Below are 69,013 nucleotides of genomic sequence, written 5' to 3' on the forward strand. Positions count from 1 at the left end.
GGAAAGACATCTGGAGAACACTTAGAGAACTAAAAATAGACCTGCCATTTGACCCTGCAATTCCTTTGTTGGGTATATTCCCAGATGACCAGAAATCGCATTACAACAAAGACATTTGTATCAGAATGTTTATTGCAGCCCAATTCATAATTGCCAGGTCATGGAAGAAGCCCAAGTTTTCTTGCTTGTTTTTGGCCAGTCTCGGATTTTCCCCAACTGTTATTGCTGATACAAGCCATATAGATAAGTAGTTTGCCACTGAGCAATCTCAGAGTCGGGTCAACTAAATGCAAGTTATGAGGTTACTGTTTTCCCGAGGAGCTACCAGGCAAGTCAAATAGTCAAAACATTCTGGGGAAGGTTCTTTTTGAGATGCTCCAAATTTGTCTGCCACACACTCCCACCACCCTGTGAGAGGCATGTATAGGGGATGCCAAGAGCCAGATGACCTCTGAGCAAGATGATTTGCAGCTGGGGGGTGGACCCTCCAGCAATTCATCTGCAAGTGCTCCTTGCGGAGAAAGAGCCCAAGCCCAAGGCGATCCTTAGGCACGTAGTCATTGTCTAATACTCCCCTCACCTGTCTTGGGGCTTGCTTGGGGCTACCTGCAATCAAAGTTAGCCCTCCTCCTGCAAGCTTGTACTTCTAATGCCTGGTTCCTTCCTGCGGTGATCAAGACCAGGGCCATAGGGGCCCTAGGGTCTGACAGGTAGGGTCCTATCTTTCATAGGTGTCAGGTTGCAAAGATGCAGTTTTTAAGACTACTTATTGATTGTAGAGAAAAAAATGAGAATGAAACAATTTAAATGCCATGACCCTCTCTGTTCTGAACAAGAGTCAGGCATTTTTTGTTATAAACACTCCTCAGATAATTCATATCCTTTATTTTCTAGCATGTTGAAAATGTTGATTTTTTTTTTTATAACTTTTACATGTGTTTTACTTGCATTTAGGAGGAGTGAATTTTTTAAAGTTTGTTGCAATTCAGGAAATTTCACTACTTATAAATGTACTTTAATGTTAAATTTCTGAAAAAGAAATGTAATTTCTTTTTTTCTAATTTTTACATCTTATTTTTTTGCAGATTTTTTTGGCCAGGGCTGGGTTTGAAACCACCACCTCTGGCATATGGGGCTAGCACTGTACTCCTTTGAACCACAGGCACCGCCCTTTACATCTTCTTATTGTTTAAAAAAATGACCTTAGAATATAGCACTGATGTAACTTGACATTTCTATTTTGTGTTATTTTCTTTGACACAAGTTCTATTATTAGAGGGCTTACTCCTTTGAAAATCCAGTCCCACTCTATATAATTACAAACATTAACTTTTTTTTTTTTTTTTGGTAGAGACAAAGTCTTACTTTATTGCCCTCCGTAGAGTTTCGTGGCGTCACACAGCTCGCAGCAATCTCCAACTCCTGAGGTTAGGCTATTCTCTTACCTCACCCTCCCAAGTAGCGGGGACTACAAGCACCTGCCACAGTGCCTGGCTATTTTTTTGTTGCAGTTTGGCTGGGGCTGGGTTTGAACCTGCCACCCTCAGTATATGGGGCCAGTGCCCTACTCACTGAACCACGGGTGCCACTCAAACATTAATATATTTTGAAGGAATATTTCACAGAAATACCTTATTTCAATGAAAGGTTTCTGGAAGTCTTCACAACTACTTACATGAAACCAGATATTTTAGCATCAATAATTCAAACATGATTTTCAAAAACTCTGTTTTAAGACATTATATTGCTGTTTCCAAGGACAAACACTAACATTTCTAATTCTAAATTGTATTTCACTCTCTCGTTGATGTTTTATTTTGTACTTCTCCATTTCATTTTTAGTAAAAAATTAAAGAGGAGAGAGAGAGAGACTGTAAAAATTTTGAAAAAATATGATTCTCTTTCTTGAAAGGGGAAAAAAAGTTAAAGATAAAAAATTGTATAATATTGTGCTGTGAATGATTTAGTAGCATAAATGGCGTGGCAGTTGATCAATTATGTATTATTTCCACTAATATTTGTGAAAACCCATTCTTAACATTCCAAATAAAATTATACTTTTTCACTTCCTGTATTATCTACCCATCCCAAGACAGAGCTTTCCTGATAGAGACTGGTTGGAATGCTTTTCTAATTTCCTAATGATCCTCAAGGTGCCAAATATTAAAGAAAAATGATTGGTTGATTGGCCATATTGCAAGAAGGGAAAAAGAAAAGGGGCATTATTCTTGTGAATTGCTTTCTAAAGAGGTCCATCAAGCTTATTGAAGGAAATGCCAAGCTTGATTGTTTGGAAATCTACACTGTACATATTTCCATTAAAACCCATCCAAGTCTATTTAATTTATTCACAGATAAATGAAATGCCCTTTATTGTATTGCATGCAGTTTTGACAGATGGCTCTTAGCATTCTGTCCAGGTGTAAAAAGACAAAGATAAATGAATCTGTTCTTTTTAATTCACACACTGTGTGACTTTCATCTCCACCTGAAAGCATCCTTTGGTGCTTTATCTACTTCATGTTCCCAGTAAGTGACAGTCCCTTTCTAGCTGGGACTTGCTTCGTTATACTTCTAAAGGGGAAGGGACACCTGTTTAAAATCATCAGTTTATGAGCTCAACAATCAAGCGATTACTCATACCAAAATTTCAAGTTTTTGTTTATTAGAATTGTCTTAAATTAACATAAAGCCATGAGATGTATCTATGCATGGATAATCCATTACCAGATAGCAGGATGACTAAGGCTTTAAAACATTCATTATTTTGTAAGTGCTTAATAAATGTCCATCACCCATATGAAGTAAAGTTAGACTAAATAATTGAAATTACTTTTAATTTTATTTCTTGCTTATTGCACGGAATTCTGAAAAGCTGAAACATCACTATTAAACTCAAATTATATCACGTTGTCATTGCTAAAAATATCCATGCAATTTTATAATACCATTGCAAGGAATTTAGTAAGTAAATACCAGGTTTTCAATTATTGACATTCATTACCTTATTTAGAATAGAACAAGTCTCAATTAATTTTCAATCAAATGGAAAAAATAATGTCCAAATATTTCATTTCAGTGCAGTAAAAGCACATAAACCATTAAATCTTAAGATGCTATTTCTCACATTCATATAACCTCCTGAAAAATATTTGTTCACTTTATAGTGAAAAAGAAATAAACTAATCTTTATAATTTAGTTGAGGGACAGAAATTTATTATGCAGTTACGTATCACTTAACAGTGAGGATATTTTGTGAGAAATGCATCATTAGACAATTTTGATCTTACGAGAGTATCATAAGATCTTATAGTCTATTACAGATAGACTACAATGATATAAGCATAGATAGATAGTAGTTTTTGTTACTATATTTCTGTTATGGAAAACCAAATGCCCCAGTGCCATTATTTGTATCTATCAACTCCCCTACTTGATCTGCAATCAAGTACTACACATCAGATTTCTATATACGCTCCACTGAAATCTCACAGGACCCCCCCATAAATGGGAGGTGGCTGACTGGAGCATCATTATGCAGCACACGACTGCAGTGGTATAAAAAGAAAACTCACATTATAAAATTCAACTGCCATTTGCTTTTTATAAAATATTTATACTTATCCAATTATTTAAATTAAAGTCTATATTACTACTGAAGTGGTTTCTCAAAAGTGATCCATAGACCCACTGGAATTGTCTAGACCCTTACCGTGTGGTTGTGAGGTAAATTCTTTTTAAAATATGGCTAGACATTTCATATTTGTCTTTGCACTGTGTTAACATTCTCACTGGTTACAAAAACAAACAAACAAAACTGATGGTGAGGGAAACTGCAAGTGCCTTAGCAGGAAGTCCAGCAGTTCATTAAACTATCCTGGAATTGATCAGTTTATCATCTGTGACTCCCACATGAAGATTATGTATTTGCTAGTCCTGTTTTTACCCTATCATCAGCATTTGGCACAATTATCTCTTCTCCTAGTGAACAGAAACCACTTTCTACAATTTTATTCAAATACAACGAATACGCTTTTTTTTTCTTTTAACTCACCAGTGACTCCTTCTCTACTTAGAAAAACGTTCCTGGTGTTTTTTATACCTTGCACAGGTAGTGTGATGGTTAATTTTAGGAATGCCTCAATGGCTGGTGAAGTGAAGCATTACTTCTGGGTGTGTTGTGAGAGTCTTTGCGGCGGAGATTGATGTTGGAGTCAGTGGTCTGAAAGAGGAGGCTCCACCCTCAAACAGGAAGTAAGGAGGAAATTCATTCTCTCTATTCGGTCTCCCCTCCAGAGCAATGCACTTCAGTCCTCCAACCTTTGGACATGGGACTCCATGTTCTTTGGCTTTTGGAGCCTGAGACTTGAACCTGAATCCTCCCAGTGGCTCTCAGGCCTTCCTCCTCAGGCTTGGGCTGGACTGTCAAATTCCCTAGATCTAAGCTTGGCTACCAGCTATGAGCCACACTGATTTTCTAGTTCTCTAGCTTGCAGATGACCCACTGTAGGATACATCTGCCTTTGTGGGCCTGTCAGCCAATTCCCCCTTTCCGATAGCCTACAGTTTCTATCTCTAGAGAACCCTAGCTAATACATATTTAGTACACCAGCGAAAGTCCTTGAATATTTACATACCACAGATATAATGAAGACTAAGTATCAAGGTTAGACCTTATGCATCAACTAGCCTCCTCAATATTCCTGCTTGAGGATTTTAATAGATTAAAAAACAATGTTTTATTTTGGAAAATAGAATGTTTGCAAATTCTTGGAGCTATAAAACCAGTAAGGTCAGGTGGATAAAAGAATCTATAAAGAAAGATCTACTAGAGGAGAAAGATGGCAGGAATAAACATTACAGCTTCATAAGTCCATCAGCCAAAGGCTGATGAAATCCTGGATCCACTGGCTAACTGTGAATGAAAATGTGTTAATATACAAGCCCTTTCAGCTTCCCACTCATTGAGCAGCTGGCTTCACAATTCGCTCCAAGAAGCTTATTCAGGTCTGTCTGTTCACTCCGTAAAGTGAGAAGTTGCTAAGGCACATGCTTAAATGTGAAAAGCTGGTTAGAATGGGGGCAAAAATCTCTCCTATATCTGGAGGAACTCTACAAGTTTGAGAAAAGAAAAAAAAATTGACACAGAAGTTAAAAATTTTGATTTTTCTTTTCTTTAAAAAATACCCAGCTTTACTGAAATATGATTAGTACACCATAATTCACTTGTTTAAAGCATACAATTCAGTGGTTTTTAGTCTAGTCGCGGTAATCTAATTTTAGAACATTTTCACAACCTGAGCAGAAACCACCAACATTAGCAATCATTTTCCCTCCTTCCCCACCCCCAGCCCTACGCAGTTCTCTGATCTCTTTTCTTGTAAGTGACTTCTACTTAGTATCCACTTCTTAAGGTTCCTCCATATTGCAGTATTTTATTCCTTTAAAAAAATGAAACATTACTTAAATACTTACAGATCAATACATAGTTATAAGGAATAAGACAGAGAAATCCCAAGTACAGTATGAAATTTTCCCTAATGGAAACATTTTTTTCAAAATTACTGGGTAATATCAAAACTGTGATATTAACTTAGATCCAATCCAACTATCTTACTCTGATTTCTCCAATTAAACTTGTTTCCATATGTGTGTGTTAGTTTATACAATTGTATGACACGTGTACGTTTTTATATCCACTAACACAGCCGAGACTCTGAACAGCTCCATCCGCACGAGATCCCCCTGTTGCCTTTGACAACCAGAGCAATGTCTCCCCTTTCCCTCTCTCCTGTAACTCTAACCCTGTAAGCCATTAGTCTGAGCTTCAATCCAAAATGTTATATGAGGAGAAGTACGAACTATGTAATCTTTTGGATAGTCTTTCTTTTCTGAGTGTAACATAATTTGCTAGAAATTCAATGAAATTGTTGCATGCATCAATAGTACATTATCTTGAGAGAGAAGGAGAGAGAGTTGTTTTAAGAAATTGGTTCACATGATAGTGGGGGCTGGGTAGGTCTGAAACCCCTGAGACAGGCCAGCAGACTGGAAACTCAGTCGGGATTTCTAAGTTGTATCTTGAGACAGAATTCCTTCTTATCTGGGATTCTATTTCCATTTTCCCAATTACGATCTTCAACTGATTGGATGGGGACCACCCAAATTACGAATGCCAATCTGCTTTAAAGTCAGGCAGTGATAATCACATCTACAAAATGTCTTTCACAGCCATGTATAGACCAATGTCTCAAAAAACAATTGAGCACAGAGCCTACCCAAGGGGCCATGTAAATTAACCATCACAGCACATACACTTATGCCACTTTTTGCTTACTCGTTTATCAGTTAATCTAGACTTGTATTGTTTTAATTTTTGATTACTATGAACACTACGACTACTATAAACACTTGTAGACATTTTTTAATGTCAATCCTTTTTTTTTTCCTCCATTTTTCTTGAAATTAACTCTTAGGAGAGGAAGCACTGGGTCATGTGGCTGTCTGTTTAACATTTTGTGGAACTGGCAAACTGTTTTCTAAAGTGGTTGTATTAATACTATTTTACATTCCCACCTGCAGTGTGCGAGGGTTTCAATCTCTCCACGTCCTCCTCAACATTCTCATGATGTGCCTTTTTTATTATAGCCATCCTGCTGGTTGTCATGTGCTCTTTTTCTGTGGTGCTGACTTGCGGTGCCCTAGTGACCAATGATACTGAGCATCCTTGCACACCGTTGCTTTGCTATTCGTGTACCTTTGAAGAAATGTCATTTAGAGTTTTGCTCCTTTTTATATGGTTATTTTTCTCATTGTTGAGTTGTAAGATTTCTTTATATACTCTGGAAGCAGTTCCTTTTCAGATATATGATTTAAAATTCTTTTCTTACGGTGTATGGGTTTTAAAAAAATATTCTTGATGGTGTCCTTTGACACAAAAAGCTTAGTTTGATGAATTCGAATTTATCAATCCTCTTTTATTTAATTTTTGCTTTATGAAAATATCTAAGAAATCATTATCTAACCCAAAGCCACTAAGATTTATTCCTAGATTTCTATATTTTCTTCTAAGGTAATAGTAATTCTTCTTATGAGGCATTGCCACATCCTATGAGACCACCACCCATTCAAACACACATCATATTCAGCAAAGCAGAGAGCCAAGGAGTATTATATTCAAACACATGAGGTGGGAAAGTCAGGAATTGAAACAAAATACCCTGGTTCCATCTACTTTTCTGTTCTTTTAAGTAGAAATACAGAGAAGAAATAGACCTGAAAACTTTTTCTGTGTTCTTTGATTTCCTAAGTCTTTAAAGGTCTAGATTTGGGAGTCACCCTGTCAATAATACAGTCTGGGACCAAGAGGTTCTGGAGAAAAGGAGGAAATAGGGTGGACTTGGGCAGCCATTCCCAGTTCACAGAGAGGTCTGTGTTGTACAGCGTATGAGAGCTTTTTCACAGACTTGATTTCCAAAGAACAGGGACTAGGAACATTACATTGGTCCTAATTCTGGGTCTACAATTTCCAATTAACATAATGTTGCTTGAGTAAATTACTTAACCTGTCTGCCTTGCTTTTCTATTTAAAAATAGACATAAAATAATATACATAAATAAAAAGAGAAATAAAATAAGTAATCATCAGTCTGACTGAGACAAGTACTATGTAAAAATCTATACTAGAGTAAACCTAAGAATTTTTTGTTAATGTAAAGCACAATTACCTTCCGTCTCATGCAAAGGCAGTGATGAATGATGGACAAAAATTTGTTGATCCTTATTAAGTGATTTAATGTCAGAAGCTTGAAGAACACTGTCAGTACTTCTCGGTGCTACATTGTATTTCACATTAGCATGCGTAGTTTTTTCTGTTACTATTATAAATTATAGAAGATATTTTATAACCAAATGTGGAAGCAGATTGATGCAATTGAAGCAGTGTCCAGCGCAAGTTCAGGGTGATTTACCCAGTTAAAATCACTTACAGCCTTGAACTTTACTTTTTTCATCTGTAAAACAAGGAGATTCATTCATAGATCCCCTCTGGGGTTCTTTAAATCTCCTTGCTCTCACTTGTGGCTGTGAACAGTTTCCATATTTAAAGTGTCCTATGTAAATTTCTTCTTTCCGGTCTCTTAAAACATATCTGTCAAGAGTCAAGGAGAGAGACAAGAACTGTATTGACTAATTAATTGTTTTATTGATGAAGAGTTCCTCATTCAAATGATACCTGAACTCACATTACTTCATTGGTATGTTTAGACCCGAAATTACTTTTCATTCTTGATCAGGCAAATATACCCTCAGGATAGACAGTCTCAGCAATGTTGCCAACAATGTTCTGTATCTCAAATCCATACATGCACATAGAATGTTAATGAAAAACTCTGCTATACTTCCATACTCTATTCCTTACAATAAGTAAACAAATAAACAAAGCTTAATGATCATATGATCATTTAGAAAAATAAGTAGAAACCTCAAAAAGGAAAACCAAGTTAAATTATTAGTCTTTTAATTGAGTTTATTTATCACGTCATTTGCCCAGGAAATCAAAATGATACCTGGAAATCAGGAATAAGTCAAAGAGCAAAACTACACATATACTTGAATTTAAGTTTAATTTCTTCCATCTGCACAGCTCCAAATGGCCCTGCAGATTAAAAATTTAGAGAATTAGGCATTTTTATGTATTGACTCCAATTATCATTGGGGATTAAAGTTGTGAAGATAAACTAGAACAAATTGCTTAAAGAATCATTATTTATGTAAATATGTAACAAAAAGATATCTTAGCAAGGAACCTACTACTGAATATGCCTTACGCAACCTCAAAATTATTTACACATTTAATACTTTACAAGTCCTGAAAATATCATCCTTCTTGGATCTATGTTTTGTGTTGGTTCTTTCTTCCCCTGATAGGAAATTTCTTATATGCCCTTATTATTTTTTAAGAGCCAGCTCAAACCCTATCTCTTTGTAAGACTTTTGAAATCCCTTCCTTTTACCATTACCGGCATAGGTCTATTTTTTTGCACCCAGTTTTCTGGTGGTGTATATGTATATATGTTTATTTTCTTTTTCTGGTGATGTGTATGTATATTTTTTCTGGTGTTTTATGTATCTATTTTATTCTTGTATTATTTTAGCTTTATTCTAAGTTAAATGCTCTGAATACATGAAAAACTCTTTCAGGGCAGAAATTGAGTCTCCTGCTTTCTAATTATTCCACTGATGCCTGACACACAAAGTGGTAGCAAGTCAGTAAAGATTACAGTCTGAATTGATGCGACCTTCTTAAAATTGGATAATTCTGATAATAATAGCCGGGATTTACGAGATTGACATTTTTCTAGAGATTTACTTTCATATTGGGGAAGGTTTTTTGTGAAATTCTAGGTTAAATCAATGGAGCAGCCTGTATTATTAATTTTTTTAAGTCTGGCTTGATTTCTGAGGTTTTGGCTCTAGTTTTTTTCTTTCTTTCTTTCTTTTTTTTCCATTCTTTTAGGTAATCTGCTTTTTATTCTGAGTGTTCATCACTCGTTTTAAGCAGTGTGCAGATACAGATCAGCCAAACTGGGGAAACATCAAATTACTGCCAATGAAAGCCATTGCCTTGGAGCTAAGATTGCTTTGGAATGTACGAAAATATTGTTTACATGTTACGGAGGAGGAAACAGTTTGCATAATTAGCCAATGCTACACACCTTCTAATGGAAGAGAAAATTCAAGCAATGTGAACTTCATGCCCATTGTTTCACTGTGCCACTTTAAAAAACTGAACTGTATTTAAGCAATACATTGTTGTTCTATTTTATTTTTGCTGTAACAGAGAATGGGGGAATAAGTTTGCATATATCTTTGCATATATTTTTACTTCAGGGATGAAGAAGAATATTGTGCAAATCCATAATGTAAATAGGACTATATTACAGTGCATATTTATCAAACTATTAGCATCAAATATTATTTAAAAAATTGTGACATAAAAAATATATGAGTATTTCATACCATACAATTTATTTGTGATTTGTGAAGTTGGAAATTTTACTGATTTTTATTTGCTTGTTTAATGTGGACAAATCATTTTTGCTCTTGCAAAAGTATAATTTATAGGAAATAAGCTTTGCATATTTAAAATATACAACTTAATGTGTTTTCACAGAAATATATACCTATGAAACTATGATTAGAATTTTAAAAATTTCTATCACTCCTTCAAAGAATCTTTCAGGCCTCTTGGCAATACATCCTGCCCTGAGGTAGATACTTGTACTTACTTATCTATTCATTCACCTATGTTTTTTATTGTATATACATGGTATACATGTTTTAACATACATATATGTAATGAAATGATTCCTACAGTCAAGCAAATGAACATATCAGCACCATAATTATGCCTTGTCACATTATTGGTTTGTTACCACTTTTTAGAATATTGAGTAAAGTGGATCCTATTGAATATATACATTTTAGATCTTAAAACTAATGTTTTCTACCAAATGCAGGAAGCTGATGGCCATTATTTTATTAAGTATGTATTTTACCCATATCTCATTTTCACCCTCTGCGTTCCCATTTATGTACATATTGTACTTCTTAGTATTGTCTAACAAAACATCTGAGGTTCTGATCACTTCTCTTTTAATTTTTCTCTTCTTTCAGAGGGATGGGAAATTTTGTGATCTATTTTTAAGTGTGTTGATTCATTACTTTTCCATCTCCAGTATGTGGAAGAAGATAAGAAAAGTTGTAAATTAATTAGCGCTGTGCAGCACTGCTTTTCAAGAGTAGATTTCCCTCATACCTGCCTCCTTTTTTTTGCCAGGCTCCTTGGAAATCTCATCTCATACATTTGTATGTGAGCTGTCAGCCAGGGTTTGGTCAGAGTTTATCCTTAGAATTTGGATCTCACTCCCTTGGCAATTGTCTAACTGACATTTCCCCATTAAATTTCTAGCAGATTTTTGAGTCCTGAATGCTGATCTATGTCACCTTTAAAGCAGCATTTTTTTTCTGCCACTGTTTTTTTTTTTAGCTATAGCCACAGTACCAAACACCACAAATTTGAAGTTTGTACTCAGTTTATAATATGCAGTTTCAGTAAAACTAATTTTACAAAAAATTCAATAATTACTAAATCTAAAAATCTCTGGCCTCCCATTCCAATTATAAATTTATAATATTTAAAATTAAAAGTTACATATAAAGAGAAGTATATATTATGATTTAAGTTATTCATTCTCTGTTTTCACTTGTTTATATATATTTTGATGTATTTCATCCGAATTGTTTTTCTTTAATTAAATAAATTTTGCCTGGTCAATTTTTATGTTTATTTCTTTGTTTGAAAGGGGAACTTGCTGTTTTGCTTGCTGGCCTTGAACTCCTGAGCTCAAGGAATGCTCTCACCTAAACCTCTCCAGTAGCTGAAATTATATCCCTCCCATCTGGGGTCATCTACATAATTTTAAACATGCATTTGAAGCTCATAGGTCATGAAAATCTGCTGTCTTGCTTTCAGAGCAACAACTATGCTTTAATCTCAGTACTATTCCCTCTAATATTTATACTTTTATTACAAAGTATGCCTGAATGAAATCTCGCTTTTATCACTCAATACTATCCTTTTGGTACTATTCATCTTGATTTATGGAATCTACTTTATTCGCCTAAACACTACACAGTGTTCTAAGATACAAGTAGAATATAACTTACATTTCTCAATCCTGTTCTTAAACATTTGGTTTGGTTTGAATTTTTTTTCAAATGTATGAGATATAGCATTGAACCATCTTATACAGGTCTCCTGGGATATGATCTAGAAATAGTCTGTAGTCTAGTGTTTATGTAGTCTAGTGTTTAAGTGTCTGAAAGCAGAGGAGAAGATTTTAAGTATATTGGCTACTTATGCTTTATGAATGGTAGAAATGTCAGATATCCTCCTTAAAGTTAATAATTTTAGCCTCTTAATTTGTTGACCCATATGTCCTACTACATGTTTTTTTATTGTTGTTGCTATCATATATTTATTGTAGATGTAATTCAAAAGAATGGAGAAGCAAGAATCCTATGTACTCAGTTCTCAAATGAGGACAGTTGATGACCTAGTACACGGTGGGGGGGGGAAGGGAAAAGCAGAGAGAGGGAGGGAGGAAGGGGGTGGGGGAAGGGAAGAACAGAGAGAGGAAAGGAGGTGGGTGGGGGGGTTATGGTGTGTGATGCACCTTTCCAGGATGGGACACAATTATAAGAGGGACTTTACCTAACAAATGCAATCAATGTAACCTGGTTCTTTGTACCTTTGAAATGAATCCTCAACAATTAAAATTTAAAAAGAATGTGTATTTCATAATGGGCTTCATGCAAGGAGATCAGCAGATGCTGGCCAGGTGAGAGGAGAGTAATGTCAGGGGATTCATTTGTCACCACCTGTCTCGCTAGCATTTTCCTTTCCTTCTGGAATGAGGTTGTCTTGGTGGTCACAAAGCTCTCCCTGCAGTCACAGCTCCTGTAAGGCACACCCTCAGTCACAGCTTTAGCTCTTGCCAGGCATTTTAAACTTGGAGGTTGGATTGGCTTCTCACATTTGCCGATTTTTAGACACTGAGATATCCTTTTAGTACCACAGGGATAGCAGTTATCACAAGTATGCAAATGAATCTCTTTTTAATTAAATTATTGAACATAATCTTTTTTTCTCCTGGGACTCTGACAGATACAATTTTCTTAGGATATTATATTTACATTTTTGCCCATGAGAGAAAATGCCTTATAATTTTCTCTTTTTTTGCTGTGCTTTTATTCTCTTACCAAGTAAATATGAAAGCATTCTCACTTTTTCTACTTCTTAGAGTAAATATGTAAGATGGTAATTACTTCTCTGATATAATTTTCTAATAAAGTTATATAATTTTTTAATAAAGGACTGAATAATAGGACTATGAACTAACAAGCCAGATGGATATTTTTTTCTTTTTCTTTTTTCCTAGGGCTGGGTTTGAACCCACCACCTCCAACATATAGGGCCAGCACCCTACCCTTTTGAGCCACAGGCGCTGCCCAAATGGATATTTATTTATAAAATTTTCAAGTTTTCTATTTCTGCATGAGTCAGTTTTGGTAAGCTGTAATTCTGAAGAAATTATTCTCTTGAAATGTTTAAATATATTAGCATATAGTTGATCATAGTACACTCTTATTTGAAACACAATATTTTAGCATATTTAATGTTTATTATTTTTTATCATCTTTTTATTCCTGATATTTTCCAGTTTCTCCTTTCTCATTTCTTTATTTTTCTCTCTGTCTTCAAAATCCTACATTATTTGTATTTATTTTGTTGTCTTTTTTTTAACATTGAGGCAGAAGTTAAGCTTATTATGTGCAGCCACTCATATTTTCTAATATATACAAATAAAATTCTGAATGTCTTATGAAATAGAATTTTATAGATTATACGTGTATTACTAGATGGCATTTTTTACCAGTTAGTCCAAATCGTTTTATATTTATAAATTATTTGACTTTATTTATTATTGAGGAATGTACTTTCTAGTTTCCTTTTTTACTGTGGTTAATTACTGTGGTTAAAAATCTTACTATGAAACCAATTTATAGGTTTCTTATGAAAGCTATAACCCCATTATAGCCCAAGAAGAAGGGGAAAGAGGAGAGGGAGGGAAGGGGACCTGGAAGGATGGGTGGAGGGAGAGTAATTGGTGGGACCACACTTAAGGTGCATTTTACAGGGCACATGTGAAATTTACTAGGTGTAGAATATAAATGTCTTAACACAATAACTAAGAAAATGCTGTGAAGGCTATGTTGACTAGTTTGATGAAAGCATTTCAAATTTTATGTAAAATCAGTACATTGTACCCCATGAGTACATTAATGTACACAGCTATGTATAATTTTAAAAAAAATTTACCCTTTTGACAATTTTTTTTTTTTTTTTTTTTTTTTTGGCCAGGGCTGGGTTTGAATCCACTACCTCCAGCATATGGGGCTGGTGCCCTACTCCTTTGAGCCATAGGTGCTACCCACTTCTTGATAAATGTTTAAGGGTATAGTGTCATCTATAGACACAATAGATCTCTAGACCTTTTTCACTTTGCATATCTAAAACTTTTTCCCTATTAATAGCAGCTCTTCTACCCTCCGTGCTCCCTGCAGCAACCACCATTCTGCTTCTTGCTTCTGCAAGTTTGACTACTTTCCACCCGTCCATAAGTGGGATGGTGCTGTATTTACTCTTCTGCGACTGGCTTATTGCACCTCGCGTAATGCATCAAAAGTTCATCCATCTATCACAAATAGCAAGATCTCCTTATTTTTAAGCCTGAATAATAACTGTATTTGATATACATACCACAACTTCTTTATCCATTCATCCATAGACAGATTTAGGTTGTCTTGAGTATTGTGAATAATCCTGCAATGAGCAGGAGCGCAGATCATTTCTTTGAGAAATTCGGATTTCTCTTATTTTGTCAGTCATATTTTGCTGGGCATCCTGTGCACTTTCCCCCCAAAATGTTTGAGGAAAAAATAAGGATGCATATTATACATGGGAAGTACAGCTTGGGAGCAGTGGAGGCCAGCTGGCCTGCTAGGGACCCACACCCCTTGGGCTCACGGGGTTATGCACAGTCGGACAGGTTCAGAACCCATGGGAGCCAGCCAGGAGCCGCCTGTGCTGAGTTCTGCAATCAGAGAAGGGTAGTGTCAATGCTGCTAGGTGCACTACAGGCCTGGGGCACAAAGGCTGAGGCCCTAAGGCTCAGCAGCGCCAAGGGGACAGGGAACTCTAGGCAGGCTCCAGGGACCCTCCTGGCTGTCCCCAGGCCTAGCAGCCTCAGAAGCTCTGGGCCTACTGGCCACGTGCCTGGCGGACTCAGCCACAGGCCCTGACTACAAGGAGAGGGAAGGTCTCCTGGAGGGAGGGATGGTAAGCTGTGGAGGGTAAGGGGGGCAGCTGGAGGGAGTTGCAATCTGCACATGTACCAGGGGAGACTCAGCCTTCCCCAGATATGTCTCTCCGGCTGAGAACTCGCTAAGTTCTCTGGGGGCGTTTTCCTGAAACTTTGGGCAAAAATTGTGAGTTTGTGTTCTACACAGGACTGCCTTTCACGTGACAAAGTAACAGTGTGTACACAGAAGCAGTATGGCTGGTGGTTTTTTAAAATGTTTTTAAATACCTCCCTCCGTACTGTTTTCTACAGTGGCTGAACCATTTTATACTCCTACCAACACTGTAGGGAGGTTACACCTTCCCCGCATTCTTACTCATTCTGTTTATCCTTTGCTTTTTTATCGTAGGCATCCTACCAGATGTGAGATGATGCTGCTGGGGTCTTGATTTGCATCTCCCTGGTAATTGGTGATGTTTAGCATTTTCACAAACCTGTTAGCCCTTTGAAGAAGGGAATTTCTTTGAAGAAATGTCCATTCAAGTCCTTCATCCAGTTTTTAATTAGTTTGTTGTTTTTACTATTGAGTTATAGGATGTTCACCTCTAATCAGAAATATGGCTGGCAAATGTTTTATCTCATTCCATAGATTTCTTCCCTCCCTATAGAATAGTATAAACATTTTAATAGATACATGCACACAGCATGTCTTCTTGTTTATTTGTAAATTATTTAATTTCTTTCATCGATGTAAGAAAGTTTCTACCTTACTTAGCCTTATTCCTAAGTAGTTTATTATGTTTTATGTTATTTGAAATGGATTATTTTATTAATTATAATTATACAAATATTATTAATTCCTTTTTGAGTGTTCAATGTTAGAGTATAGAAACGCAAATGATTAGTATATTGATGTTGCATCTGCAAATTTACTGACTTTGTTTATTAATACTAATATTCTCTTATGGATTCCTTAGAGTTTTCTAATACAAAGTTATGGCATCTGTAAATAGAAAATTTTGCTTCTTGTCCCACCCTGGACACCTTTTATATCTCCTTCGTGCTTTATTGCTGTGGCTAGAGCTTCCACCAAGAGGCTGAAAAGAAGTAGTAAGAAGGGCCAGTCTTGCTTTGATCTGGACCTTGGAGAAAAAGCTTTCAGTTTTCCACCGTTGAGTGAAATGACAGCTGTGGGCTTCCATCTACGGCCTTTATTGTGTTAAAGTAACGTTCCTTCTTTTCCTAGTTTGTTGTGAATTTTTATCTCAAAAAAATATTGAATTTCGTCAATTGGCTTTTCTGTATCTAACGCAATAAAGAAGTGATTTTTATTCTTTTTTCTGTGAATACAGTGTGTCTAATGGAATGATCTTTGCATATTGAACCATTCGTGCATCTCACAGATGAATTCCACTTCATCGTGGTCTTACGATTTTTTTTAACAATGCTGTTGAATACAGATTGCATATATTTTGTTCAGTATTTTTAAATTTATATTTGTCAGGGAGGTTTTTATTTTTTTTAATAGTATTTAATAGAATTCACTAGAGAAACCATCTAGACTTGAACTTTTCTTTGTGGAAAGTTTCTGACTTCTTTTTTTTGAGACAGAGCCTCAAGCTATCCCCCTGGGCAAAGTGCCATGGCACCACAGCTCACAGCAACCTCCAACTCCTGGGCTCAAGCAAGTCTCCTGCCTCAGCCTCCCAAGTAGCTGGGACCACAGGTGCCCACCACAACGCCTGGCTATTTTTTTTTGGTTGCAGCCATCATTGTTATTTGGTGGCCCGGGCTGGATTCAAACCTGCCACCTTAGGTATGTGGCTGGCGCCTTAGCCACTTGAGCCACAGGTGCCGAGCCAAGTTTCTGACTTCTGATTAAAACTGCTCACTATCATACTTACCTGGCAGGGGAGATACCATGATCATGAAGGTGGCTTTCCCAGGAGGAGGCTTATCCGTTGCACTCAGGATGTGCTGACCCCAGCAATTTCCCCAAATGTGGGAAACTCGACTGCATAATTGGTGGTAGTGGAGGACTGGGTTCCCGCTAACCCCTGTTTTTCCACTCTTGATAAGAAGAGGTTTAGAAAAAAAAAAAAACCTGCTCATTATCATAGTTCTATTCCTATTTCTAAATGATTCAGCCCATGTAAGTATTATAGGAATTTATCCACTTTTCTATGTTAATGAACACATTGACATATAACTATCCATAACTGTGACATCAGTTGTAATGTCTACTGCTTTTTTCTGATTTAATTTGATTTTCTCCCATTTTTAGTCTAGATAAAGGTTCTAGAATGATATTGATCTTTTCAAAAAATCAACTGTTAGTTTCATGGACTGTTTTTCTATTTTTCTGTCCTCTATTTTGTTTATTTCTTATTTAATCTGTGTTAGTCCCTTCCACCAACTCTGTGTGTGGCATGTTCTTTTTTTTTTTTTTTCCTACCTCTTGAATTTAGCTGTTTATTTGAGATTCTTCTTCTATTTTTAGTATAGGTGTTGATTATTATGGACTTTCTTACTACTGATTTTCTGTATCCCACAATTTGTGCTATGTGTATTTTCATTTTTTTTTTCTCAAGCTACTTTCTAATTCATCCATTGGTTGTTTGAAAGTAAGTTGTTTAATTTCCACATATTTTTAAATTTTCCAGTTTTTCTTATGCTGTTAATTTCTACATTCTGGTATAAATTTCTAGTTTTAAATCTCTTACAATTATTGTCTGGCTCTACATTTCTTCTTTCAGTTTGTCAGAGTTTGCTTCATGTATGTAGATATTCTAATATTAGTCACATATGTATTTATAATTATCATATCTTCCTGACAAATTTATGCTTTTAACATTAGGTGATGTTCTTCTATTCTCTTGTAGTAGATTTTGATTTGTTATCTATTTTATCCAATCTAAGGATGGTCACCCATGCCTTCTTTTGATTATTTGCATAGAATGTCTTTTCCATCCATTCACTCTCAGCCTATGTGTGTCTTTAAATCTAAATTACCCTCTTGTAGACAGCATATAGTTGGATCTTGTTTTTAAATTCATTCTATGTCTTTGGAATGGGCATTTTAGATATTTATATTTGAAGCCATTATGGATAATAAAAGATTTGCCATTTTCATTTGTTAATTGATTTCTAACTATCTTGTACAAGTTTTGTCTTTCCCTTGTATTTTATTTTATTTTATTTTATTTTTGGTAGTTACAAGGTTTAATTTCTTTCTTTTTTCTTTTATATATTTTCTATAGATATTCTCTTTGTAGTTAATGTGAGGTTGACATAAATTATGTTATGGTTATAACATTCTATTTTAAGCTGATAACAAATTTAATCTCATAAAAATCTCTATATTTTTACTCTCCTCTTCCACACTATACTATATATCTTACAAATTATGTCTTTTACAAAGTAGAGATGTAAACCTTACCGTGTTGTTTGTACGGTGTTGCCGATGTAAACACACAGTGGCGAGTTTGAAAACCTAATTGTTAAATCCTTATACTACAGCTCTGAGGGCCTCTCCAGAATTATAGTTCCAAAACTGCTCTGAAGGGTGGACTAGGCATTGGTGTAGTACCTACCTTTCCAAAGGAAGAACTTCCAAGGGATGTTCATCAATGAGATATGTAGTAGTTTCTTTAGGATGAACTTACCTACTTAATTGTCCAATCTTGTGTATGTAGATGTGCTTATGTATTTATGTGTGTGCATGTTAGTTAATTCTGATAATCATGTTGTTCAGTTATTTGCAGTCTATTAATTTGCTTCATATTTGTATTTTTATTAATAACTAGGGGTGTATTAAAACTCTGACTGTGTTTTAAATTGCCTATCCATTTGTAAAACTGCAATGTTCTTATGTTGAATAAATAGATACTATGTTTAGGGGGCACACAGAAATTTAAAATTGTAGTATCTCTAGAAATATCTTTTGTTTAATCCTCGCTATTCTATTCAGTGAAAATGCGATCTCTTCTTCGTTCCTCAGATAAAGTGAGAGTGCTGGTGGCTTACATTTGATTTATTCTTATCTTGACATTGAAACCAATTATGGAAAAATATTAATATAATATTGAATCTATTATCCTTTTTTAAGTTTATCACAATCTAACTAAAATTGCACAACTTGATTTAATAAAAAACCTTTTCTTAGGAGTATGGTTTACATTTCAGTATTTTTACTTCTTCTATTTTGTAATGCTAATTTGTCTTTCAGACCTTTTATTAATTTTTGAGATTTTTTTTCATATTTGATCCAAAATTTTAAGTGTGTTTTGTTTTCTAATAGGAAGATGCTTCTATGTCATCTAGCCCACATTTACTGAAAATCAGAGCTTATGTTTTCCTACTTTCATAAAACATTTGAAGCTGTTCTTTAAATGTTTTTATTATAAACTGTCTTTTGTCAATTAGCTTCAATTATACTGTTTACTAGTTTTCCATGTCTCCCACCATATGTCTGGAACTTTTTTCTCCTCTAGGTACTTATCTGAGTCCTAACATCCTGTAGTGTAAAATTTTACCTCCCGGAAGCTTTCTGTTATCCTACGGAAGGCTGAGATTTGCCACAGTTAGCTTGTCTCTTATAATCGTATTTTTTTCTGGTGTCAAGGGTTTAAATGATAATTTCTTAGAGGGATAAGATATATTATTGTCCATAGGCAATTGTATACAATACATTTTGTTTCTATTTGTTTTCTATATACTGAAATTTCTTTCCTTAGGGTTTTCTCTCTACTGCTGCTGTCCCCAACTCCCAAGGCCTCTGACCAGTCCTAGTCCTTGGCTTATCAAGAACCAGGCTGCACAGCAGGAGGTGAGAGGTGCATCCAAGGGAACCTTCGTCTGTGTTTACAGCTAGCTGCTCCCCATCCCTCTCACCACCACATGACTCTGCCTCCCATCAGATCAGCAGTGGTATTAGGTTCTCGTAAGAAAACAAACAAACCCTAATGTGAACTGCACCTGTGAGGGATCTGGGCTGCACGCCCTTTATGAGAATCTAACACCTAATAATCTGAGACGGAGCTGTGGTGGTGATGGTGGATACAAATATGGATTATCATTAGCAGAGAGGATTGACTGCACAGAGACCATAATAAATCAATTGCTTGAATCATATTAAAACCATCCGTCTCACCCCCAATACATAGAAAACTTGTCTTCAATGAAACTGGTTCATTGTGCCAAAAAGGTTGAGAACCGCTGTCCTACTGTGTCTGATCCTATCCCACTAATTCACTACTGATTTGAGTTTTTTTTGTTTTTTTTTTTGTTTGTTTGTTTGTTTTGTCCCTTGTTTAAAGTTAGCTAACTGCTTAACTGAGAATTGAATTAAGGTGAAGTACTTACCTTGTGTTCCTATTTTGTGGAATAGAATATAGATTTTTGGATTTATATATTTATGCTCAATAGTTGCCCTGCAACTATAAAGTTGGGTCATAGTTCAGTTTTTTACTCTCTTCTCATTTTCTCTAATATTCACTCTTCAGTTAAGATAGAGGCAGACAAATGTGACTAGGCACAATTGTACAATCTCTTTTTTATCCTTGATGCCAATGCCTGATTGATTTGCAGTTTGGAGATGGCTTACATATGAAGCGATTTCCATATCCTCTTGTTCTGACAGGATCCTAACATTTGTTGCTCATGAAATAAGGGTATGAACAGGCACATTAGATATGCATGCACTTACTTCATATTGTAGAGCACCCTGCCTTGAGGAGGAAAGTTGTTTGTTAGCTCAATCATAATAAAAACAATTTTCAGGGTGGCACCTGTGGTTCAAAGGAGTAGGGCATAGGCCCCATATGCCGGAGGTGGTGGGTTCAAACCCAGTCCCAGCCAAAAACTGCAAAATAATAATAATAATTTACTTATTAGAGTTTAATTTATCTATAAATGAAGGTAATTCCCCAGAGTTTACAAGATGATGCTCTACATGTTGTCTACTTTTAATATGGGTGAAGTTTTTGTATCTTCATTTTTTGTTCTTTTCATTATTTTCACTATCTTAGAAAGAATTTATAAACCTGCGTCTATGCTAGAATCTACTTTCAAAATACCCATAAAAATAGTATCAGTTTAAATACTGGACTAGGTATGTAAGTCAAATATTAAACTAAGCAATTTGGAAATTAACATATTAAAACTAATACATAAAAGAGAAGCTTTATGAAGACATTACTCTAACATACTGTGTTACATTTTGACAATCGACTAAGTTCCTGTGGAAAGCACATAGATACTCATGACTATGTAGCTTTTTGCAAGTAAATCATCTAAGTTAAGATGCATGGAAAGACTATAACTTTTAAAAACTGAGGAACATAGATTGCAAATGGAGTAGACTTTGAATAATGATGAAAGTTAAATAGTTACAAGAATGAACACCATTTCCCATCTGTTTCTCATATATTACATTTTCCTCTGTAAAACTAAGAAAATTTATTCACCCCAGAAGAGAAATACTTAATGACTATAGAGAGCTTAGTTTATATAGCATGCCTTTGAAAAATATTTTTTAAAACCTTTACTATTAGGTACAATCAGCACTTGGCTGTAATTATTCTAAACCCATTGTTGGCTAATCCAAATTTTCTCCAAATAAATTCTGACAGTTTTGAAGTCCCATAAAGTCTATGTGAACTGCATGATTTTTACGTGATAGGCATATTGAATAAATTCTATTAGGACACTCAGATCTGGTTGGATCTGTATTCTTTCCCCATAGCACCAAAGTAGTTGTGTCAGCTTATTGTCTTGCTGCGTGCAGCATCAAACTCTCCTGTGTGTGTTTGCCTACTCTGGGTAAAAACCAGTGCCTCCAAGTTGAGCTTTATACATATTACAATCTTCAGAACAATTCTGTCTTCGAAAGGGTTCTCTGCCCACCAGCACCATGTCTCCCTTTTCTGTACTAACATCTATTTCATTGGAGAAGATGTCTAGTGACAGAATCCTACATTGTTCATAAACAAAATAAGGAAATTTAAAAATAAAGAATGACGAAAGAGAGTAAAAGATATTCTACCTGAGTATTCTTCATAAGTGATTACATAAAAAAATAGTCACAGTAATATTCAGGACCCTTTATTTGATTTTCCCTGAAAAAAAAAAAATAATAATAGGGCTGTCTCACATCTGAACTTTCCCAAGAGTGATAAGAAAGACATTAGAATATTTTCACTCTCTTTCTGACATCCTGCTAATCTTATTCGTGAAAGATCCAATTAAATTAAAAAATGGTAGTTAATCCCAAGAGGAAAATGATTTGGAATCTATATAAAGCATCTAGAAAAATTATTAATACACAGTAGACAAATAACTAAGATAATTATAAGAAATATTGAGTTCTTAGAAATTAGCAGAGTTTAGTTTAGAGAAATAATGCCCTTCTGCATCATTTATAGATATTGAATTAGTTAATTATTATTTTAAATCCCTTTTTCTCCCATATGAGTAAGACACAATTGCCAAAATTCATTTCCTCAGTAAAATATATTTTATGGTTTAGCATGTAACATGTAGCACAGCCAAAAACATAACCACTTGTTCTCCTCTTAGACAAGTTTAGAATAGTCATCATAAAACACTGTCCACCATCATCAGAATTTGGCGCTCACTGACTTCTTCAGGTTATTCCTACACTGTAATATTTTCTAAGGTGTGTGTGGAAAGCATTAATTACATACCATAGGTTGTTTAATATTTGTAGAGTTTTTTTTTTTGTTAAAACAATATAATTCAAGTTTCTTTGTCAGCCCCTCTGTTTTAGCTAGAAGTAAAGTATCAAATTTATGTAGCCCTTGCTACCAGTAAGGGGATATTCTTGGTTACTCTATATTAAAAATTGCTGGCAGATATTATGCAGCATCATATATGTTTACCTCCCAGGAGTGCCCCAGGAAGCTAAATAATGGTGTTTATAGATTCATCATTAGGGGAAATACCTATCCATTGCCAAGCCTGTTCATTTTTAATCCAGGTAACACATGCTTGTTAAAATGGTGAAGGCCAGCTAAGCAGTTTACCAAGTTTTTCATTTTATCTACAAATTAAAAATGAGGCCTTCTATAGCAAAACAATGAATCTGGAAAGATTTTCTAGTTCAAATTACCTTAAAATCTTTCCCAAATTTTTCTTAGGCACATATTTTAAACTATTGTAATGTCCACTTTTACTTTTGGCATGCTTATTTTTATCTTACTGGTAAATTTTCTTTGATTAAGAAAATATCCAAATGCTTCTCAGCTTTTTGGCTAAGATCAAGTGAAGAAAATAGCCATCAGAAAACTTGCTGTTGAATTTGCTTAAAGACCTTTTGAAATCACAAGTAGTTTTCAGCATGTGACCCAGTAATCTCCTCCTTAGGTTAGAAATCACTAAAAATTCCAGTGAGCTATGGAAATAGGATAGCTCCCTGTTCCCTGGGAACCCCAGAATGTTAATGTAAATGTTTGAAAATTGCAATGGATAGAGAATAAGAGAAGAATTAGAAGAGATGTTTAAGAAAAATGTGAGTCAAAACATTTACAATTGAACATATTTGAAGACTTTGGGAAAAATAAATAAATTACTGAGAAAGACAATTAAATTAAATGCAGTTGCCTTGAATTACCGAGGGTGAGGGTAGGAGAAAGAGGAGGAGTACAATAGTGGGCAGAAAAATATTAATACAAAGACACTCTACTCATTCTAAACCGAAATTGAAAACATATCACATATTGAAGTCCAGTTTAGCATACCGTAGTATGCCCTTTAACATGAAAACACTTTTTGCCATTTGTATCCATTTACTCATTCATTTGTTCTTCAAATGTTTATTGAGTGAGTAGGATGTAACAGACATTATTTTAGGACTGAAGCTGAAAAAAATAATAAAATATAATCCTGCATCCACAAATATCGCTTTCTAGTCGGGAAGACAGACAATAAACAACATACCAATGGATAAATAAAGAACATGGAAAAGTAGTAATAAGTAGTGAATGTGGATACCAAGTGGTAAGAGTCATCGCAAATTGAAATGGGTTGTCTAGGGAGGGCTCTACCTTGAGTTACTTAAAAAAAAAAATAAGTCATGCAGATATCTAGAGAAAGTGCTCCAACCAGAGATAAAAGTCAGTGCCAATACCCTGACTCAGAGGATTGCATGGTGTGTTCAAGGAGCAAACAGCAAGGTAGTAAGGGTGGTAGAGAGAAGTGGGTGGAGATGGAGTCAGAGATGTCATCGGCAGGAGAGCACATTAGGAGTTGGGGGTTATTAGAAAGCCTCTAAATTGCAAAGAATATGGTGTGTATTAGTCAGAGTTCTCCAGAGAAACCAGACCAACAGAATGTTCATAGAGGCTAAACTCAGAGATATTGCAGGTTGGGTTCCAATAAAGCAAATATGGCACTAAAGCAAGTCAGGGAAATTTCTTGCTTTCTCTGTGCATATAAAATTTATGTTACACTGTACTGGAGCCGTGTATGTGTGCAGTAGCATTATGTCTAAGAAATGTGCATACCTTAATTAAATAAAAAATACTTTATAGCTAAAAAATGCTGCCAACAGAGACAGGAAGTGAGCACATGCTGTTGATAAAGGGCACCGATGGACATGCTCAATATAGGGCTGCCACAAACCTCCCCTCAATTTGTAAAAAGCACAATATCTGCAAAGTACAATGAAGTGAAGCGCAATAAAACAAGGTATACCTGTACAGAGAAAGGATTTATTTTTAGAAATTGGCTCACTGAATTCTAGAGGTTTGGCAAGTCCCAAATCTGCTGGAATACACAGGCAGGCTGGAGATTCAGGGAGCTGCAGCAGTCCAGAGGCAACCCTGGCAGAATTCCTTCTTGCTTGGGGGGTGTCAGTCTTTATTCTATTAAGGCCTTCAACAGATTGGATGAGGTCCACCCACATTATGAAGAACAATCTGCTTTACTCAAAGTCTACCAATTTAAATGCTAATCTTATCCAAAAAACACCCTCGCAGAAACGTCCAGATTCAAGTTTGACCAAATATCTATAGGCACCACGGCCCAACCACATTGACACATAAAATTAACTATCACAGATGGTTTTAAGCAATAGTAACAAGATCCGACTTGGTTATCAGCATGGTTATTTAGATAGCTGTGCTGAAAGAGCTGAAAGGAGCCCAGTAGAGAAGTACATCTGCAGTTAGAAAGTCATTATAATAATCCACGTAAGAAATGGCAAATGATGGTAACTTGGATTAAGGCAGTAGCTGTGGAGATGGTGGGAATTGGTCAGATTCTAAACATAATTTGAAGGTAGAGTCAACAAGATTTGCTGACATTTTAGGTGTGGAGTTGAAGAGAAAGAGATGAACAATGGGTAAATCCAACAGAGTATTTTTTAAGTAAACTTTGTGTTGAAATGTAGCATTTGTGGGAAAGCAAGTGAAATGCACCGATCATGAAAGTACCACCAGATAAATTTCACAAAGAGAACACACTCCTGTGATTCTAATATAAGGTGACCAGATTTTAACATTGGTAAAGCTGGACACCATTGATGGGGTGGGGGTGGGGTGGGGTTCTTAATTAAAAATTAAAAAATTTGGTCTATATGGAGCAAAAAAATTTTCATAAAACACAAAAATAGTATTGTGATATATATATTTTTTAATTTAAACATAAGTACAATTTACAAATATAATACAAAAAAAAAAGTTATGTATAGGGCTGCGCCTGTGGCTCAAAAGAGTAGCCAGGGGTCCACCTGGGTGACTTTGCCCAGGAGGGGAGTAGGGAGTTTACATTAGCCTTTTCATTTCCAAATGAAGTTACATTAACCTCTTCATTCCCAAATGGAGTTACATTAACCTTTTCAGCAGCCCAAAACCGTATATTCCCTTCCTGTTGTCCCACCATTCCTTAACTTGTCCTGCATTCTTTCCAAATTTGAGACTTTTTTAAAACACCGCGGGACAGGACAAATTGTTAGAAATTAGGACTGTCCCACCAAAAGCAGGATGTCTGATCACCTTATTGTAATACAGTATGTGAAACAGACGTGGTTATGCTGAGATCCCCTAAGTCTCCGTGCCCCCGTGCTAGCCGCTAACTTTCCAGTGCAGCCAGTATCTGACTCTCAGTGGTAGAGGTAGCTCACTTGTTCTTTTTACTATATAATATCCTGTTATACTGATTCACATTTGAATTGTTTTCAATCCAGGGTAATTATGAAGAATGCTGTTATGAATATTTCTGAGCATATCTTCAGATGAACATGTATATGTATTTCCATTAGGTAGTTAACTGGGGCTAGAAATGCTGAATTAAAGAGTGTGCACATGGGCAGCCTTAGTAAGTACAATGGTTGATATTTTCATATATGTAAATCTACTTTTCTTACAAAATTTGTCAAACATAACAAAGTTGAAATAGTTTTACAGGTTTAATTGGTTTTTAGTATTTAAATAGTCAAATCACCCTATCTGCAAAATATATATACATATATATGTATGTTTTGACCCTTAAATCCTGTATTTCCAAACCTCCATAGAGGCTAATTGTTTTCTTTTCCCCCATAAGTTTGTGAGGATCTCCATAAAGCAGAGCAGCAGTGGTAACAACAGGCAAGTCTGTTTTTTTCCCTAAGTTTCATAGAAATGTTGCTGATTTTCCATCACGAAATTTAATTTTTTCTATAACCTTCAAATGATAATTCTTAAGTTAAAATTTTTTCTTATCTGCTCAGAAGATTTTTAATTCGTATTGAGTCTTATTATTTTTATATGTTAACAGAAGCATGTTTTGTTGCTACCTGAATATATTGCTTTCATGAATTACACATTTATCAATTGATTTTCTCAGGTTGACTTCTGACAGTGTACAGTAAACTGTGCTTGTTTACTGTAGTAGTAAACTGTGTAGTTTACTTTTTGGACATTGATATACTTAATTTGCTATAATTTTATTAAGGTTTTTTTACATCTAGGTTCAGAAAATGAGAATAGCGAATGCTTTCCTTGGGCCTCTGCTCCGTTTTGTTTTCATTATCAGGATTATGCTAACACACAAAATGAGTAACTTCCCAGGTTTTTCTATTTCCTGGAAAAAAGTCTTTTTCTCTGGGAAAGGTGAGATTTTCTGTTCCTCAGAGATGTAATAGAAATTGCTTTTAAAACATTTAGCCTGTTGCATTTTGAGAAGTAGATATTTAAATATCATCTTGTTCTTTTATTTTGTGGTTATACAGGTTTCTTTACAATTATGAGTCAATTTATAAGAGTACTTTATATTTCTTTAAAATAAGATCTCTTGTCATTTCATATTTAAAAATCTTCTTTGGATTTGTAATTTTGGCCAAGTATTTAATTTTGAAGTTGCTTACATATTAATTATCTAATAGTTCATAATTATATAAGAAGAACTTTTTAAAAGTTTGCTTGTATTTTATGTTGCAAAGAAATAGTTTTCTATTTGGTCATCTCTCTTTTCTCTATTTGACTATTCTCTTATCTTTTTAATACATTCTTTCCTTGTATTTATCATTTGCTCTGCTTCTTGGATTAAAAGTTACTTACTTTCAATTTTTTTTTTTTCTTTCTCAATAAGTGAATCTGTTTCTATAAATCTCCCTTAGGACTGCTTTAACTAAATCCCAGATTTGTCATCCTAACACTCTCACTGCACTCAATTTTTTTTTCAATTTCTATTTTCTTCTGCTCACAAATCAAAAGAAAGTATATGTATAAATTAACTTCTTATGTATTTTAAAAAAGAAAATTAAATTATGATGTTTTGATTTATGCTTTAATTGCTTGTGGTAAGTGAATATAGTCAGTGATTTGTATCCATGAGTTTCATATTCAAGAATTACACCACTCATATGTGGCTCAAGTGGCTAAGGCACCAGCCACATACACCTAAGGTGGCAGGTTCGAATCCAGCCCAGGCCCACCAAACAAGAATGATGGCTGCAACCAAAAAAAATAGCCAGGCGTTGTGGCAGGTGCCTGTGGTCCCAGCTACTTGGGAGGCAGAGGAAGGAGACTCACTTGAGCCCAGGAGTTGGAGGTTGCTGTGAGCTATAATGCCACAGCACTCTACCCAGGGGGATAGCTTGAGGCTCTGTCTCAAAAAAAAAGAAAAAAAAAAAAAAAAATCATGTGGAAAATGTTTGGAAAAATATTTTTAAAATACAACAACAACAGAAAAATACAAATAAAAAAACACAGCATAACAACTATTTACATAGAATTTATGTTACATAGCATTTATATTATGTCATATATTATAGTTAATTGAGGGACAATATAAAATATATGGAAAAATGCATATAGTTTATCTACGAATGCTAAGCTATTGCATATAGGGGACTTGGAAATCCATGGATTTTGATGTCTGCAAGGATTCTGTAAACAATCACCTGCAGATAGCAAAAGACAACTGTACTGTCTATATAGTATTGATTTTGTTGTAGGTATGATATTCTTTGGGCCTATTACATATGCAGTGTTATCAGTATTTTTATTGCATATGTAATATTATCAGATTATGTTTGCATAGGAGAAATGAAAAGAAAATTACATCAGTTTATGATATGAATAGAAGTTTTTTTTCTCTTTCACATACCAATATGTAAATTGGCTATTATGAAAAAGTTGCCACATCCATTCCTCAGGTATCCAAACCTTTCCACTGTTTCCTTTGTGATTGTCTGATTATTCAGAAAAACTCTATGTGGAGTGGGATTATAGTTGGTGATGAACCTCCCAGGAGCATTTCTTAAGGTACTGAATAGTTCAGGGATGTATTAGGTGGATAGAAAGTATTCAGAGTTAGAAAATCATTTCACAAGTATACTATTTATCTTCATGAAACATCAAGCTCTGAGACCAATAAAGAATACAAACATAGGAAAAGACAGGACACAAGGTGTGCAGTAATTGCCTTCTAAGAAATAGTCTAAGAAACTGCCATATGCCAATTTGCTGAAAGACTGATCTGTCAACTACTAGATCTAAATCAAGCCTAGTATCTCCATTTACTGCTCAGTCTTGCCCATATCTAGAGTTTGGCTCTTTAAGTGATACAAAAACTAACAGGCACCCTATTATCCCTGCAATTCTTCAGATACAATGGCTAAGTAGAAACAGTGTGCATGTATATATAGTAAAAAGGACCATTAAAAGAGAACATTCAAAAGTCAGCAGTCACTGGTTTGTGATACTGACCAAAACTTAACTAGACAAGAATTGGGAAGATTTCATCCTTCTACAGGGTACATGTCTTTGACATAGGGACATCCAGCGTGAAGGCCAAGAGAGTTCTTTTCTTGTGCAGGAAAGAATTCAAGCACAAGCCTTAAGTTAGAAATGAGAAAACAACATTTATTAAACAAATAGCAAGCAGGCTAACCCATAGACAGAGCAATTCTTATATACTGCTGGCAAACTTTATTTATAGCTATCTCTTGATTATACTGTCTGCTAAATAAGGGATGGAATATTCATGGTTTACTGGGAAAAGGGTGGAGATTTACAGGTATGGGGTGAGGGAGGGAAGTTCCTCCTCTTTTCATGCCATATCAGGTAACTTCCAGGGGTTGTCATGGTGATTGTTAACTATTGTCATAGCACTGGTCGGGACTACCTTAGTATGTTCCTACAACATAAGCAGGGTGTAATGAGCAAAAAGGGTGAGCAGAGGCCCTTTGGGTCCCTATCTGGGTTCTTTTTGGTCTTAACCATTTTCTTTAATGAGTCCTGTTTTCCAGTTTTTGTCAGAGCCCTTGCTTTGGGTTTCACAGCTTTTTAACAGTTGGTCCTGCTGGTTTCCTATCTCATCTTCATCAGTCCATCTGGTAGCCTTTGGTTCTGCTCTCTGGGGAGAGGTTCCTTTTTATCATCCCGACAGTTCCAAAGTCATAATCACTTATCATAGTGAGGTGCAGAGCTTTGTGGTGTAAATCATACAAGATAACATTGGTGCTATTCTGATAGCGCTGACTTTATTCTGAATTCCTTAAATAGGTACAAGCTCTGTGATTTACCACAGTGGTGCTATGTCTGCAATTTAGTCCAAATATTACCACTGACACTTCATTACACTGGTTGGATAGTACGTTCTTATAAATAATATATAGCTAATTGTAGATGCATAAATGATTCATTAGGTTTATTATTATATGAACTTTACTTATTTTCCTTTGTGACTGCCTGATTATTCAGAAAAACTCTATGTGGAGTGGGATTATAGTTGGTGATGAGCCTCCCAGGAGCATTTCTTAAGATACTGAATAGTTTAGGGATGTATTAGGTGGATAGAAAGCATTCAGAGTTAGAAAATCATTTCACGAAATTGCTAGGAAAGTTTATTGTATTGGAATTTTAGACTATTATTGAACTTCTTGTTATATATATTTGGCCTACTTTATACAATCTCATGATGTTTTTGAATTTTAATCATTGTTACATGAGACAGGATCTGAAATAAATAAAAAATAAATATTTTTAACAATTTAAAAGTTGTATAGTGACCAAACATCATACTAAACAAAAAGCAACAAAATTAATTCAAAATAGAAAGACAGGTGAGAAATTGTTTCCTACTTTTTATGTTTAGAAACATAAAACTTGATCCACTAATTGTTAAAATACAATATCTAAAAACGTTAACACCTATTATCTTTAGAGGAAATATATAATAACTCATGGTTAGTTATTTAAACTTAGCATTCCATAATTTCTCCAAAACACAAACTGTGAACAATTTAAAGTTTTCCTGCTTCACCAACTTTTAAAAAGCTGACTTTGTCTCTTTGCATAAACTTCTTTGCAATATTTGTATGGAGCATTTTAATTGTATGAATCAAAATATATTACCCATATATAGTCTATTTTTCATAATAAATCAGGTTAGCCTTTTTTTAAATGAACAAAGGCACAACTGTAATTTGGATTTATTAGGATAAAAAACTTACTAAAATTTTTATACTGGATATGTAAACACATTTTAATAATGCAGGTATGGTATTTTAGAAAAATTGGGGGTTTTATTTTAAATAAAATCATATTTGAGGTGAATCATTAGGAAGGAAAGCTAGACTCTAAAACTATATCATTGATCTTTCTATGCAGGAATCTCTATAAAACTACACATGTGGTTAGCCTTAATTTCAACTTAGAATGGACTCTAAAGTTAGAAGATATAATATTACCACTAAATGGTATAAGAATTTAACTGCTGAGATAATAGCAGATTTAAAAATTTTAGGGCATGATTATAACTTGAAAGCTTTTAAAATAAGTTCTACAAGCCTGTAGCCTGTATAGTTTCTTTTATGGGCTTTCTATATAGACACATCATAACTTTTTAAGAAATTAAAATATTATGATTTTATAGGGCAAAGAATAAATAAGAATTCTTTTCAGTTTGCAGATGATTTTCTTTGGACCAAAAAGTTGATGACTTCATTTTCTGTTAGCCTTTTGTGCTCAATGCTTGATATGTTATTTGGATATACAGGTAAATGAGTTGTATGATTATTTTCTTGAGATAAATTTTAGAAGATATCATATTTAAGAAAATTTTCCACTTCTTTATCTATTATAAAATATGTGCTTAAAATAGCATATTTATAAGTTTAAAAATTATGTCTGTATTATTTAAATAGCAATTTATTCTTCTTGTTTTGCTATTAGATTGACCCAATTAATATATTTTCTTAACCCCTTGCAGATTATTTCTAAACCAAAATAGAAATATTTAATTCTGAAAAAACTTTTGAAACATTTGGTTAAAACTAAATTTCCATATTTTCCTATGTTTTGAGAATCAATAAAACATTGTGAAATTCTTTTTGATGCCATAGAGATTAATAAACTTAAATCTCTTATATGGTGAAGCAACTTCCATTTTTGTTGCCAATTACTGACCTCTAAGGCAACATTAGAACAATTTGGCTACAATTAAGAAACTAAAGGTTTTAAAATTATGTTATTTAATATTGTTTTTATATGATCTCCAAGATTAAATTTACTAAATTATTACATGTTTGTAGTCTATTTGAGCATCAGTAGTTTTGTACTTTGTGTGATAAAAATATCAGAGGTCAACATCTTAGTTCAGCTTAATTTCAGACACAGTTCAAACACAGACTAATTTTCAATAGTATCAGGTAGTAAAATAGGGTTTGAAGAAGTTCTTGTATTATGTAAACTTAAGTTGCAACTACATAACATAAAATAAGCAAAATGAAAGAGGAAAATTCATATATTCTGTTTATATTTCATTTAGTTATTGAGATTAATTCACTCCTTTGTCAGGGATGTTAGTTTTATTACGTGGCACTGTGTTGAGTGATGAGTCCCAGTGCTGGAGAGGGTAGCAGTGGACAAAGGAGCATCATGAAGCACGTCAGGGAAGAGCAAGTGCAGCGCAGACACCTGCAGTGCACACATAAAGTGCTCGGTACAAATACTAGTTCCTAGCAAATAATCGTGAAAGATACTGTGTGGTAAAGATATACCTAATTCAGTGTATTATACAGCCAATATATTGTTATTTAAGACAGAAATTAAGAAAATGTGTACATTTATTATATATTTTATTTGGTGTTGTTGTTCTGCAATAATCTTGGTCATCAGGCAGAGACTATAAATCCTGCTTTTTTCATTCTCTGCTTTGTTCACGGCCGCCCTACACTTCACACGTACACCCTTCAGGTTCTCTTTCTTCTGCTCTAGCACACGCAGGCCCTCTACACTGGGAACAACCACAGACTTTGAGAAGAATTTATTTATTTATTATTTGAAGAAGAATTTTTTTTAAAGGTCTTATAGAGTGACATCTGGCTTGAGAACTCCCAGAAACCCTACGAGAAGCTCTGTGCTCATGAGCATGCTGCAGCTGGCTGGCACAATCAAAGAAAGAGGAGAAATAAAAGAAGGACGTAGAAAACCTCAAATATAGAGAAGCCAAGGCCTGTGTACTCACTTAGAGCATCTTTCCACACTGAGCCATTAGCTTGCAATTGTGAGCTAGTGAATAGATGAGAACACTAAAAAAAAAAAAATCAGCAAAACAATTAGAAAATAAAAACGATACTATTTTCATCAATATTGACATATCAATATCTAGTTATAATCATTGTCTGTGGAGATACAATCAATAGAAGGACCTTCAAGGGAAGCTAAGATAGTTGAAAACTTATGAATAAAAATATACTTGCAGAAAGGAAAGGATAGGCATTGGTTGGAAACAGGAGGAAAAAAATAAACATGTAGAAAATGTAGATGAAAAGCATGCCAACAATAAGAACAAAAATAGGAAAATTAGGGGAAATCAAAGTGTGTTATAGCTCTCCTTTAAGAATCAGCAAACAGGAAATCATTAAACTCATCATTTTTCCCTCTGTGTAAAAAATATTGCTTTATTATTTGATGCTACTGTTATTGCCAGAGTCTCCAAAATTAGTACTATAGAAGTTACCTGCCTGGCTATGACCTAATACTGTCAAAAGGCAATTGAATATTTCATAAAAGATAGCACTTAGCACTGGAAAAGCTGGAAGAGATACAGTAATGCAAGACAATCAGAGGTAGTTCTGTCCTACAAACACCATATAATGATAGGAATTCTCCTTCTAAAAGACACTGGAACCTTTGAGTTTAAAGAAAATCAAGAAGATAACATGTTAATCATCTTTTTAATTACTTCACTAAACTAACTGTACTTAACTACACTACCAACAATTGGAAAAGACACTTAAGTCCCAATTTTTATGTAAATATACCTACTAATGAAGAAAATCTGTAAACAGACTCCTTCAGAGAATGTTCTGGCCCTTGGAGTAAAATAAAGTGTTTGTGTAAATTAGATTCAGGGTTTTGGACTATTTTATGGTATTTAGTGTCAACAAGAAGCAGCTCTTAAGAAACAGTTTCCACACAGCAAGGGATGTAATCAACAGAATAAAAAGACAAAGTACAGAATGGTAGAAAATATTTGCAAAGTTTACATCTATAAAAACCTAACATGCAGAATCCATAAAAAAAACAACATGGAAAAAAACAGACAACTCCATTAAAAAATGGGCAACCACCAACTGCTATCAAAATGCCCATCATTAAAAAGTAAAAAAGCAGGGCAGCGCCTGTGGCTCAAAGGAGTAGGGCGCTGGCTCCATATACCTGAGGTGGTGGGTTCAAACCCAGCCCTGGCCAAAAACTACAAAAAACAAAACAAACAAAAAAAACGTAAAAAAGCAACAGGTATTGGTGTGGATGCAGTGAAAAAGAAATGATTACACAGTGTCAGTGGGACTGTAAATTACTGTACAACTTCTATGGAAAACAGTATAAAGATTCCTCAAAGAACTAAAAATAGACCTGTCATTCAATCCAGCAGAGCCATTACTGGGTATCTACCAAACAAAGGAAAAAAGTCATTATATCAAAAAGACACCTATACCTGAACATTTATTGCAGCACAATTTATAAGTGCAAAGATATGGAATCAACCTAAGTGCCCTTCAATTGATGAGAGGACGAAGAAGATGTGATATATACACAGATACACACACACACGTACGAGGTCAGACAACTAAGTTTTAAACTCATCCTAGAAAAGTGCTACATATCTCATAGCTGAATATTACTCTGGTCACCAGATGGCCAAGGAGAGCACTTTAACCGTAACATACACGGGGAATTGCTACTCAGCCACAAAAGGGAAAGAAATGATAACTTTTTGCAACAACTTGGATAGAACTGGAGACTAGTCACCTAAGACAAGTATCTCAGGGATGAAAAGAAAAATACTATATGTTCTTAATAAACAATGGTGACATGAAGTCATAAAATGGTGTAAAGGACATTGAAAACTAAGGAGGGAGGGGGTGAGAAATAAAAACTTAACTGTTGGGTACAGTGTACACTATTCTGGTGACAGGTGCACTGAAAGTCCTGACTTTAGCAGCATGTAATTCATACATGTGACAAAAATACTTGTACTCTCCTAATATTTTGAAATAAAAATTATTAAAAAATAGTTTATTGTTAACTTCTAAGTGCCATCTAATCACCCAATGAATCTCAAAATTATAGTTACCTTTTCCTTGGCAGATGGTAGAAATAAAAATGCTTCTGAGTCATACTTTAGAAACTTTATATGTAGTTAACTAATGACAGTGGAATAAGTCTTGATTAACCAGTCTAAATAGGAGCAGTATATTTTGAATTGGGAAGAAAGTATTAAGTAATATCTAGAAAGAAATGATATATTAAATGTTAATATAAAACCCAGATTTTTAGGGTGGTGCCTGTGGCTCAAAGGAGTAGGGTGTTGGCCTCATATGCCGGAGGTGGCGGGTTCAAACCCAGCCCTGGCCAAAAGCTGCAAAAAAAAACCCAAACAACAACAACAACAACAACAACAAAAAACAACCCTGATTTTTAAATAAGTTGAAAATTTTAATAATCTAATTCCAAAATAAGAAATTTATAAATTTTTACAAGTTTTAAGACAGAAATCAATATTTAATATTTAAATTCAATTATACTGTTTTAATTTTTTTCTGGAAATTCTGAATTTCAAATTTAATACCAGTGCAAATGCTCCTTCAATTTCAAATGTACTGATGTCTTTAGCATAATTTTCTCTCATTATTTATAGTACTAAATACCCATAAAAGTTGTTTTTAAAAATATTAGTTGATCAGGCTCGGTACCAGTAGCACAGTGGTTACAGTGCCAGCCACATACACTGAGGCTGGCAAATTCGAACCCAGCCCAGGCCAGCTAAACAATGACAACTGCAATAACAACAACAAAAATAGCCAGTAAGATGGGTGGTGGCTGTGGCTCAAAGGAGTAGGGCGCTGGCCCCATATATTGGAGGTGACAGGTTCAAACCCAACCCCAGCCAAAAATTGAAAAAAAAAAAAAAATAGCCAGGCATGGTGAGATTAGCTATAATCCCAGCTACTTGGGAGGCTGAGGCAAGAGAATCACTTAAACCCAAGAGTTTGAGGTTGCCGTGAGCTGTGATGCCACAGCACTCTACCAAGGGTGACATAGTGAGACTCTGTCTCAAAAAAACAAAAAATATTAGTTGATCAGTATACACTTTAGTTAGCCTTTGTCCATTTTGCCTCTCAAACAGGTGAACATTTTTACTTTATAGGAGAAACAATAAGCTACACAAATAGGGTGGCTTTTTATTTATCTCCTATTTTTGAGAAAATTTAGAATATGTCACATGCAGCCTTAGCAATGCCCTAAAAAAATACAATAAATGGGTTAAACAAATACAATAAATAGATTATTTTGGGGTCTTTTTTGTACATTTCTTTGAAACACTAACTTTATAAGAAGGCCCCGTGAAACAAAACACATCTATTTTTCCTTTTTGTTTCCGTGTGAAATATATAAATTCTATGTCACATAGTAAGTGAGTAAACAATTATCTTGAAAGAATGGCAATAAATGAAATGGAAGCTAATAAACAGCATAATTTCTAAAAGTGCCTTTATACTAACCCTCCTGTTTTTCAAAGATATTACTTTGTATCTACATTTTGACTACCACTGGCTTTAAAAATTATCTATGCAAGAAGAAAAATAATATATCTCCCCTACCTCTTTCAAACTGCCATAGAGATGTGATTTATTTTTAGTTTGCCACAAGAGTTTTTCTTACATGTCCTATCCTAAGGCAAATAGTAAAGAATGAAGAAAAATAAGTGAATTCATTCCATTCATAGAGTCATCAGGTCTTATTGTCTGTCTCCATAAAAGTGTGTTTTGACTTCATTCTGAATGGTTGAAATGATGGGAAACTATCTTTTGTAAGTCAGAGAACCAGTAGAACACCAAATTATCTACATTCTCCGAGAAAACTGGATACCTTTTTAAAAATGATGGACCATTCAAGATTTGCCTTTCAATTAATGACACCTAAAAAGAGCAATGCAATATTCGAAGGGCAGTGCAATTTTCAAAAATTACTAGTAAAAGTTGAGCATGTACAATTTTTCAATCTTAATATAATCATGAATATTCATGACATTATACTCATTTTAACTGCCTGGCACTGGGCAAAGATTTCTGAATTATCATGCCTGATAGAGTAGAGTGCATTCCTGGAAGTTAAAATGAATGCTGGGCTTCATTGCCCTTTGTAAAATCTGTTTTCTTCAACTGGAAGGAAGAATTTAAAATTCTGACTGGGGAAGGTAAATTACAGAATTCTTTTAAAAAGGGGGGATGTAAAGAATAAGGAAAATAGAGAATGGATGAAGGGGAAAAATAATTCACTTTTTAAAAGACATAGTTTGCATTCACTTTGACAAATGTTTATTAAGTAGAGATCAGAAAAACATAATATAACAAATGAATACACAAATAATAATAAATAACTATTGAGTACTTTCCAAAAAGATATCCACCTTAAGAAATGAAAAGTTTACTATGCTTCTTAAAGGATTGTTACACAGAATTTGTCAAAGTTGTTCTTAATCTTTTTTAAAAGTTAATAGTCATTATCTGGCACTTTTTCTTTGTCTTAGAAGATATGCATTTTCCTTTAAATAACCAGGAAAATAAAGAGTATTATATGCCTAGAGGAAGAATATTTATTTATTAAAAACTCAAAAAATTAATTTCTTTAAGATTGGTCTCTAATTTTTTTATTGTTTCCTTATTTTCCAAGGCCTGTCTATATATAATTTCTTCTGACATTTTAAGGGAATAAGTGACAGAGAAGGTTGGGCAATTTGAACAATTTTCCTCATAGGAAAGAGAAAGGAGCTCAATCTGTGATTACACGAATGGAATAAGCAAGGCATTATCCTCTGATACCGGGAAAGGAACAAACAGAGGATCCTGAAAACACATAAGAACTATGTCCATGAAGTTTAATGTGAGTTAGAATTTTAAAGAATTACTTTAACAGAAAATACACAAACCTAAAGGAGGAAAGTCTTTTAAAATAGAAATACCAGAGAAGACAGTATGCTAGTATAATAAAAGAAGTTAATAAAATGTTAAAAGTATACTTTGCTGCAACCTTACTACTATGTGCATAATGGTTCATAAAGGCAAGAAAAAATGATAGTCCCTGCTTAGGGAAGTATTGGCCGAGCACGGAAGTAGGGATTAAAAGGCTCAGAGAACCAGGCAGCTGAAAACTATATGCTATGTCACCCCAGACAACTTTCTACATGAATATGTTCTATAATAGGGAACAAATTATATGCTACTTATGACTGTAATATGTAATGTACGGTGAGAGGGTCCCAGCATCACTAAAAATCTTTCCTCGGCAGATTATACATAGTAGCTCTTACTGAATAGACAGGTGCCAGATGCTAACTGGCAGAAGCCCAGAGCAACAATTATTATAATAATTGGAAAGGTCAGAGTATAAGTCAAGGGAGTATGACCTGTAGAGAGTTATGTACAAGGATCCCAGAACATAGTATTCCCAAAGGGAGAAAGTATAAGGACAGACAAAACCAAATATCACTCAGCTTATAAAAATAAAATGAATGGATATGAAGAAATTTGAAGGCAATTGTTTCAATAAAAATCCATGATCCCTTGTTCACTTCTGAATGTAGGCTAAGTTTCAGACATGGTATCTACTCAAATTAAGGGCTGGTTTATAATGTCACTGCAATTATACATAGCAATGATTATCTCAGTCCTTCCCCTAAAGGGTCTAAGACCAATTACTTAGGACACAGTACACTGGGGAAAGATGGATACTTGAATATCCAGACATTTTGAGGACTGTTAGAGATTCTGCACTGACTTTGATACTTTAAGAACAAGACCTTGGTATCCTTGTTAGAGTGTGAGCATATGGAGCTAGACAGTGAATGAAATTTTAGCCAAAGTTGACCATATGGTGGTCCAGTAGATTCACAGACCCATCTGGTAGTCGTTTTCCTGGTCTCCAAGTTCATAATTTGGATTGACATATTTAATACTTCATTAAACCTCCACATGGAGTCTGTGGTCTGTCAGTAAGAACTTTTATACTGAGGTAGGCCAAATGCAAGTCTTTGAAACTTTATCATCTACCCCATAATGTTGGTAAATCAGGAATAACATACTGAACATACTTGTGTATGTGCTGGGGTTGGAGGGTGAGGAGAGAGCAATGGGGTAGTGCTAATGATAGAGATTAGTTACACCAATAAGAATGTAAATGATGCCAGGTTGGTGGTCCCATTATATTTTTGTTTAATTTATCATTCTGGCCCATGAAGAAACCAGAGAGATTCTGGAGGATGATTGTAGATGTGAAATTTCAAACAAGTAATATCTCTAGGCAGAGCTGTTGTGCCAGATGTGTCTGCTTCACTTGAGTAGATTTATTAGGCCTTGGATGTGTGGTATGTAGTCATGAAGCTTGTCACTCTGCTGCACAAAATACAATCAGTAGACAACCAGGAGCTTTTCAGCATCTGCCTCAACAACAAAAAATTGTGTGATCTGGGGTCAAATTCTTTTGGGGCATTCTGCATTTTGTCACTGAGGAAGGTTAGGTGTAAAATCCAGGACATATCATCTTGATACAGGACAAAGTTGATGGGCAATATCCACTCCACATACTGTCATCAAGTAGGCTAAGAATTTGTCTACCTTCTTTTTTTCCCTCTGCCCAATAATGCCTCCTACCTATATCTTTCACGTTTTGATACTAAAAAATTCTATATTTACACCTCAAGCTCTATATCAATGTCAGCTTTAATTTATAACTTGGTTGACTACTTTTTTATCACAAATTAAGCAATCCCCAAATTAATCAATTTCCTTCCTAGTTGTTAGTTATCTTTACATTTGTAGATGCAATGGTTTAAATTTTTATTTCCAAAACAATTTGTGTGTTAATATTCAAATACTTAAGGCACTGGTATTAGGAGGAAAAAACCCTCTTATTTAGGGTTTTTAATTCACCCTGATTAGGTCATAAGGTTGAATCCCTTATGAATAGGATTAGTGCCCAAAGGAGCTGCTTCATTCTTTTAGCCATGGGAGGGCACAGCAAGGAGACACCATCTATGAGGAAGTAGGCCATCTCCAGATGCAAGTCAGCTAGCACCTTGATCTTTGACTTCTAAACCTCTAGAAATAAGAAAAATAAATTTCTGTTGTTTATAAGCTACCCAGTTTATAGTATTCCTTTATATTAACCCAACCAGGCAATTACTAAAATTTATTATAAAATGTTTGCAAATTTATAAATTTTATGGAAGTTTGATATAGATTTCATATACACATACTCCTATGTGAATATTTGATCAGTAAATAGCTGACTGATTGTTTTAAAAACAAAATCATCCATATAATCTGCAGACAAATCAAGAGCACAGTATTAGTATTAGTCTTATAAAATTACATTTTGCTATCATTTCATCCCTCAAATTTAACCATTATCCTGACTTCTAACAACATAGATTAATCTTGCCTGCTTTTAAAATTCCACAAATGAATTTTATTCATTTATTCAAATACATTTATTATGCATTTTTAAAAATTAGGCTCATTTTAACATTTCATGAGGTTTACACATATTGTTGACTTCTGCACATTATTCATTCTCATTGCTTTGTAGTATTCTATTATGTAACTCAGGGGTCCTCAAACTTTTTAAACAGGGGACCAGTTTACTTTCCCTCAGACCATTGGAGGGCCAGACTGCGGACCCCAAGATGAGTCGGCTGCTAAGCAGGACATGCAGTGGTGGCAGAAACACCCGGCAAGCCAGATAAATGTCCTAGGTGGGCCACATGTGGCCCGTGGGCCATAGTTTTAGGACACCTAATGTAACTATTAACATATGGCATTCAAACCATAGAATTCCACTCTGGTCTCCCAAACTTTAAGTCCTCTCACATAAAAAGTACATTCATTACATTCCAGTAGACATCAAAAATTTTAACCTATTTAACCAACTGAGAAACCCGAAGTCTGGATTCTTATCTAAATCAGATATGAGTGAGGCTCAAGGCACAATTCTTCCTGAGGTAAATTTTCCTCAAGCTGTGTGTTTGCAAAATTAAATGAGTTATGTACTTTCAAAATACATTGGTGAGACAGGCATAGGTTAAACCTTTCCGTAACAAGACAGAAATGGGAAAGAAAATGGATAATAGGTCCTGATCAAATCAAAAACCCCAAAGGGCAAACATTAAATCTTAATATTTGACAATAATCTTTGCTGACTCTTATGTTCCACCTTCTGGACATATCAGGTTGGGGATTATACCCCTAAATGTCTGGGCAGACCCACCCCCACAGCTTTGCTGAGTATAGCCCACATTATAACTTTCACAATTGTTGGGGTCTGGTGCCTGCAACTCTACCATTTTCTGTCTGCTGTTATACCTGGTGAATCTACATTTCTGAGGTCTCAGAGGAGGCCTTGTCTCCATGGCTCCACTGTGCACTGCCTTTCAGGAGATTCATTGCATCAGCATGAAAGGAAGAGAGGTTCCCCGAGGACTACAGGGATTAAACAACTTGAGCAATAGATCTGTTCTGGAGCCTTTTTTAGTTAGCTACTCAACTAAGTAAAACTAGCTCTTGACAATCCTTGGTTTGTTATAGAAAATTCAAGTGAACTGACCTCATCACCATGCCAAAGTCTCCACCCTGGGAGAAGCTATGGTTTTGTTACCATAACATGAAACCTGTATGGTAGTGTGACATACTAACCACACATGCACAATGAGAAGCTAATCCATGTATGTGATGACACATCTGTTTCTTTCTCTACTGCCCCATAAAAACCCCATGTCAATCTCCTTCAGAGAAACACTGCTTTTGAGAATATTGAAGGTGCTCTCCTAACTTGCTACAAGTAATAATGTCCTCCTACTGATGAAGATTCATGTTCTCCTGGAGAGTCATTTGTTCCTCACCATGTAAATGAACCTCGATCTTTCAGATAGCAAATATGGTACCCTGATGAGCCTATGTGCCAGCCCCTAACCTGACCTGCCCCTTTCCTTTATAGGAAAATCATGGGCTGCAGAAATATACCATGCTAAATCTCCTAAGTTGCCAAAAGGAGATCAGAGAAAGTCACTGGCTACCTGGTGTCTAGTCCACCAACCAGGCCACAGGACCTCCACTAGAGAGCCTGAACCTTCCCTTCAGTGCTCCTTTAAGGAGATTAGTAGTATCTGACTCCTTGAGCAAACTAAAAGAGTACTTTTGATTATGATCATTAGGACAACGTATTGTCTGGATTAGAAGCTAATTTAAAGGATTCAGGGAAATTGGTAAAAGGAAGGACTCTCTTTCAGGTCTGGGAGACTAAAAGGAATCTCTGTCTGCATTAATAAGGGGAACTCTGATGTAAAGATAACAATGGTCATTCAGGTTTTGATCCCATCTGGTATATCTGTATAAATATTCATCTTCGTTTCTGGCCTGAGTAATGAAGTCTGGATTACCTTCCCTCTAGTCTGTGGAGTATTCTATAGGCCAAAACTAGGAGAATCTGTGTGATCCAAACAACGCCCCCACCTACCCAGTGGAAGCCTCTTGGAAGGTGGAAACAAACTCTCCACAAATCCCCTACAATATGAAGAGCCATGTCTCCACACCAGGGAAGAATTTTTAGGGTATCTCCTCTGGCATCAGAAACTGTTTAGATAATCAACCGCAACCAAGAAGCAAATAGTATTTTATAGCAATACAGTCTGGCCTCAGCATGCCCTGGGAAGTTAGGGAAAAGTGGCCAGAGAATGGATCATTTAATTATAATACAATTCTCCAACTGAACCTATTTTTCAAAGAACAGGACAAATTGAATAAAAAAACCCTAAGTATAATGTTTTATAGCCCTCTATCAAAACTCATCCCCTCAAAAGAAAGGCAGGATATGTAAGCTGGCCAAAGGGCCAAAGGAACCAATGTCATCAATTCTAGAAGCCCCTGCAGAGGAAGAAGTAGTCCTTGCAGGAATGGTGAGGAAGGGAGTAAGAAAGAGGAATCCCTCCATTCCCCCCTCCCCAAAAGGGAAGTGAGTTCATCTAGCCTTGCGCCAGAACTGAGACCTTTACCAATATTTGGACTGTCCCCCTTCTTAGGAATTGAACTCTCAGCTCTTCAGAGAAAGCAAGTGCCCTCTACTTACTCACAGGCTGACTTAGACTTTGTAGAGCCAGCTATAAAGGTGGCTTCCGCTACCACTAGAGCAGGCTTCCCCTGCCATACCCTCCTTGTAGTGGGCACATAGCCCAGAGCAGGACTGTTGCCACTGAGACAGGTGCCTGACAAAAGGGAGGTTTCGCTCAGGTCCAGGAGTCTTTTACAACTGCAGACTTGTATAACTGAAATTCCCACACTAAATGCTCACAGCTGAGCCCAGGAGCGTTCATAACTCTCATAAGGGGAATGTTCTCTACACATTACCCCATATAGCCAGAAGTGCAGACCTTAATGGCAACTCTGCTTGTGGCAGAGGAGACATCTGCTGCCACAGGCAAAGCTAAGAAGGAGGCAGTCAAGACGCATACTGAGTATTTTGTCCAACCAATCTACTGGGCTGCTGAGATGTCAGTCCTGGTAACTGATCAAAACAGTGCCCCCAGTGATGACAGGGATTGGGAGCAGCTAGAGCACTGTATCTGGGGTGTGGGCTCAGGGCTCATGAACCATGACAATGTAAGAGTAGAAAACTTTCCAAAGAACATTTCACAGTTCTGCTTTGTTCTAGCTCAACCAGAGAGAAAGTAGAGCTCTTGGTAATGGTAAATGTGCAAAACCACATGGATTCAAGGACTCAAAGCCAAAAGACTTCCCTGTCAATTAGAGATCAAACAAATGCCTATGGATTTCTGGTGCCCTATTTGAGGACTGGGTAAGAGATCTCAACTAAGAAACAAAGAAATAGAAACAGTCTATTCTACTTACAGCAGACAACTGTCCTGATCACCCACAAGCGAATCATCTCACAAATGTGACACTGAATGTCTTCCTCTGAACACACCCTCAAATCCAACCTCTTAACCAAGGCATCATTGAAACATTTAAAGTGCTGTTCACATCTTTTTGTTTTTGCCTCATGTAGTGGAAACTCTGTTGGTGGTTTTTGCACAGGTACAATCATTAGGTCTTCTTGAAATACTGACCCATTCATATACTGTGATTTGTTATCACTGGCATTCTTTTTTATTCCATAGTTTACCTTATCTGAAATTAACATAGCCGCTTCAGCCTTTTGTTATTGTTCATAATTGCATATATTTCTTTACTGTTTCATTTTTAAATTGATTATTTTGTTCAAATTATTGCATATTTACACACAGTTTTAAGAAACAATAGAGAAAGTTTGTGTCATATTTCCCAATTTTCTCCCATGGGCACATTTTACAAAAGTAGATTACAATATCACAACTAGGGTTTGGGTATCAACACAATCAACTGAACTTATTCAGACATTTCTAGTTTTACTTTATTTGAGTATTCTATATAATTTTATCACATACAAGTTTCTATGCTAAACATTTCCATCAACAAATGTGTCTCTGTAACTAAATTGTAACTAAATCATCCTCCCTCTTTGTACTTCAAACACTAATCCCCGGAAATTTAATATGTTCTCTACTTTCAAAACTTTATCATGTCACATACATGATATCAATGGAATCATACAGTATCTGCTTTGAAATACTTATTTTTACTCAATGTGAATACCTAAAGATCATCCAATTTGTTGTGTGTATCAATAGCTCATTATTTCTTTAAGTATAACAATTTTGTTTAACCATTCATCTTTCACTAATGACATACCTGCTGTTTTCAGTTTGGGGTTATTAGGAATAAATCTGCAATAAAATGTATATATGTGTTTTCTGTGAACATAAGTTTTTGTTTTTCTGGGATAAAGGCCAAAAAGTGCGATCATAAGATTATATAGTAGTTGCATATTTAATTTCATAACACACGACCAAACTGTTCTCCATAGTGATTACATCACTTTTCATTCTCATCAGCAACATAAAAGTGATCCAGATTCTCTGTCCTTAGTCAGTATTTGATGTTTTCAATATTATCAATTAATTTTAGACATTCTTACGGGTATGGTGTAGTTTTAATATTTCCCTGATCATTAAGTATTTCACGTTCCTCTTATTGTTGGTGATATTAAACATCTTGCCTATTTGACATTGCTATGTTGTCTTTGGTAAAGTGTCTGGTCATTTACCCATTTGCTGATTGGATTTTCTTTTTACCATTGAATTTAATGGCTCTTTTTCTATTACAGAGACTACTGTTTTGTTAGGTATGGGTTTTGCACAATCCTGAGACTTATTCTTGGGAAAGAAGGGAGAGAACTGCAACTTTGAATCTATAATAGCTTCCTAGAATTCCCTCAGGGGGATGGGAGTGGGCTCTTAGCAGCTGGCTTGTGTTACATGTGGTGGATGGTGTTTCCAGGTAAGCCACAAGATACCTCTCCATGAAGGAGTAAACTCAGACCCAAAAGTATGTAGATAATACCCACGCCGGTTTGTTCCTTACGGGTGGTCCAATTTGCCTATGCCTGTGTCATCAGCTTCCTTGGTGTCTCTCCGATATAAAGATTTTGAAGCTCACTAAGACAAAAGAGATTTCCTTGAGTGGTTGTTTATTATGATGCACTCACATTAGGCAGTCAGCTTATGCTCAAGTTACTCTTGTCCTCAGAGACTTAGAAGGCTCGCCTCTCTATGGCTCCCACCCTGCCACACTCAAGAATATGTTTGCATAGCCTGTTTGTCTGAAACACATAGAAATTATACCACTTGACACATTAGTTACTTATCTCTCCAAAATCTTAGCACCCAATTGTACAACACTTGCAACAACAGCTCATCTTTGGTCGTAGAATATGCTCCTTTTACTTTCTTAGCATTTTTTTTTCCATTTTAGCCAAAATTATCGTAAATGGCACTGTTTCAGATCACTGAATATCTTTGAAATTTGGTTCAGAAATAAATAAGTATATATCAAAAGAAACTTAATGTAGCTACTAGTAGTGATAATATTGAAAATAATTTCACAAAATCTTCAAATTTGTATCCCAGGGCTTTACATCAATTAGAGCGAAAGTCTTGTAAAACCAAAATAGTAGATATTTTACGTATGATGATAAATGTTATCCATGGTGAAGAACATGGAATGGTTTTCTAGCAAAGCAGAATTACTGGAAGCATAAATTTTTAAAATTGGAGAGTAATGTATAACTGTCATTCTTTATAATTGCCATCCTCCCTTCAGAAATTCTTATCACAGTATCCAGAGCAGTAACTACACAGATATTGTTTGAATATTGACAGTGGGTAGAAGAAGCGAGGTTTTAGAACAGTCACTGTTATATTTCCAGTTTCAAAGCTGTATCTCAAAATGTTATCTTTGCATTATCATATATGCATTTGGTCTACATTAAGAAATACACTTAATGTGAAACGATCTTTATTTGAATGGCTCTGGGCCTCAGAACCTTGGTTTCCCTCATTATAAAAATCAGTAGAAATATGTCTAACTGCTTCAATCTGAAGGTGATGTTTAGTTTTCTATAGGTAATTCTGTCTACAATCATCTATCTGATTGTTGTGTCATGTGCTAATTTGCATAAGAGTTCCTGGCATTTCCAGAGAAAGGAGATAACCAATGTAGCAGGTATATCAGCTGCGTAAATGGAAGATAAGTTTGGGACATAATTTTGATGTTATGAAATTTTTGCCTTCTATTCTAGAACTATAGATATAAAAGAAGATTAAATGGCATATATTGCTACATGAACATTAAGTGCAATCATAATTATGCATCACTCTTTTTTCAGCAAAGTCTGATTTGACCTCTCAGAAATATTCAATTTCTGTGCCAGTTCAAATTAAACATAAGTCTTTAATAAGCTTGATAGGAGACTAGAAGATATCTAAAGTTCCTTATAGTCTCATTTGTATATAAAATATTGTTATTACTTTTTGATAATTCCATGAGAAGCAATTTTTATAGCATGTTCTTTTAAAATGTCTGTAAGATTTTAAGGAATTAATTGCTTCTTCTGAAAAACTCACCTTGTAACCTGTTTGGCAGCAATTAACTTTATTACTGGATTATTACTTTCCTCTTAAAATGAAAGAGATGTTCTCTTTTACCTTTTTCTTAAGATGTCACATTAGTATGAAAAACAATTCATGGGGTTTTAAAAATGAAGTAAACTGTACATTTATTTCCCTCTTTTAGTTTATCAAACAGCACAGCTTTTGCATCAATCTTACCTAACTCTGTACGGGGTGTGCAAAGTGAAGGGGAGCATTAACTGCCATCAAATATTTTTACATTCCTAAGGGTAAAGACCTTACAAGAGCTTGGAATGCTGAATAATGTCAATTCTCACTTTTCATATGATAAAATAGTTCCTCAAAGTTGTGTCCTGTCTACTTAGGAGGTAAGGGTTTTTGTAGTAAGGACATTTAAAAAATAATTATTTACTTTAAAATTACAGTAAGGAATTTTTAATAATACTTTTTACATGCTCTTTCTGACCACTTTGATTACTGAAGTCTAAATAAGCATGGACTTTAAAGTTTCTAGGGAAAATTGTTACTTGATCCTTAACATAGACTTGCTTTCTGCCTGAGAGACCTAAAGAGTCATGAGAATGGCACGTGAGCTGTGTACGTGCAGAAGGACAGAAAACTGACTTCCAAGAGAGAATGTATGTGTGATGTGTGGCAATACCAGGCCTAATGGTTATGATAAAGATTCTCTATATTCCAAAGGTCGCTTGACACTGGAGGCAAAGGTTGTACTCAAGGTCTGCAGTTTTGCAAAAAACAAGGTGGAGACATTCTATGTGATCTTCTCCACGTCCTCCCAATCAGTGCTGATGTCTTATAAGCAGCTTTTATCTGCTTCTCCCTGATTTTTGATAATAAATATGGACAGGAGGTTTGCTTGAGATGCCTCCTCCCTGAGCAACTCGGTCCCCCAGCACAGATCTTGTGTCAAGCTACTTCATTCTTTGACCCCAGACCCCTTCAAAAGTCTATGAATAATTAGTTTAATATACCCCAGGAGTGAAGAAAGATGGTAAAACTGACACATAAATATGTATGTTAGTGTTTTTAAATACTTTCTATAAGTCAGGGGAATGAAAACTAAATTATTTACATTTCTTTCTGCTAAGTTTCACTGGGAAAAAATGGTACCCAGCAATTTTCTGGTGTACTTACAAGCTTACTTTCCATAAATGAAAACAAGCAAACACAACAAAGAAAAATTCCTCAATGAAAAAAAAAATGTTATAGAAATTAAAATTTCTTAAATTTTATGTTTATATACTATATCACCAAAAGAGTAAAAAAAGGGAACTTCCTTCTCCTGTGTTTTCCGAGGTGTTAAACATGTAAAGAAAAATAATTCTAGGACTTTAGGTAACAATATGGGTACCATTTTCATATCATCCTTTAATAGAGTAAGAAAGTGTTATCCAGTCTCAGAGCTTTGACAAGAGCTGTCTGAGTACCGGCAGAGAAAAGGACATTAGTAACCAAGATATATCATTTACAATGTGGCCTGCTTATGGCTCCTGTCAAGTTACAGCTTAATCTGAAGGAAATCAACATCATTTAAGGTTGCAGTGACCTTCTCAGGGCTTGTTTTTAAGAGCAGAGGTTATATGGCACAACAGGATGAGTCACTGAATATGATTGTACTGAAGCACATTTTATAGAATGCCATTTTCTTTAAACTCTGCTTGTGAGTTCAGTGTCTATCATGTAATTATTTAATATTTTTAGAAAATCAAATATGTCTGTTACAGTGTCTGGATTTTTTAAAATTTCTGATTTAATTTTCTACATGAAGCTAATAAAAACATATGGACATGCTATTTATTAAAATGTCAGCCTCAACATGATAGGGACATGATGAATAACTTAATATAATCAACCTCTTACATGTTATTTTTCTTACAAACTGAAAGAAAAAAAGCATCGTTTGTCAGTGCACAAAGGGAACTAATGTGGACAATGTCTGATATCAAATCCGAGAACAGGCCAATGGCTATGGTGACCTTGACAAGACAGGTAACTTTAATAGGATTTAAGATGACCAAGTGGGATCAGTAGCAATTCCTCATGGGAGCTGCCAGTCAAGGCAGTAGAAACAAAATGCACCCAGGTGTCTTTCCTTGGAGAACTTGGAAATGAAAACAAAATATCTGAATAAAAATTATAATATTAAATAAATAGTAGACTAATAGACAATCCTGAAATGAAAATTAATTACTAGCATTTATAAACGAAATGTATCACTGAAGATAAAAAGAAATAAAAGATGACAAGTACTGAAAGATATGAAGAACAAACCGAGAAGCTTCTCTTTTATCTACAAAGAATTTCAGGAAAAACAACTATAGATAACCAGAGAATGCAAATATTCAGAGATAGTGTTTAAAATTTTTCAACAATTGAAGAAAATTTAAATATTGAAATTGAAAATATCAAGAGTAAACATAACTTAAAACAAAAATATTTTACATTTCTTGTCTATATGTAGAATTGTATGTGTGTGTTTTTGTGTGTTTTCTCCTAATATACATGGGACCTTTATTTCTACTTTTGGAAACCCTTTCTAACATTGCATTATATTTAAAATTCTTACCTGGTCCTCTCAGCAAGTGAGAAGTTGGGGTAAAGACAGGGTGAGGGTCTTTAGGAAGGAGAATAGGCCAGCCCAGGGATTCTGGAAAGAGTTTATTAGAAAAATGCAGGGTGAAATTTGACCAGGAGTCAGCTCCCAGCTCGCAGTTTCAAGAGATTTTGATTAATGTAGTTGGAATGTGGGTGGAAGTTCTGAGAGGTGATGGAAGTCATCTTTCTTCTGCAGAGTGAAGGATGCTGTGTCAGCGACTGAGCACAGAATTACTCCCTTCCACAAAAGTGTTAATCTTGACCAGGGCTTTACCTCTAGTGTCAGCCAAGGACCAGGGCAGGAGATTGCTTGTTTTCTGTTTCCCAGGAACACTGGCCGTGAAACTTTCCAGTAGTGTGGGGAGGGGGTTGCTGTGCCATTTGGGTTATGATTTGCTTTCTAGCACTAGCTATCTCCCAAGATGGCAGTACTCTTATCAGGGTCTTGAAGATTCCTTTCCCACAGCAAGGATTCTTTTTTCCTTCTATAATCACCTCTAGCTTTTCCTCTATGGATGTTTTAAACATTTTTATATTTTTATCTTACTACACAGAGAAACAAAACATTTATATTCACACTAGTGTATGCTTAGTAGCCCCTCAGTAAACATTTTGAATGAACTCACATTAAGTTCTCTAATTATTTTCAACTAATCAAATTAGACCCTTATATAAAAAATGGTTTAATTGGAAGACTTAACATGTTTAATACTTTGATACAAATCATAGCTGGATCTCATGAGTTACAGCAAAATTTGTTTATATATAATAAATAAAAAGTATTTCCTAGAAAAATTCTTGTACTTAGTGAGCTAAATATAAATAAGGACTGATTAATGAAGTTTTCTTTATGGTAGGCAAGTTAAAAACAATCATTCAATTATCTGTTTTATATATATGATCACCATACTTGGTGATTTTATTTCCATGTTGTGGTCCCTATATCTTCTGATAATTGTGTTCAGTTGGGTCCATTTCTGGTTTCCTTATTACTTTTTTCAGATTAAGTTTAACTGCTTCCTTGTGAATTATCTTTCATTTAGTCCTTGTATTGTCTTTCTGGTCTTCAGAAAGTAAAATATTAGAGAATATATATACTTTTAAATTTCAAGGAAGTAATAGAATAACAATCATGTAAGAAAATAAGTTCATGTATGAATGGTGAGTTGATGGATGGATGTATTTACGTGTAGATTTTGTTTTTAAAGGCTGACTGAAGTATAGAATATTGGGAAATAAATATTCTAGGTATCAGAAAGTTCTATAAACACTATAGGACAAAGTCTTGTTTTTAACTTAATTATATATTGATAAATGTATTTAAATTACTAGTCTATTGTGTTGTTCATGTGGTTTAGAAGAACACATTACTTGATTGATAAAAATTGTATTGTAACTACCAACTTAAATGAACTTAAAATGAGAATTGTCAATATATATTCTTTATATAGCCACATATAAACCCCAAAGAGCTTTTCAGAATGAGTAAAACAATAAAAAAATTTATTAAAATGAAAGAAAATAACTGAATTTTTACTTTCTAAGATAATGGATGTAGAATGTGTACAAATTTCAACTCAAACATAATAAATTGAAGAATATTATTTTGGCCTCAGATTAGTTCAGCCGTCACATACTAATTAGATCATGGCTGTGTAATACTGATATACATATGGCATATATATGGAGAAAAAAGAGGAAAAGATGAAGAATATGATTAGAAGAAAATTTAGAATTTTAGGCTTCTGTGATGATCCAGAAAATGTTTGGATAACATTGAAATGCTCTTAAATAACCTTAGATCATTCCTTTATGACATAGAGAGTGTTCTCTATTTTCATTCCTTCTGAAAAACAATTGTGATAGTTGGCATGTTTTAGTAAAATGCCACTTTTACAATAGCAACTGCCTAAGAAACTTGGCAGTAAATGAGATTGATGACTGAGAACCATGAAAGTATGTTGAAATCATTATCTTTTCTGAAACATTTGGAACATCTATCTCTGTCCTCTCATTCTCAGTATTACATAAGGGGAAGAACCCCAAATCGGGGAATCAGGTGGTCTAGATGACATTTTATGCTTTGCCTCAAACTCATTTTGTGACCTTGAGTACTCTAAAGTTGACCCATTTTATTGAAAAATGAAGAGATTAAATTACATTGCCATTGAAGCCCACCCTCTATTCTAGCTCTAAAATTCCATAAATTTGTAATTATGTTAATATGTAAAAGATACATAGACTTTTAATAGAAAGAAACTACTGCTACCATTTCACAAGTAAGTAAATATTTGATTTTACTTCATTAACTTTGGTACATCTTTACTCCTGTAAATATTCATTAAAGGCTCATTTCTAATGCCCATTCTTATTTTTATTTTCATGTCTAATAACTTGGAAAGCCAACTATTTAGTATGTAAATTTTTTTTCCAAAAATTATACAGATGAATACTTTCCAGATAAGTCTGAATAACCAAGATCTCCAGATTTTTTTTTCATTCTAATGTATTAACACATTTTTAGTTCTGATATACTGTTTCACTGATACAAAGAAAGCCTAGCACAAATAAACATTCAATTAAATGTTGTCTCATAAAATAACTGGCTGGTGGTTATTTGAAGTACTAAGAACTAGCATTTTCCTGTGAAATTTGATACAAATACTAAGTAAGACACGTGAAAAATCTAAATTTGAGCATACGCTAAGGGCAATAAATATGACTATGTGTCTAATCCCAGTGTTATTAAATACCTGGGCCTGGGTAATTTATAATCAATACAGATTTATAGCTCATGATTCTAATGGCTGGGAAGTCTAAGAGCATGATACCAGTATCTGCTTGGCTTCTGATGTAGGTCATGTGCTCCTTCAAGACATGAGAAAGAAGCAGAAAGGGTAAAGGATGTGTGCAAAGAGAGGGTCCAAACTTGAGGAAGAATCTTGCCTTATAACAGCATACCCTCTAGGTCACTGATCTATTCCTGCAAATTTAAGGACTCACTCACTCATATGAGATGATATTACTCTGTTCATGACAGATTCATACCCATGATCCAAATAACCTCTCACTAGGCCCCATGTCTCAACATGTTTATATTGGCAATTAAATTTCTTTTTTTTTTTTTTTTTTTTTTTTTTTTTTGAGACAGAGCCTCAAGCTGTCCCCCTGGGCAGAGTGCCATGGCATCACGCTCACAGCAACCTCCAACTCCTGGGCTCAAGCGAGTCTCCTGCCTCCGCCTCCCAAGTAGCTGGGACCACAGGCGCCCGCCACAACGCCCGGCTATTTTTTGGTTGCAGCCATCATCGTTGTTTGGCGGGTCCGGGCTGGGGATTTGAACCCGCCACCTTAGGTGTACGTGGCTGGCGCCTTAGCCGGTTGAGCTATAGGCGCCGAGCCTGGCAATTAAATTTCAACCTGACTTTGGGCAAGGACCACATCTAAACCATTGCAAATTGAAGAGTGCGTGTGGGAATACTTACAGGAGGAGTCATATCTTGACGTGTTTGCATTACTATTAATAATTATTTTGTAAGCTTGAAACTAATATTCAATTATTAATTGTTAGTAGATTAGAAATATTATTAGGAATAGGGAACAAAGTCTAAACAAAAGAAGACAGTTATAGGTAGTCAATTTAGACCCATTTTCCTGGCTTTGATGATGAGGTGCAAGAGCCTGTCACTTTAATATTTCTGAAGCCTGGTGTGTTGTATATCCCCCGCCCCTTGCAGCTGTGGCATTGCAGCTGGCTGGAGGCCTTGAAGCTGCTTTTTGCCAGGGCAAGGCTGTGTGCTCTGAGGGGGTGGTAATGGGGAGTTAAGAATGTGAATTCTTTAAACTTTGTCCAACTCAGGAAGATTTTCTCCAGACCAGATAAGGTGAAGAAAGATCTCTTTTCTCCTGTCACCTTAATTGGGCCAGAGGAGTCTATCTGCTTGGACACAAGGCTGTCAGAGTATTAAAACATCACATCTGTGGTGTGTGACTGTGAGTCTGTTAGGATTTGGTTCTTGAGTCAGCCTCTGATTGGCTTCCTTATCAAGACTTTGCTTACATTAAGACCATAATACTTTGAAACAGTAAAAAGTAATAAATACATCCATGCAATTAACGTAAACAGCTATAGTGTTAGTCTAGTTAGAGGAATGCAAGCACAGCAAGAACCTTGATGGAATTGTTTGCCTTGCTTTCATGAGATTTATGACTGTAACTCTTACGTATGAAATAAATACAGAGCCAGCCTGAAACTCTGTGCACCATACTGGAAACCACACGAGGAAGTGTGTGCCACCTCCTCAGCGCCTCTGCTCTTAAAACTATCTGTTTGTCTGTGTCTATTATTTCTCCACATTAATGTTCTATAACTCCTACTAATAATTTTCTAGTCTCCTCATACCACCAGGCCCCTAGGAAGTAAACCCACCATGTGTCCAGGATGGTCCCTGATAGCAAATATGAATATCTCAAGCTGAATCGTTTTTTTTAAATTTTGCAGATTAATATAAGGGTACATACAATATGTTACATCATTTGGATTTATTTATTTATTAGAAATAAGCTCTTCCTGAGGAAGTCATGGAAAAGGGAAGCAAATAATATGGGGTTTCCAGTTCTAGTTAGTGGTTCTCAACCTTCCTAATGCCGCAACCCTTTAATACAGTTCCTGTGGGTTGTGACCCACAGGTTGAGAACTGTTGCTAGGTGGTTAAATTTGTGTGCCAACCTAAGCCACAGAGTTACCAGAAAGTTCACTGAGTAAAATAGATTACCATCTCCAAGGTGAACGGTTCTTTTTTCATCTTTGAAAACCTGAATAAAATAAAAGGCTGAGTAAGAAAGAAGTCTCTTTCAGCTTCAGCTGGGATGTTGGACTTAGAAGAGGACTGGAGCTATGCTATTGGCTCTCCTAGGTCTCAATGCCCCCAGCTTCCATAATCACATGGCCAATTCCTTATAATACACACACACATTTGTTTCCATTTATCTGGAGAATTTTTATCCATTCACTGTATATCTAATGAGCTGGCCACCATCAGATAATTGATAGCATATCTCAGGGACAGGAAAACTAAAAATGAATAATTAATTGTTCCTTTAGAGGCCATTGTTGACCTAAGCATAGATGTCTAAACCATTCTGGAATTTGTAGAGATCCAATACACATTTGTCTATTTCCCCTTCATACACACAGTGTAGGCCTATCCGGAATGAAATCAAGTCTGACAGTAAATAAAACAGAGTCATCCTATGTTAATTATGAAAGAAGTTAATATTTGAATATTTACTATGTATGAGCCTCTGAGCTAAACTTTTTTACAAATATTGTCATATTTGTCCCTTCAAAAATCCAATCAGTATTATCTACACTCAGTATCTCTATTTTGATGATAAGGAAGCTAAAATTGAGAGAGGATATATAAAATCAGATCTGGATGATTTTAAAGCCAAATTTTTAATATCAATATGCGATATATATACTATACATTTTGAAGATTGGATTTAAACAGGCATGATGCCCAGGTAATAAGCCTTGGAAACACAGAATATACTTTTGGCTACTTTTTATTCAACAAGAAGCCCATATTAGTTTTTAGATAACATTTTGAAAGTTTTGGATATTTTAAATGTTTTAATCTCTTTAAATCTACTAAAGCTCTTCTAAGGCAGAAACTAGAACTGGAACTATGCTACTGGCTTCTAGAGCACAATCCTTCTCTTTGTCCCCCATTCAGGCTACCATAGCTAGGAGGCAGACCTGCTTTGGCTATGGCATTTTTATTTTATAATATTTCATATATAAAGTATTCCCACATTATATATTTAGAAATCATTCTGTGAAAATCCAAACAGAGTGGATGAACCCATTAATTATAATCACAAACATTTTCAAAGCAACATTTCTTCATGACTAAGGGAGAGGACAAATAGCAAAATGATTTTTTTTCTTCATGTTTTTGTCCCTAAACAACCTCCATTCACAATTCAAGTATCAATTTTCTCCCTGTTCTTCGTTCTTCCATACACTGGCTATAAACAAAGGAGAAATTAAGTCAGAGGAAGACAAACACAAAAAGGGAAGTGATGTTTTCCATTTACTGTTGACAAAAAGAATAAAATTAAGGTCTTTTGAAAAAGGGCTGGGAAAGACACTTCCTCTTTTTCAAATCTCATTTTAAAATTGTTTGTATATATTTTTCCTTTTTATTATATGATTATCTAATAACAAATACATGTAGTTAACTCTAATTTTCTATTAGTAAGAGAAGCTCAATATTTGTATTTCTGAAACTTAGCTCTAGTCAATCTTCTCTTCCCTTTAATTCTACTAACTAGAGGGAAATTTCCCTAGTAAGTGGAGCATGTGACCAAGTTCATCAAATTTACTCTTATTATCATATGTTTCTCCCTATAAAAGTAAAAAACAGAATATATTTCATTGTCTTTAAGAGTAAATGTTGTAAAAGAATGTGAGGAAATATTTTTGGTAGCAATACATAAAGCTCTTGCTTCCAAATAGCAACACAGCTGTCAAAAACTTAAGTGTTCTTATTTGCATGGTAAACACATTATTGGTTTTCCCTATGGGATTGAAAAGCTTGATAAATATATTATTTATTTGGCAGAAGTTTTCTTTCAGGAAACTAATGTTAATATCTTATTTAGGTGAACATAGTGTCCAGAATTTTAACAATGACAAGTCTTGGATTATCTACATCTACAACTATCACCTAACAAACTCAGAAAGTGAGAAGTGTAACTTCATATAAACTGCTATGAAGAAATGTATTAGTTTTCAACAATATTTTTAAAAATTCTATGTGAACATTTCTCCATAATATAAATGTTTAAGTATCTAAAGGAATTTTGACATGTTTCTAATTATTCATCCTTAGGGGTAAAGCATAGACATTTGTGAAGTACTTGTCCTCCTTGAGGAAGAAAATCATCTCTTTTTACTTCATTATAGAAAAATACATGCTTTACAATGTATATAAAGTGAATAGTTTAAAATTCATCAAACACATACTTAATTTTAAAATTACTTAGAACTAGTAGTTAATAGAATATTTCAGAAGATACAAACATATTAATTTTTTAGTGGTAGAATTATTTGCTCTAAAAACTTTTATTCCAATCATAGAGGCATCATAGCTAATATATAAAATATAATTTGAAAAATCCTAAGAGTATCTGGCACATTTAAAAAACATTTTTTTTTAATCTGTTCTAGTTCCTAGACTGATAGTTTATGTACAGTAGGTGGCCAATTCAGGCTTGTTGGTTGATTAACTTATATTTTAAGTCCATTCCAGGACAAAAATAAATTGTGTTTGAAGTGAGCTGGTCCTCAGGTAATAAACTATTTACCTATTCTATTTTGTTATATTTTGTCATTATCCTTTTTTTTTTTTTTTTTTGCAGTTTTTGGCCGGGGCTGGGTTTGAACTCACCACCTCTGGCATATGGGGCCAGCACCCTACTCCTTTGAGCCATAGGCGCTGCCTGTCATTATACATTTTTTAATGTTTAGTTAATAACAATGATGGAAGCAAAAAATGATTTGATAGCAGGGTATTAACAAAGATAAAATGATGAAATAAATATAAATTATATGTGATAAAAATATTTATGTTGTCTTTTAATTCTGATGACAGTATCTAGAATGATTAACATTAATGTTACCTTCTGATGACATTTTCTGGAATGATTAACATGTATCGCTTACATGTCTTGTTGACACGTTTTTTGTTTATCAGAATCATGTGACATATTTAGATTTCACTGTTGTAAGTAAGCAGCTGCCAAATTTATACAAGTTAAAGTGATACAATTTTGATTTTTATTCAAGGATATTTTCCTCATAGGCACTTCTATTCATTGTAGTTAGTAAGGAACCTACATAGATGGAGTATCCACCACCTGAATATACCCCTTTCTGGGTCCAGAAGTCACACACAGGCAACTAAATATTAGGCCTGAAAGTGATACACATAACTTATTTACCAGAACTACATGGAACATTTATCACATAAGAAATAAAATAAAAATTCACCATCTTTCCTGGAAAATGATTATTTTTGAGCATTAAAATGGCTCTACATTGCTCTTCTTTTGTGTGTGTGTAGTAACGTTTTATATATATACATATATTGTATGGTAGTATAGTGTGATGACTAAAAGAGGCAATTTAAGAACTGGAGTTTTGAATTTGAATTCTGGCTCTGCCTTCTAATTAGCATTAAATTAAATCCTAAGTTCTCTGGTTCTCTGGTTTTCTCATGTAAATATATTTATGCCCTTCATAAAGTGTTATCTTGAATAATAAATATGGTAACATATTAACATGTAAAACACTGAGAAATTGTCTGAAAATTTCTATAATTTTAGAAAATTTATTATAAATTCCATAATCTTAAAATTCACAGATGGGTAAGATCTGTGATTCAAATACACCTGGAGTGTAGAATTAGATGAACTGTCTCCTTTCCCTTAAATTTATGTTGCTCTACAGATTCACATGAACATTTGAGGAAAAGAATTTCCACTGTGACCATGTGTAGGATCTATTGTATTTACGTAGGTAAATGCAGCCTGAAGAACCTAAGAAGGCAAGCAGAGATAAAGACAGTCAGGGAAGGGTAGGCTCAGACCCAGTAGTAAGGCTGCCTCCATAGTTTCTGGCAGGAACTTCAATAAGCAAGAAGTGAGAACTTCATGTTTTGTTGCAAAGGTGGGGAGTCGTCTCCTGGCTGTATCTTTCATGTAATTCCCAAATTAGCAACAGGAGAACACTGATTAGCAATAATAATTAATTATCTCTTGCATTTACCTGGTTGATAAGGAGAATATACCTTCTCTTTAGTAGCCAGTGTACTTTCAATTAGTGAAATCTTTTAATGAATGTCTTTAAATTTTAAAAATGAATTCTCTGTGACTGCTAAGGACTTTGGACTTTGAGCCAATTAGGACCCTGGACATCAAATTCACATAGTTCAGCTGTGGCTTCACCTCTTCTTTTCTCAGAAATGCCCTTCCATTTACCTAACATAGGGCACTCCCCCTACTGCATCACACAACATGTCACATAGTGAAACAAATACACTTAAGTACAAATGTGTAGAGAAACTCTTAAAAAGCAAAGTCTTCAACCTTTATCTCTTTTCTATCATTTGACTACCACATTGATTCTGGGGTGGATCTGTCCTTGACCCTTCTTGAGCACAGAGATCTAAGCCTAGAGACTAATTATTTTCTGTTGATTAATAAATTTCTTTCTTAACTCCTTTGAAAGGGGGTAATAAAAAGTTAAACAGGAGTTTTCCAAAATAAGCAAGATTTTTGCCTTGAAGTTCCTCAATGCTTCGTATTTACACTTTTTAAGTGTTTTTTTTTTTTTTCCTTCCTGATGGTATAAGTTGCTTTAAATCACTAATCACAGAGTATATTCTCCAGGAAACTCTTTCTGGAGAATGTGGAGAGATCATGACTTAATATTCTTTACAAGGTGTCAGCTTTGAGTTGAGCTTCATTCTGTGGAAAGTAAAAGGATTAAAGCACACCACTCTAATGCCAAAATCAATAGGGATGTCAACATTATATCGATTAAATTGTCTGGCTAACTAAACCATTTTTTAAGCATCTATTTTTTTTTCATTGGTTTGTTGTGGAAAACAAATATATACAAAAAACAAGCCTAAACTTTTTAGAACATCATCCAAACTAAATTAGTGGCATGTACTAAATTTCCTAGGATGCTGCCTTTGAGAGAGTATCATGTCTTGGCATCAAGCACTTCACTTTCTCCAATGAGAGAACCAAAGTGCTCATAAATGCCTGGTTACCTACATAATTCTTATTTTACTTCAGTCTAATTTCTCTAGGTCCCACAACCCCTTATGGAGTTCTCTGAGATTGCCTTTTGAAATACAAAGCTCTTAAAAGTTATGGGAATTGTTTTCTTTTTTTGTTTGTTTGTTTATGATTTTGATAATATGTGTCATCTCTCTTGGCAATATACAGATTTGTAAATTCTTTTTATCATTCAGTGAACCAAGTATTTGTTCCATTGATTTTACCTTCTTTTTTGGTTTATTTCAACATTATTCTTTTATATTTCATTCCTCCTGTGAGTTGATTTTTCTCATTTTTTTCTTAATCCTTAAAGGAAAATTTTAATACCAAATTTTTTCTAATACAATTATTTAAAAGCTAGTTATTTCTCTATATGCATAGCCTTATCTGCATCCCTCAAATTTTGATTTGATATTTTATACCCAGTTTAAAAATATATGTGAAATGTATTTTGTGGGTTTTTTAATTTGACATCCATATTATTAAGAAGTGTTTTTGTTTTAACTTTCTACATATCTTGAGATTTCCCAAATTTCTTTTTTGTTATTGATTTCTAATTTAGCTTAATTTTAGTCAGAGAACATATTTGGGGTAATTTAAAATTTATTTATTGATACCTATTCATTTATTTATTAGAGATGGGTTCTTTGTTGCTCAGAATGCAGTGGCACAATCATAATTCATTATAACCTTGAACTCCTGGGCTAAAACAATCCTCCTGGCTCAGCCTCCTGAGTATTTAGGACTACTTGGGGCAACCAAGTGCTTTTCCTGAGGGAGTAGAGCTAGTCACAGGCCCCAGAACAACATCACGGCTTGTTCCTTCCTACAAGTGCCACCTACAGAGGTCAATTTGCACAGCCCTTGATAAGGTTTACTAACTCAATCATAGAAGGTGTGGTTGGGTCTCTTCCATTAGCACCACCTATTGCTACAGAGATTAAATTGGGCATGCCCTTGTGTAAACAAACAAAATAATCAAAAACTACGAAGCAATAGCTGCTTCTCCTGAAAAAGAATCAGTGAGAGAAGTCCAGAAACATGAAAAATGTTTCATGGATATGGAGAGTGAAAAGATATCACCTACAAAGGAAAATAATAACTTCATACCAATAGAAACCACACAAAATGAGAATATTTAAATGACTGATAAATAATTTTAAATGTGGATTGTAAGGAAGCTCAATGACACACGAAAGAAAGTAGGCCACACACAATGGCTCACACTTGTAATCTTTGTACTCTGGGAAGCTGAGGCAGGAGGATCACTTGAATACAGGAATTCCAAGTTCCTGTAAACTAGGCTGATGCCATGTCACTGTAGCACCGTAATCTGCATCAACGGAGTGAGACTCATTCTCACAAAAGTAAAAAATAAAAAGAATAAAAGAAAGACAGTAGAAACCCAACACACAAAAAAACCATAAAAATAATGCATAAAATTAAAGAAAACTTCACTGAAGAAATTTAATTATTTAGAAAAATCAACCAGAGCTTCTGGAAATGATTAATTTATTTAAGAAAATACATACCACTGCTATCACGTCCCCTAACGCCCTGTCCTCATCACCACAGGAAGGAAACTGCGGTGACACAGATTGAGGTATGGGCTTGCAAGAGGTGGGCTAACCTTAAGTGCGGGTCACCCTGAGCAACCTCCCAGGAGATATTTACAGAGACTGTCATGACAGGTGAGGGGAGTATTGGACAATGACTGTGAGCTTAAGGATTGCCACAGGCTAGGGCTCTCTCACCATTGACTCCAGAGACTGATTAAGCTTTTTTTTTTTTTTTTTCTTTTTGCAGTTTTTGGCCGAGGGTGGGTTTGTACCCACCACCTCCAGCATATGGGGCCGGCGCCTTATTCCTTTGAGCCACAGGCGCCACCCAGAGGATGATTAAGCTTTAACACCTGTGAATGAGTTGCCTGAGAGTCCACCTCAAGGTGCAAACCATCTCACTCAGAGGCTGTCAGGCTCTCAGTGTCCTCTACATTATCCCCACCTCTTGTGTATTCAAAAATATTTCTGGATAGGCAGGGGAGAAAATTTGTTGTTGATTAGTTCAGCTGTCCTCGCCAAGGAGCTTTCCTTCTTGTTAGGTCATGGGGAAAAACATAGAGTGACCATTAGTGAAGTCAGTGAGGGTTTTCACAAAAGAAAAAGAAGGAAGGCCAGCAACATCCTTAGAAATATAAGCTCACCTAGGCCTAGAGAATGGGCAGCTCTCTATCCATCCCTAAGTGGTTGAACCCTATATCCATCTGTCCTCTCTGAATAGAAATTCCAACTGCCATTAGGAAAAAGGGACTCTGACGGCTCCAAGCTACTTCCTGCTGAAACTGGATAATGATGTTAGGAGGCAATTAGAGGTTCCCCAGAGGAGGTTGGTCCAGGATTCACAGTAACTAGAAATCTACATTAAATTTTCTCCACAATAAATTAAACTTGGTTTACTATAACTTTTTACTCTATAAACCCTGCAATATCCATTTTCTACTCTCCTTACAATTTCCAACAGAGGATTACACAGATGGGGACTTTAATGTTTTACTGAGATGAAAGAATAGGTATCATAGTTCTCCACTGTTGAAGTAAATGTCAACCCCACAAATTAATAGAAATATCAACTATATATGGTTGAACGTGAGCATTTTGACCATCTGATCCTATACAAGTTAAAGGCAATAGACTTTGAAACACTGAAATTAAAGTTCCTATTTCTCTAAAAGTAACATCAACTATCTGTTTCGGCCACTCCTTGGGCCGTTGATTTAAACTATGACAGAGACATCAGCACCAGTATCTAAGAGGCCAGTGAAGGATCTATTTTTTAAGGTAAGTATTAATTGAGGCCTATTCTTATTAATAGAGGTTTGCCAAAAAATACTGTTTATATTGCTAAGATCATCAGTACATTTTTACCAGTACTTCATAATTTAATGTGAGACAGGAGTAGCAATTGAGCCATCTCTTGCCTGGCTAAAATTTGAGTTGGTTGGTTTACCAAGATCATGATCAGTATTTCTCCTAAAAAGTCACCATTAACAACACTTGTGTGGTCAAACACCCCATAAGATGCTAAACTACTGTTTCCTAATAATATGCCAACAGTACCTGGGGAAAGAGATACTACATATTCCTGTTTTCAATTTTTTTGTTCCCATATTGGGAAGTAAAAGAACATTATCATATACTGGTAAGTCTAAAATGGCAGTACCTGGGGTTGCGTGTAGAAGGGATTGGACAGGCTTAAGTCGCTGGTGAGTGGGTAGAACTTTAGACCCATATTCTTTGACTGTGGGCTCCAGACTGGACCCCACTGATAGTCTCCCTGCTGTAAAGGTGTTCCACTTTTATCAAATTGGGAATGGCACTCCTTTTCCCAGTAGAGTTCCCTTTTATACTTGGGGCATATACCTTCTTTGATTATTAAATGAGAGATTTCTTCTCCTATGGGCATTCTATTTGCCATTCTTACTCCAACTCTCTCTACTTATATGGCCCGGCTTACCACAGTTATAGCATTTAATGAAATTTGATCTGAACCCATCTTTTAGGGCAGCAGCAAAAAGATTAGCTTTATACAGCTCAGTTCTTACATCAAAGCATGCTTGTATGTATTGCTCCAAAGAGGCATTTTGTGCCTTTAGAGAACACAAGACTTTCTGACACTCAAAATTAGCATTCTCAAATGCTAATGTTTGGAAAGCCTATCTCTTAGTTCTGGCTGGGCAACAGCTTTATCTACTGAGGTTTTTAATTGAGCCAAAAAGTCAGTGTAAGGTTCATTGCCAGATTGCATCACCTTAATGAAAGATTTAGAGATATCTCCCGGAGCCTGAACTTTTTCCCAGGCTTGAAAACAGCACAACCTTGTTTGTACTATGGACATCATCATATCAAAGTTGTCTCAGAATCCCTGTCCATTGGCCATATCCAGTGAGTTGTTCCGACGTTATAGGAACACCTCTCTGCTGGTTTTGATGACTCATCAGTTTGACCTCCTCCCACCACTAAGTTTTAAATTGTAAATACTGCCCAGATTCAAGAATAGTTCTGGCTATCATGTTCTAATTATAGGGAATAAGTCACTGCTCTTGTGTAAGTCCCTGCAATATGACTCTAGAAAATGGGGGCTGCATGCCATACTGTGTTACAGCCTGTTTCAAATCTTTCAAGATCTTAAAAGTAATCATATGGTGATCAAAACTTTGACCCCCTTGAAGGTACTGTGGGTCAGGAGGTATATCAGTAACTGTAACAGGGAAAAGCACTAAAGCAGTGGTTCTCAACCTTCCTAATGCTGCTGTCCTTTAATACAATTCCTGTGGGTTGCGACTCACAGGTTGAGAACCTGCCCTAGGGTATCTTCAAAAGTAAAATCACCTGTTTTATGACCCTTCATCAGGGTTTTCATAACAGAGGTTGTGGGAGAATTATCTCCCTAGGGCAATGCTGAGGCCAATGTTGGAGGAGCTGCATTAATAGTTTTAACTGTGATGCTATTCAATTGGTCTTCCAACTGTTTGACCTGAGACACCATAGCAGCTATTGAGGTCTTTCCTTCTTTTTTAGTATCTATATAACATACTTCTCTTCTGAGGAAGAATTAAAAGAACTCTCATAAGTTTTGTTCATTATCCTGTTTTATACCAATAGGCTGAGTACTCTCCTTTGTTGACACTAATGCAATCATTGCCAAGAACAAAAAGTCTGCCATTAGAGGTTTCCCTTGACATTTTACCAAATCCTTAGCCTCCAAGAATAGTTTTCTAATTTGACCCCAAGAGGTAAAAGTAGAAGTAGTTGTTCTTGAGAGAGGGCAACATATTGCATCTCTCTTTCATATCTTGTCTTTCTCTTTCCTGTCTTTCTCATCCTCTAATTAAACCTCTGTACCATCTCTTTACCTTCCTCATGAGTTTCCAATTTTTACAACTCTACAGTCACAAAATTACCCATTATTTCTTACTGTTTGCCAAAGGTTTCACTTACTCTCAAGTGTACTCTCTTCTTTGGTCTGCATTCAGAATCCTGCCCATGGCACCATTTGTCACATCCCCTAACGCCTACAGGAAGGAAACCTCCATGACATAGATTCAAGTACAAGCTTACAAGAGGTAGGCTAACCTTAAGTGCAGGATTTCCCTGAGCAACCTCCACAGTAGCTATTTATTGAGACAGTCCATGACAGGTGAGGGGAGTATTAGATCATGACTGCATGCTTAAGGATTGCCAGAGACTGGGGCTCTCCCTTCATAACTCCAGAGGATGATTAAGCTTTAATACCTGCAGATGAATTGCCCAGGGATCCACCCCCAAGCTGCAAATCATCTCACTCAGAGGCCGTCAGGCTCTTGGGGTCCTTTACACACAACACAAAGCTTTAACAATAGGCTAGATGAGGCAGAAGAAAGAATCTCAAAGTTAGAATATAACACCTTTGAATTAAATAAGTTAGAGAGAAGGAACAGAGAAATAAAAGGAATGAACAAAGCTTACGTGAAATGTGGGAGTATATAAAGAGGCTTAACATAAAAATAATAGGCATTCCTGAGGATAAGGAAGACAATGCACAAGAGCTGAAAACTTATTTGAGGGAATACTCAAGGAAAATGTCCTGAGTCTTGCTAGAAATCTAGACATCTATGTAATAAAAGCTCAATGGATTCTTGGGAGATTCATCACCAAGAGGCAATCACCAAGACAGATAGTCATCAGACTGACCAAAGTTAACACAAAAAAGGAACACCTATGAACTATAAGATGAAAGCATCATTTAACATGCAAAGGAAAACTCATCAGACCAACTGCACACTCCTCAACTGAGACTTTCTAAGTTAAAATGCACTGGGACCCCAGTCTAAGTCTTATCTAATAGAATAGCAGCCAGTCTAGAATTTTATGCTATATTCTGCAAAACTAGTTTTCTATATAAAGAAAAAATAAAGATTTTTCTTAGATAAGCAAACACTGAGGAAATTTGCAAGATCAGACCTGCCTTGAAGGTAGTACTCAGATATGCATTATACACTGATCAACACAAAAAAACACCCACTGGTATAAAATCATCCAAATGCTGAAAAGCCCAGATATTACAGTGGCTCAAGAAGTAAGACAATGAAGTTAAGTCTACTCAAGAAATCTACCCCACTTATCAATTCTTTTGATAAATGGGAATGGATTAAACTCCCTCTTAAGAGACGTAGGCTGGCTGAATGGATTTTAAAAAATGGCAAGTATCTGTTATCTCCAGGAAATTAATCTAATCCTCAAGGACACATTCAGTCTCAAGGTGAAAAGATGGAAAATAATATTTCATGCAAATGCAAACCAAAATAAAGCTAGTGTAGCCATTTTTAAGTCAGAAAACATAGATGCCAAAACCACAAAAGCAAAAAACAACAAGGATTATCATTATACTATAATGGTGAAGGGAACAATTCAGCAAGTAGACATAACAATTCTAAATATAAATCTAACACAGATATACCCAGATTTATATAACATACCACACTAGACCTAAACATGGTGATAACAGCAACATCTTAATAGCTGAGAACTTCAAAACCACACTGACAGAACTAGATGAATCCCCCAGAAGAAAATAAAGACTTCTATAAGACTAACCCAGATGATCCTAACAGATACTTATTTACAGAACATTCTACCCCCAAACTACTGAATATACATTATTCTTATCAGTAGAGAGAACATTCTCCACAAAACATACCTTAGGCCACAAAACATATCTCAACAAATTCAAAAAAATAGAAATTATACCACATATTCTCTCAGATTACAGTGGAATGAAATTAGAAATCAGTTCCAACAGAAATACTCAATTCTACACAGTCATGGAAATCAACAACATACTGCTGAATTACTGTGGACTTTAAGGAGAAAACTAAGACAGGAATCATCAGATTCTATGAACTAAATGACAAAGGGGACACACGTTATCAAAATCTGTGGGATTTAGCAGAAGCAGTGCTAAAAAGAAAAATCACAGCCTTAAAATCATACATTAAAAAAGCAAAAAAAATCTAAAATTGAAATCAAATGAATCACCTGAAGGAATTAGAAAAGGAAGAGCAAACAATTCCAAATTACACCAGAAGAAATTATAAAACTAAGCTCTAACCAGAACTAAATGAAATCAACAACAAAAGAATTATACAGAAGATCAATGAAATAAAAGTTGGTTCTTTAAAAAAAATTAAATCAACAGACCGCTTGCTACATTAAGTAAAGACATAAGAAATGACCCTTCTAAGGTCAATCAGAAATGAGAAAGGAGATATTATGATTGATATCACAGAAATAGAAAACATCATCTTTAAATACTATAAAAAACTCTATGTACATAAACTGGAAAATGTTGAAGGAATAGACAAATTCTTAGAAACAGGATTCTTCCTTACGTAGAATCAGGAAGAAAAAGAACTAAATGGACTAATATCCAGTAATGCACTTGAAGCAACAATTTAAAAAAAATCTTCCAATGAAAATAATTCCCACATCAGATGATTTCAAAGCTGAAGACCTACAACAGTATCCCTACTTGCTCGATGAAGCCAGCAACACCTTGATACCAAAGCTAGAAAAGGACATGACAAAAAAAGGAAACTACAGACCAATATCCCTAATGAATATAGGTGAAAAAATTTCTCAGTCAAGTTCGAGCATACCAAATTCAATACCACACACAAAAAAATAACCCACCGCAACCAAGGGGTCTTCATCCCAGAAAGGCAAGAAAGGTTCAGTATATGCAACCTTATGAATGTGATTAACCACATTAGTAATAGCAAAAACAAAGACCATATGATCATCTCAATGGATGCAGAGAAAACTGATTGAAAATGGAAAAATACCTTACATGCTTCATCAAAGATAATATACAAAAGCAAAATAAAGATACAAAATTCAAGCTATATTAAAAGGCTATAGTAATCAAAACAGCACAGTACAGGTAGAACAGAGTTATTGACCAATCAAACAGAACAGAAAATCCAGCTATAAAACCATCCTGATATTGCCATCTGATCTTTGACAAGGTATACTGTAACATACACTGGGGGAAAAAATCCCTATTCAATAAATTGTGCTAGAAAACTTGGATAGCCATATATAGAAAATTGAAACAAAATTTGTATTTCTTACAACTCACAAAAATTAATTCATGATGTCAAACCAATCGGTGCCCATTAATACCTAAATGGATTAACAAAAATGTGCTATATACAGTAACTCAGATATAAAACACATGATAATCTAGTATCTTTTGTAGCAAGCAACCCAGATGGAACTGGAAACTTCTAAGTGAAGTTTTGCAAGAATGGAAACACAAACACCAACATACTCACTAATAAATTAGAACTAACTGAACAACACCCAGATGCACATTTGGTACTGAAATTCAACAGAAAGTAAGCAAGTGGGAGGGACCAGAAGGAGATAGGTAAATTCACAAATAATGGGTACAGTGCATACTACCTGGGAAATGGGTACACATATGTAATTTTGACTCAAACTATACAAAAAATTAATATGAATAAAATATTTGTACCCAATAACATTGTGAAATTTTAAATATATACATATGCAAGTCAATAATTGTGAAACACCATGATGACAGAATGAAGGACAAAAATCATATGTTCATCTTAATAAATGCAGAAAATAGGAGTTCCCCACTCCGGGCTCCCACGCTGGGAGGGAATAGATTGGCTTGCTAGTGCAGCACGCATCCAACAGGCCACGGTGAAGGAGTTCTCCACTCCCCCCAGATACTCTGGTGGGGCTGAACTAAGACTGATCTGATGCTCGTGTACCCTACACTACCACTGCCATTCCCCCACCCCCTGGGTGCTCCAGGGTACTGAACTAGGACTGATTCAGCTACTACTGATCTCCTGCCCCCTGGTTGCCCCAGTAGGCTGAACGAGGTCTAACCCAGCCATGCACACTCCTGTGCAGCTGCTGCCATTCCACTGCACCCCAGTTGCCCCAGCACCAGAGAACTGGGAGTAGACAATAGACACGCTGTGCCTGTCTCTCCGGGCAACCAGAAGAAGCCACTAACTGAATAGTTCTGATAAGGCTTCCAAACAAGGTAAACTCAGAATGGGGAGGAATCAGCGGAAAAACTCTGGCAACTTGAATAATCAGAATAGATCAACTCCCCCAAGGAAAAGTGGGGCAGATGTAATTGAAGACCCCATCCACAAGCAAATGGCTAAAATGTCAGAAATCAAGTTCAGAATGTGGATAGCAAATGAGATTAACAGAATGGAAGAAAAGAAGGAAGTAGAAGTTCAAGAAATTATTCAAAAGATTTCTCAAGAAATTATTCAAAACATTTCTCAAGAAATTACCCAAAAGATATCTCAAGAAATCATTCAAAAGATGTATCAAGAACTCAACAATTTCAAAGATAAAATGATCAAAGATTTTGAAACACTGAAACAAGAGGTTGCACCCCTCAAGGATCTGAAAGATACGGTGGAATCCCTCCGTAACACAGTGGAACA

The 69,013-nt window shown here is 35.3% G+C and overlaps 1 non-coding gene across 1 annotated transcript; it reads left to right on the plus strand.

Annotated features, from left to right (window-relative positions):
• Positions 1–16,824: 16,824 nt before the first annotated feature.
• Positions 16,825–16,988, plus strand: LOC111725773. Its single transcript, XR_002773754.1, has one exon. It is a non-coding gene; the product is annotated as a U1 spliceosomal RNA (small nuclear RNA).
• The last annotated feature ends 52,025 nt before the right edge of the window (positions 16,989–69,013 follow it).

This window comes from Otolemur garnettii, unplaced genomic scaffold (assembly GCF_000181295.1).
Source record: "Otolemur garnettii isolate 467f Iridium unplaced genomic scaffold, OtoGar3 scaffold00002, whole genome shotgun sequence".
NCBI classification, from domain to species: domain Eukaryota; kingdom Metazoa; phylum Chordata; class Mammalia; order Primates; family Galagidae; genus Otolemur; species Otolemur garnettii.